Here is a 72,089-nt window from a genome sequence, read left to right as displayed (position 1 = left end):
CATGTTCTTCTTAGTGAGCAATGGTTTCCGCCTTGCTACTCTGTCATGAATCCCATTTTTGCCCAGTGTCTTTCTGATGGTGGAGTCATGAACACTGACCTTAGCCAAGTTGAGAGAAGCCTGCAGATCCCTGGATGTTGTTCTAGGGTTCTATGTGACTTCCTGGACGATTTTACGCCTTGCTCTTGGAGAGATTTTGGCAGGACAAGAAATTCCTGAGCCTGTACTCTCAACTTCAGATAAGTGAAATATACTTTCTCTTTATCTTTTTAGATAATATTTCAATATATTTTACACCTTTAATACATTCTTGACTGAATTGCTGAAAAGAATTGTAAAAATATTTTTAATTCAAAGCGATATATAAACTAGTGTTTGTTTGTGTCACAGCGGCAGCTCAATTAGTTGCCCCTTCCCAGGGACCTAACACTTTACTCGGCTGTAGTGTATCTTGTGTTTTTCGGTCTTTGAGCTTATATATTAGGCAGTACTGTTATCTATTTTATATTCTCTTTCATTTTTTAAATATATTATTATTACTGCTACTGTGTTTGACCGAATTATATTATAATATTTGGTTTGTATTTTGTACTGTTTTTTTTTTATCTTTTGTTGCAGCTTCACGCTCTTTAGCACTCTGCTGTCACTGCGCAGGACCAAGCTACTATAGCAGCTTGCAGTAGTGGTTTGATGCCACAGTAGTGTTGATATAATTGCTTTGCTACTGTGAAGGCTTGAATAAGCAGACTACCTTCAACCTTGTCCTGTCCTGGTTGTTTGGTCTAGTCAGTGACTTGTTGAGTGCTGCTAGTGATTCGATCTCCTGAGTTCAGGTGTAGATCATCACTTGGTTCTGCATCAGGCTTGCACTGAGCATTCCAGTAGCCTCTCGGATTTTGCCACTAGTGGTTTGATCTCCCGATTTTCAAAGGTGATCACCACTTGGTTCAGTCCTGTGCTTGCACTATGATGTTCCACCTTGGCACAGAGTTCTCCTAATAATATATATTTTTAAAAGACGTTGGCACCGAGTTTACAATTTTCGGCACTGAGCTCAATCCTTGGCACTGAGTGCGATATATCAGCACTGATCAGTGCTGAGCGCTCCACAGCCATGCCGTTCCATCAATGCACTATTTGCAAGGCTAAGCTGCCTAGCGCAGATGGTCATGACAAGTGTGCCACTTGTTTAGGTCAATAGCACGCCAAGGCAGCTCTAGACGATGGGGCAGACTGCCAATTTTGTGTGAAGTTCACAAAACGCACTCTAGAGAGTCGAGCCTGCCATTCAAGGGACCTCTCCCTTACCCTGACACAGAGCTCCTCAGCACCCCAGTGGGAGCCTGCTTCACCTCACAGCAGGCAACGCACTAAAAGAACGGAGAGACTGTGACAGAGAAAGAATGAATCTTGGTTATAAATCTCCCTCCTGACCTGTGAGGTTGCTACGTAAAGGGAACAGAGTACCCTGGACTGGATGGTCAGACAACTCATTCCAAGGGTTAAGTCAGCCACCTAGAAAGGGGGCAGAGCTACGGTACACCAAGTCATTGCTCCAGAGGGAAAGCAATGTGGCAACTGCGGATTGGAGGAGAAACGGTTGCACTCGCTAACCAAGGGGGCGTGGCTAGGTGATCTGTTCCTTTTTGTTTATTGTTAAGAGGAACGCTGAAGGACCAAATAAAAAAAATAACTGTGAGTGTTTGTTTAGTGTTTGTTTTGTCAAGTCTAATTGTACTGTTTGTTATTATTAGACAGCCAACACGATCCAGAGCTGTCGCTACAGGCCAGCACTAAACCCGGACAACACTTCACAACTGTACACAAATAAATTGTATTTCACCACAAACACTTTAGCACTCACTCCGGACTTGTGATCGTGTGTGTGTCTTTGTGTGTGTTCTACTGTGTTTATTCTTTCAAACTGTGTTTATTCTTTGGGACTGTAAACCCTTTGTTTGCAACAGTGCAATACACATTGATGTGTATTACCTGGGATTAATCTTTGCGGTCACCAGACCAGGATTATAAATAAATGTATTGTCTGGACTGTGAACTTTGTTGTCTGTCTTCTGTTACGTAATCACATCACGACTACACCTGTGCACTGCAAACCACTTTGCCACAGAGACCCAGATCTCCTTCTTCCACCTCCTCTTCCTCCTCCTATTCACCACCTAGGAGTGCTAAGAGGAGAAAATGTCGTTCTCGCAGCCCTGATCAGATCAGCAAGATCTGGGATGAAGTCTCGCGTCAACAGGAGATCCTGACAGGGGCTGTCGGCTTTGCCATCCCAAGCGCAGTCAGTCCCTCCATTCCAAGTCTCCGCTGTCCCACCACCAGAGGTACGACTTAGAGGACACTTTCTCCATTGATGCCTCTGAAGGGGTAGGAGATTGAGCCTCATATCTGGAGGAAGGGGAATCTGATATAGTCCGCTGCAGCATCCATCGCTGTCAGCCTAGCTCATACCCCTGATGCAGAGAGCAATGGCAGCCCTGCAGGTCCCATGGCCGAATGCCAACCTGCCCTGCTGTCCCAAAAAAGCAATGCCAGGTCACTGAGGTGATTCTAAAGAAGGCGTATGCTGCTAGTGCCTTTTCAGCACAACTGAGTAACTACAACAGCGTCCTAGTGGCATACCAGGCGCATCTGGTCAGGTCCTTTACCAACCTAGGTCCCTCCATCCAACAACTGGATGAGCTCTGCCTCCTATCCAAGGCTCTCCTGTGGCTTTCCAAGCTCAGTGAGCAGACGGTAGGCAGAAACCTGGCTGCACTGGTAGCTGCACGCTAGCAGTTGTGACTGTCTCAGGCCCGCATGTCTGATGGAGATAAGACCGTGCTGCTAGACGCTTCTGTCACCCCCGGTCACACTTTCGGTCCTGTGGTGGATGACATGCTGTAGCGGGAGTTGATGCATCTTTTCCTGAAGCGTCCACCTCCAGTGTGCAAGCAAGGACAGCAGCATTGGCAATCTTGGCACCAATGGTGCCCCAGATTCCAGGCTCCATAGGGTCAGCCCCGTCCTTTCCCCTCCGCTGCTGCGGGAGCACCAGGCCCCTCTAACCAAGGATTTAGAGGAGGCCGGTGTAAACAACAGGCGCAGGCTGTGCCACAGTCAAAAAACCAACCCTGGGAGTTTGCTGCCTCAGGCCCAAACAATTAAACCTGTACCTGAGTCAGAGACGGTTCAAGATGCTGACTATGCAACTGCTGTTGCAGTCCATCAGGCCAGGCGATTGATTCATTATGGTGGACCTGAAGGACGACTACTTCCACATCCCAATAAGACCGGCACACAAGAAGTACCTACGGTTCACCTTTCAGGTGACCGTGTACGAATTTTGTGTCTTGCCGTTTGGCCTCTCTCTGGCTCCTTGTGTCTTCACAAAGTGCATGGAAGCCATATTGTCCCCATTGAGACTCAAGGGCATCATAGTTCTCAACTATCTGGACGACTGGCTCATCTGTGCCACGTCTCTCCAGAGCAAGCACGTTGAACAATGCGAAGAACCAACTGACTCCTTTTCAGACAATATTTTGGAGCTGCAGGCAGTTTTTCTGTCCCTGCAGAATTTTTTGGAGGAGATAAGAGGGAGACATGTGTTGATCAGGACAGACAACACATCAGTGGTAGCCTACATAAACCACCAAGGGAGTCTACGGTCACCAAGTCTCCATTGTGTGGCCCACAGGCTTTTTCTATGGACACACAAACACCTTCTCTCAATCAGGGCAGTTCACCTGCCTGGGGAGATCAACTAGGCTGCGGACCTACTCTCCAGAGGGGTCCCGAGCACTTTCAGAAGGTAGTGCTCTCATCTGGGAAAAATTAGGGAAGGCAAAAATAGACTTTTTCGCCTCCCAGGAAACAACCCACTGCCCTGAGTACTCCATGAAACATGAGGACTCCATGGGAATAGATGCTCTAGCCCACCAGTAGATTTGTGTTCCCACTGTTTGTGCTGCTCCTGCTGTGTCTAGAGAAGACTAAACAGGGCCCGGGTCCTTCTAATAGCCCCGTTCTGGCCCAAACTAATCTGATTCTCTTCGCTGATATAGCTCCTGAGCAGCCAGCCATGGGAGCTGCCGAAGCGCCACAACCTCCTCAGTCAGACACAGGGCACCTTGTGGCACCACGACCCAGCGATGCACCAACTCTAGGTTTGGTCCCTGAACGGCTGCACTTGAGTATTTTAGGGTTGTCAAATAGAGTGATTGACATTTCTGCAAAATGCCAGAGCAGACTCCATCCCCTCTCAGTAAGCTTATAAGAGGGGCGTGTTTAAGGCATGGTGCTTGCAGCGTGGATTCAAACCCACGACTTGCCCTTTAGTAGTTCTACTGCAATTTTTATAGGACCTATTCGATGAAGGGAAATCCCCTTTGACTTTGAAGGTCTATCTGGCAGCCATCTCGGCCTGCCACATCAGAATTGATGGGGTCTCTCCAGGAGCTCACTTCCTGGTGGGACAATTTTTGAAAGGAACCAGGAGGCTCTGGCCTCCGGTGAAAGACATCGTCCCCTGTTGGAAACTGAACGTGGTGCTCCGTGCGCTCACAAGAGCTCCCTTTGAGCTCAATTTTTCTGTCTTTCAAGGCAGCCTTTTTGCTAGCAATCACCTCCACTTAGCGGGTGAGTGAATTGCATGTTTTCTTATATTGAAGGCTTGCTTAATTTTTTCTGAGGGTACAATTTTTTCCCTTTGTACCAACCTTCCCTTTCTGCCGAAAAACCATTTCAGCGTTCAGTCAACCAATTAGTGGAACTGGAGTCGCAAGGACAGGCAGTTTCAAAACAGCGGTTGTCCAAGTGGTTGACTGATACAGTCAGGACTGCTTATGACATAGCCAACTTGCCTCCTCCAGAGAAAATCACTGGCCATCCCACCAGAGATGAACAAGGAATGTCTCCCAGAATGCCATAGCTGTCCCCGAACACTGATTGACTGGCAATCAGTTTAACTAATACACCTGTTCAAACCAGGCAGGTATAAAAAGATTTTTAAAGACAATAACTGTGGGGAGGTAAGAAATTGTGTGTAGACCTGAATGCGATGTACGTTAAAACAAAGTATATTAAATCTGTGATTTGTGGATATTTAAAGTAAGTAAACTGGATTCGCATCTGACTAAAGTTAGGGATCCTGTAAAGTTTAGTTAGTGCTCCAAAACATGAGCGAGGGTTTATTTTTGTTTTGTATTGTTTGTTAAAAGAAGCCGTGTTCCCCCTGGAAACCCATCCTTTGTTGTCGAGCTGCTTGAACCACCAAACACGTGTTAGGAACCCAGAACTGTTACACAGCAAATAAAGAAGCTTTGTCCCAATTTGTAATTCAGAAAAAAAGTTTATATTTTGAATGTATAATTGTATTAACCTACTTTTAGCAAACAATATGAAATGCTAATTGAAATTGCAAGCCCTTTTCTAAGTGTTAGGTTTGAAATGTGTAATACTAATGAACTAATTGGCGAAATGATTGTTGCGTAATAAAATGCTATTCACTTTCTGTTGGAATTGTTCTGACTCACTGTGGTTTCGTTAACGAATCCAGTTTTTTGTGGATTTATTAATCAACAATTTACCTGCCCTGGACTCCCCTTCTCTTAAAGCCTCTCAGTTAGAAGGTGTGTAGAACTCATCAACCAAAATATTAAAGGGTGATGTCATAAATGTTTTAAAGTTTACTATTCTGTTTTCAACTGCACAGCCTTGCAATATCACACAACTTTAATAATAAGTTATTGACTCTGCAATGTACTTAATATACATATTCAGCTGATATAAAATGATATACAGACCATGAAGGCATACCCTACTTCACAGCTGAAAGCCAAGTCAAATACAGTAATACCTTTTGAAAAAATAGCAAGATTCAAACCGGCATCTTGCCAATCTGTTTGGAACATCATAGCAAATTGCTAGCATGTATGGGCTTGTATGCTTGTATAAACTATGTATGGGCTTCAGTGAGTTACAGGAAAATAATTCCATCTAGGGTTTCTGTGACATCATAAATGATGTATATTATTATTTGTTTATTTAGCAGACACCTTTATCCAAGGTGACTTACAGAGACTAGGGTGTGTGAACTATGCATCAGCTGCAGAGTCACTTACAATTACGTCTCATTCGAAAGACGGAGCACAAGGAGGTTAAGTGACTTGCTCAGGGTCACACAATAAGTCAGTGGTTGAGATGGGATTTGAACTGGGGACCTCCTGCTTACAAGCCCTTTTCTTTAACCACTGGACCACACAGCCTCCTATTAAGTAGTATAAGGCCTCTCTCACATTATTCTTAACATGAAATGTGTATGTTTACACCAGTCCTAAATAGTGGTAAAGCGTTATTCCCTATAGGTGAAAGGTCTGAAGTACTTGGCATCAGGGCCACAGAAAGAGGACTTGGTTGTTTGAAACGGGAGTACTGCGCCTCCCCCCTCCTCTCCTCCCAACAGCAGTGACTGATTGTGAAGTTCATTACAAAGTGTTGGAAATAACCACTTTAATGAGGATCCATCACTCCTCTGTGAACCAGCATTCCCTCCTAAACAGGGACGAATCACCCCCATTCTCATTAACACAAATCTCACCGTTTCTACCTTTCACCGCAGTGATTGGCTAATAAAAAACGCTATTTATCTAAATCACCGGGGCTTGCTTTTTTTTCAATTTCTGAACAAAAGGCAACTGCAGCAACTGACCTACATAGGAAAATAGGCTCAGTGTACCCACTTCCACACATTCCCTGCACGCAGAATTAGTGTAGAAATGAAGGAGACAGTGTGTGTATTCATAAAACATTAGCGTGCCAAGTGCTTTGAAGTCTATATAATTAACATGGTAATACTGAATAGCCGTGTTTGATAGATACTGGGTATCTGGGTATAATGTATAGTACAATCGTTCACGCCCTGAATAATAGTGTGATTTTGATTTTCAATCCACAGAAACAGCTATTAACACACACACATATATATATATATATATATATATATATATATATATATATATATATATATATTGCTCACCGTTTATAACGCTATATTGGGGAGCCATAGTTACAAGACCGTGCTATTTGTGTTCCACCTTATAACGAATATAAAAGGGCTACTGTAATGGCATTGTGGAGCAAATGGGAGCCACACCCTACTGTGTTATAACCAATTCTGCACTATGAGATTCTGGGATCAATAAGCTACTAACAACCAAATGAGCAAGATGGGCTGAATGGCCTCCTCTCATTTGTAAACTTTCTTATCTTCTTATGTTCTTATGTTCTTATAACAAGGTGCGTTATAACGGGTGAGCACTATATATATATATATCGTCAGTGCTTGGAAATTCTGGTCTGTGATTGGTTAAAACCTCATCATAGGAGCAAAAATAGATTTAACTATTGCCGTCACATCCTTACACCACCGGGCAATAGTCTCCGTCTGTCATGTGATTGGTTCTCATCAATGTCAGTCCCGCCCCTTTTCAAAGGAACACCCTCCACCTCACACCTCATATTTACTATCAAACCTTGCCTCTCTTAATATTTTGACTGACTCATATATTAAATATGTACTGCAGACTCAGCTAATAGTGGAAAATTAAATGCCCCTCAGGAAGACTATTGTTACCTCCAGGGTGCAATGACCTCAGCCTGCGGCTTCGGGCATTATAGCCCCGTCGGTAACAATAGTCTTTCCTCGGGTCAATAATTTTCCACTATAGCCCTCCTCTTCAGTCCATATATATATTTTACCAGTACTGCTATACAAACTCTAATTTCCAGCTGTTCATGCTACTGAGCCTCATATATACTGTATATCTATAATGTTTGTTTACATTACACATAAACAAATATTTATTCGTAAAAATAATTGTAAGGTGGTCATTATGATATTATAGTTCTGGCACCTGTCATGCAACAATGATATCAGATGATTGTTCATGGCACAGCCAGGTGTTATTTGACACTATAATTTTGGCTGAAAAAGGCTCAATTGTTAAGCTAAATAGAACACTGGGAATACAACGTATATCTAAGTTATGTAAAATACATTATATTTTTATATCCAGGAAAAAGGTACACAAAATATGTATTATTTAATACAAGATATTCGTTGTTTTTGATATAAAATAATTTATTGAAACCACAAATGTACATGTATGTTTACATAGACCTGTGTGATTTATTAAATCACATTTAAAAATGTTATATACATACAACTGGTATATACATACAACTGGTATTTCATGGAATTGTTGTTTTTTTTTTTTGTTTGTTTTTTTTACAATTTGATTTCACATATAACTGCAGAATACGTTTTCTAAACTGTACTGGAAACGTGAACGAAGACATTTGCTCCACATGCTAACTATGTAAATAATAAGAACATATTTACAGAACTATAAATTGCACAACAGTTTAAAAAAAATTGGAATAAAAAATAAAGGGGGGGGGGGGGGGGGTAGAAAAAAAAACAGCTTTTACAAGTAGGAAGCATGCGCCAAATTCACACATTTTATACAGAAAACATTTCAGAACATAAACAAAATTATAACTGTGGTGTTTTGCCACATTTCAACATATAAATATTATGATTTAAAAAAAAAAGAACTGTATACAATCTCATTTCTTAGTGCACATGTGTGTCTTATCCCGACACTATTGAGAATTTACATATTTTACAAAAAAATAAATAGGTAAACATTTACATATCTCCAAATAATATTTAGGTAAAACGAGGTTACTATTTAAATTAGGAAACTAATTCAGCAGAGTGAATTTGTATACCTATTTTTTTTTTTTAAGTTCAGTGCCACAATTATGAGCTGACAGATGATTTTTTTACTTTCCAGACTTCGATTCTCTTCCTTTCTGAAGTATAGCAAATAGATATTTTTTCTTTTTTTTCTTTTACTCCTTATACAGTATTTGTGTGTGTATATATATATATATATATATATATATATATATATATATATATATATATATATATATATATATATATATATATATATGTGTGTGTGTGTGTGTGTGTGTGTGTGTGTGTGTTGTTACTAAGTATAACTAAATACTATAATTGAGGCTACAGAAGCAGGTTTAAGAGTCCAGCAGAGGTTTTTTGTTTGTTTGTTTCAGAGCTTCAAGGTGTATATGAATAAAACACAGCTTGCGTTTTTAATGTACAGTAGCCTAAAAAAGCATGTCCAACCTACAAGCTGAAACGTCTCGTGTTTTCCAACACTTTTTTTTTTTGCATGTTTTCAAAATGTTCGTTTTCTGTGTTCTCTAATTATATGATTTAACTATAGGCTACACTTTAACAATGATGTTTAAAAAGCCTCTCAATGCTGATTACTTTATTCCCCTTCGTTAGCTTTGGCTGTTTCGGAGTCTGGTGGTTTGTTGTAATGTTATTGTCGTTCAACTCCATGTTCAAATTGATTTTTACAGTATACGCTGTTGTTTAGAATACAACAAGTGTCTTTTGTCCATAATTTTCAAGGCCTGGTGCTCCCATCTATCTGTTGGTGTTGGCTCCGTACTGCAAACCTGTTCACATGGACTGGGATAGGGACTACAATTTTGGGGTTCCTGACAGGTTCCCCTGTTCTGTTATTGACATTACCGGCCTTAATCCGTTTCCATTTGGCCCGGCGGTTCTGGAACCAGATCTTGACCTGGACCTCGCTTAGTTTGAGTGCGTGTGCGATCTGAGAGCGCTCGGTGAGGGAGAGGTATTTCTTGCAGTGGAACTCCTTCTCTAACTCAAGTAACTGCTCGCTAGTGAACGCCGTCCGGCGTCGTCTGCTTTTCCCGGTGGAGTTCCCCAATGGTAGCGGCTCCTGAGACCCAGACTTAATGTTGTTCTTTTGGGACAAAGAAGCGCAGTTATTGCCGTCAGAGAAGCTTTCGTTCTCGCTGTCAGCAGAACTGTCCTCCTCTCTGTCGCTACAGGGAGTCTCGGCTGATTTCACTTCCAATTTCTCGTCATCTGAGCTGTACAGTTTGGTCTCACCTGGAATTTGAACAAATAAACAAACGCATAAATAAATACATCAGCGACTAGACAAGTAGCCTAACTTCAGACATTTCCTTGCTCCGAATCACTCCTCGTCGCCTTCATTATATGAACATGTGGCGTGTTTATGACAAGGCTTTTCTATAAAACAACTGTCAAGTGTTCACTCAATTTTTTTAATCTATCTATTTAGAGGCTATATGCAGCGTATCAGAAAAATAGTATAGTTCCGTCACATATCAATATTGTTCAGTTCTTATTCTGCCAATTTTGCTTGTCTTAGATCAATAATTGGCTACAATGCCTGCACTTCATTACAGAATCAGCAAATCATTCATTTGCTAAATAGCATTGAAATCATCAAGGGCCCGTGAAGTCAGGGTACCGAAGTCGGAACTCACTGGTGCACTTACAATTGTACTAAACTACTTAAAGAAGTCATTTAGACAGTTCAAGTCAAGTTAAGCCTGTATGTCATTGTAAGCGCAGTAGCATTAAAAAAAATGAAATAATGGCTACATTTGACTTAATCTGTATTATGTTGGTTATTTAAAGAAATATCAAAGTTGATAAAAAAAAGATAAATATGTCACAAAGTGGTTATTTCCACTAAAGTTGACAATAAGGAATTGCTATTATCAACTTTTATCGTTGTCAGTTTTCACATAAGAAGGGTTTATGACAGCAGATGCTGCTTGGGATAGGAAAACGGGTACATTATGTGATGTGTGTCGGTTCCTCTTTATTAAAACTTTTTTTTTTCATTAGCAATAATATTAACAGTTTTTAATATTATTGTGGAATAAATCTACCAAATAAAAGGAATTGGAGAAAACGCTTTTTTGGTGTCTAGTTCAAAGCGTCAATAACTCATTGTATTGGAATGATTGCATTCAAATCTGAAACAATCAGTCTATTAAAAATACAATCTTTATGAATACAGCCTATATCCAGGGAGAATTTACAATGAAAAAATAAGTGCTTCATTTGTTTTTTTTTTTAAATCCTATCCCTTTTCTTAGGATATTGTTCCAAAGTCCTGTTTAACTCAGGATCCAAACCATATTTTATCATTAAAAAATATGCGCCTTATATTTTAAGTTATATTTTGTAAGTACATAGCCTCTACTAGTCAATGATGTCACCTAAATGTATTTTATAAAATGTAATGTTGAATACGGTTTCCTTAAATGTTATATATTATGAATATGAATTCACCAGATGCCCCAAAACAAGACGCAATTGTGAATCATACGTTTTTTTAAGTGACCAATATGAAGATACTTATTTATAAATTGGTACATTTAGTAGTTTAATAATGATAATGCAAATGTTTTAAAATATGAAGTGTTCTGTTGTGAACCGTGTAAACTACAAAATCGGCAGTATCACAAGGAATAACAGTGGTGCAAATGTTATCGCCGTAGGTTGCGTCTTTCTTTCTCAATACCAGGCTATTATAATTTGTATTTGTATGTATAGCTACACTTTGCACTTCTTTTAAGATCGAATGTTATTGCAACAATGTTTATTTAAACTTAAATCATATTTGTAACGCACAACCCATTTTATTTTCAGAAGAAAATAGGAAACATTTGCTGCAATACTGTTGTAAACTACCTAACCAATTTGATCTGTAGGCTATTAAGTTTCAAAATATCGGGAAAAAAATAAATATCGATTGTTTTCCCTTTGATTCATGAATTTATAGAAACCTAATGTATTTTCTAACTTGTTTCTATTTCAATATAACAATGTGCATCACCTGAGTATCGGCGCAATGATATAAATAAGCTCACCTGTTATAGTTTCAAAAGTTTCCGAGAAGTTAAGAAGTTCTGAAGCCTTGTCTCGTGCAGATAGTTCATCCGAATCGGGGCTCTTTTGTCTCCTTCCGGTCAAGTCAGCTGTTAGCCGGGGTCCGGGAAGCTCCTGGGGTGGGTAGAAGCTATCCGGGTGGTCAGAAAAACTGGGCAGCGTCGTGGTGAGGGCCACCATGGATGGCACCCCTTGCCCTAAACTGGCACAGAAAGTGTTAGTAAGGCGCCCGGCAAACGAAGCCAGGGGGGCCAACGGAGGGATGCCCGACTGAAGATGTGAATGGGACAGGGCTTGAGGAATGACAAGCGGTCGGTAAGGCATAAACATCGGGTAGCCTGTGTATAGCAAGTGCCCAGACCGGGGCTGGGGAGTCCCAATTAAGGAGTCAATGGAAAAAGCGGTCCCTTGGCCACTGGGTCTCTGCATGATGGATGTCTGCAGAAAGTTGGTTAAAAACTCAAATCCTCCTCCTCCTCCAAGGTATAAATCCTTGTGTTCACCGCTTTCTGTAGTCAGTGATTCTTTTTCTTGCTCACTCGTTATCCTGATTATCGCAGTACTGTAGCTCTTTAGGAGCCTCCAGTCTCTAGTAAACCAATGCGCTGTCTGCCTACTGACACTGACTCTCTCTCTCTCTCTCTCTCTCTCTCTCTCTCTCTCTCTCTCTCTCTCTCTCATCATAAGCAACAGAAGAGGGATGGGAGGGGGTGTTGCCCTCAAGACTCATCCATCTTCCTCAAATTACGCTTCATTTCCTTGTTCAGCCCCTGACTTTTTTTTGGCTTGGAGAGAAGCGGCAGGTTCCCAATGGATACCAATGGACACTGGGAACCCAACCCCCTTACTTTGGTCCCGACTGATTGGAAGCGGTATAAGATATGTCTTACGCCCTTCCCCTTTCCTAATCTCTGACCACACCAGCCTAATCAACTATTATTAATTTTGATTGATGATTAGTAATTACTTAGGCTGGGGGGGGGGGGGGGGGGGTTGGGAAGACTTAAAACAAGGGTTGTATTGTTAAAGTTTAGGGGCGGATGGGACAGAAGCTGGAAAAGAGGGTAGGCAGATGTTTTTTTCTCTTGCACTTTTCTTTAAAAAGCCTTTTCTTCTCCTTTTCCCTTTTTGTCGGTGCATAAAGAATGTGTTTGGCCTCAGTGTAGTGCAAGATAATTATCCCCCGGAGAGGGATATTTTGTGGAAAATTAGATTAGAATAATGAGAGGGAAACTCAATGGGAAAATAAAAGGACGAGATGTGCCGTGGAAATAAAGAAAACAATAAAGCCATAAACTAAATTATTTGTTATTTAGACAATACATATTAATAAAGATTTATGTGAAATCTTTGTAATAACTCTTGGTATTTGCGAATGAGATACTTTAGTGAACGTTATTATTTAAAGACTTAAAGAATTACATTTTTAAAGACCGTAATCTGCAGTAGTAACACGGGTGCGAGACTACAGTTTACATCTTGTGTCGCTATTCTGCACGATTTAAAACAATGTCAAAGACCGATGAAATTATAAGTGGGTAATACAAACTCATGTATTCATGGTGCGGCTATATTCACCTGTGCTTCAAGTTGGTTGTGAAAAAAAAACTCCCCCCTGTTGTTTGTCTTAAATTACACATAGGCCTATCCCTATTTTCTGTGAAATGAATATTCAAGACGTTGTTTTTCTGCAGTGTTAATTTGGGCTGTTTTATTCATTCTTTTTTGTTGCTTAAAGCGGTTCATATACTTGATGATTAGTCCCTATTGAGCCATGGGGGGCGCGAGCGCTCTTGAACTGCCCCCTCTGATTGCACTGAAATATCAGAATATTATGAGCTCGAGCTCTGATTAGCAATGGAGGGCCAGAGATGCTAATTATTCGTATAATTGCAAATGACTCCATTCAACATTACGTTCCTTTGATCTACTGAAACTAGACCGTCCCCCTCCCTCTCTGCCATTTTTTCCCCCTAGCGAGTGAACTGTGAGTATCAAACTCCAATCAAAGCGCGTCCCTCTACCCCTCTTCGACTTGATCGCGACAAAAAGAAGAGAGCAAACTTTCTATAAACTACCAAGCTGCGCTCAGCATTGTGCTTTCCAGGGTCCAAACCAAAAAGTGCACGAAAGTGCAAGTCCCTTTCATGCATGCCATTGATCCCAGATAATCCCCCGATTTTGGGAAGCGGATTACAAAGTGCGCATCTTTAAAGTGGGTGAAATCTGAATACTGTGTGTTGCTTTAAGATATAGCCTATAGTGTCACCTAATATCCCTGTCATGTTAATAAAGCATTATGTAGTACGTCTAACATAATTCAAAATGCACATTCTCAATTAGACCCTCGCACAAATCCTCTAGCTTCTCCTATATTTATTTATTTATTTATTTATTTTTTTATTTAAAGGTAAATCGTTTTTATTTTTATTTATCCGGTTTATTTACCCGGTTCTTTGTTTAGTCTCACAATTTATTTCCCATCATGCAATAGGTTTGCTTGATGGCTCAATCATACGATTCAATAGCTATATTTATTTATTTATTTCCGAATAATACCAAATATTGAACATTTGGGGTTTTCATCTAATTTTCAAGAACATCGTGGAAGGTCAGAGCAGGCTAATAATACACCGGTATTTAATTAGTGGCATATATAAACCATATACAGTGATATACTTTGTTTAAAAAAAAAAAAAAAAAAAAAAAAAAATCAGGCATGAACATTTAGCAAGGGATCATTCATGATTTATACTGACCCTTTTAAGTCCATTGAACTTTTTGGAACACAATAAATGGTTTCCTCATTATTCTAATGTAAATTGTAATACTTTTATTAATAAATAAAATGATATAGCCATACCGATGATACAGACTTTTATTGAGGTTAGATAACCGTAGTTAAAACGTGTGGTAAATATTTTCCGCTTCTCTAATAATAATAATAATAATAATAATAATAATAATAATAATAATACACGTAAGTAAAAGTTAATGTATTTAAGTGGAAATTATTAAAAACGATTCATGTGGAGATGTGTATGTTCTTGCTTTAAGTAGCCTATACCTTTCCTGTCACGAGCACTTGGAATGCATTGACAGGTTCATTACCCAGGTCAGCACATTACTCACTATGACACAAGTCATTGATTCTCCACCACTTGATATCAAAGTATTTTGTTTTCATACATGTGTGTGCCTCTTTAAATATCCATGCAAAGAATTACTGCTTCAAACAATACATTTCCCCAAATAAATTGAAAAAAAGAAAATAAATAAGAAATAAAACAAAAACAATCGTTTGTGTATTCTACCATTTATATCTGGCTTTTTATGTTTAACTCGGAAAATACTAAAAAATGGAAGTGTGTGGCGCAGCGGTAAACCCACCCGAATTTTTGTGAGATTTTAATTTTTCTGCAGGACAATTTTAATTTCCACGTCGTATTCAGGACACTGTGGGTGTGAACGGTAGTCTACGTCTGTATTGAGGAAACCCACACTTTGAACAGTAGGCCTAAATATTAAAACCTTGCTTTTAACATAATATAAGTACGTGGGCCTATTGTATGTTAGAGGTATGCTGTATAAATTAGTTGATTAAAGATGATTTGATTCAGGATGAATAAAGCCGTCCTTAATTCGCCGGATACGTACAAAAAAAAAACAACAGAAAAGTGCGCAGTAAAAAATAGGCTTACATATAAATGATCTTATTACCTACATTACGGATGCTGCTGGCAACAGACCTATATTTCAAATGTAATTCTTTCTTTCTTTCTTTCTTTCTTTCTTTCTTTCTTTCTTTACGTACTTTTTTTAAAGCAACCACCATCAATGTCCCAGATTACATACACATACATCATCATTATGCTGACAGAGAAAGTGCGATTATAATTGCCTTTGCACCTTTTTAATGTTTCAGCACAGCGTGCAGAGAGGTGTTGAAGAAGATTACAGTTTATCATTATGAATGAGTGTGAAACTGCAGTAAGAGGTAGCTTAGATCCCAAACAATGATGCTCTCTCCTGCTATATATATATATATATATATATATATATATATATATATATATATATATATATATATATATATATATATATATAATGCTTTTTATGTCATGCTATACTTTGCATTTAAAAATATGCTATTACGATTAACCTAGAAGAATGGGTTACAAGAATAGTACCGTAGTGACCTTACATACATACATGCATAGTAACAAACAGCTCGGAATGAAACAGTAAACTTTCGCGCAAAAAAGTTGGGGCTATTTAATTCTGTCACCTTAATAATAATAATAATAATAATAATAATAATAATAATAATAATAATAATAAACAAACACACATTTTAACAGACGCCTCCGGATATAGTAGTTACAGTAGATTTTGTTTTATATAGCCTACTCAGTCATGCATAATTTATGTAGAATGCGGTCTCTCATTCAATGTAACGCTTGTTTGGTTTTCCTGAATTAGAAGGTCAGTATTTTCACAAGAAATCTATTTTAGCCTATGCTATATAGATAGGAGATGTTATTCATTTTTAACTATTAAGCAAAGTAAAAAAAAAGATGGCCGACTACACAAAAATTTGAACTGATTTATAAAAACATATCGACATATCGTTCTCCTCTGAACATTGGTATTATTATTATTATTATTATTATTATTATTATTATTATTATTATTATTATTATTATTATTATTATTATTGTGCTAATGATTAATAATTAGACACAATGCATATCAGGGTTTATTTTACCACAGACCAGAATAGTAAATATACCTTTCCATGGGAAATGGTTGTGCAATTACAGTTAGAAATCGTTTACTGTAGATAAAGCATCAAACAAATGAGGTAATTTTAGACTGGTGGACAACCATTAATGTATATTGAAGGAAGAAATTGCATGGCAGATAATGTATATTTATAACACATCTATGATTGCTGTACAAGTGGATTTATAAAGCAAAGTATCCCTCAGCATGACAACTCCAGAACAAGAGTAGCTGAGCAGCTCAAGTTAGGAACCTGCGGTGTTAGGTTAGCATGGGCTTAGTCCAGATAGCAACACATCACAGGAAATGTAGATTTCATTATAACAAACTTGTGCAAAATATATCTCTTTTTATATTTTTTTCAGTGGTGCTACTTTTGGCAAGATCTCTTCTACTCCCATTGTACATTGGATTGGAGAATTAGTATCTTGCATTGGTGCCCAACCAGTTAATACATATTTGGATTTTAATATGGACATTTTCTTTAAAATGATTATCAGATCATGTTTGTGATATGCAATTGTTGTAATAGTCTACCCAAAATCCTTCAGTAAACCAACCTTTTAAATAAAAGTTAAACTCTATAAAACCACGAGGAAGACCAATGTTTTAGTAAAAGCATTAAGAATTGTTAAGCAGACTGAATGCATTTGTTCAAAGTAATTACTTTTTTGTATATTTTCATCGTATATAATTTGAGCAGATTTCTTGATTAACAAAAAAATGATATATTCATTTAAGCTATCTTAAACCCTTAATACAGTACACACATATAGTGCCACAAGCAGTGTTGTGCTCTGGGATATAAGGTGATGATCTTTACTGGCTGGGTTGGCTCAAAGCTCTTTAAGCTAGATTCACAGAAATCCCCAAATCAAACTCATAAGGAGGTGTAGTGCAGTCAATTAATGCACACCTCTGGAGGCCTGGCTGAAAATCTATTTCAGTCCAGAAGTAGGATGAAGCTTAACTACAGCACTATATGGCCTAGTTTGGTAAACTGGCAAGTGTGGGGGAAGACCAGGCAAACGGCAGCTGAGGTCTTCAGATCAAGATGGAGCTTTTAGGAGGTTCACAAAGCACCTTCGTAATCTATACATTTACAATGCATTAATATTGATCTTTAACCACAGGTTAAGCAAAAAATAAATAAAGATGTGTATAAGACTGAGAAGATTTGATTTTAATGTCCTTATTAGCAGTAAAAAGTGTTGAACGGTGGCTAAAATAGACCCTTTGTGAAAAGTTTTAACACTATTTCAATTATGTTTTCAGAGCACACTCATGAAAGGGCTCTGGCATCAGATAAGCACTGAGTATGGAACTGTGTGGAATTACAGCCTACAGCACTCCCTTGTGGTCAGTAACTTTAATACAAAACCCATTTCAGACAGTGTTCAAAGAGTAGAAATAGACAATTACATGTATTTTTAAATCATTTAATTTAATTTTTTTTGCAAACCAACAGTTGTTTAAATTCAAGCGCTGTGGAATTTATATGTTCAGTAGTTTGAGCAAAATGCACACAGAATGTATAAAAGTAAAAAACAAAAATCTAAAATGTGATTTACATGTCCATCAAACCATTTACTTGACACAGTATATCTCAATCAATTTTAGTCAACGCTTAAAACACAAGAATCAGGGATCTGTATCTCTGTCAGCTAAAAGGTAAATATTAAAGCTTTTATTGTATTACTCCTTTATTTCAGTAATTAATACAAAAAATATAATTGTCAATTAAACACATTAATTCAACTTGGCATCATGTACTATGAAGGAATAGATGGTGTGTAGGGTTCCTCTTATTGTGATACAAGATGCCATCTTGTGCAGTTTGGGCAAAACGACACCCCATATTTTATTACCTTTCCTGTAATACTGGATTATCAGTATTATATCTAGCCCATACACACAGGCGCAGACTAATTATGTATTTATTTAACTGCAAAGTAAATGCATTTTAAATTTTTTTTTAGCAAAATCAATTTCAGGAAAATATAGCTGTTCTACAGGGATTTAGGGGTGCTGTTTGTGCTTCTAGGTGAAAGGGTTTATATTGGTCAAATTAATAAGAAATTGCACTGCATTTATTGTGCGGGTTAGTGCAGGCAGTCGCGGAAGTGCAGCAGCAGGTAGTTCTGTAGGAAGGTGGGCAGGCCGAGCTTGGGCACCGCCTGGTGAAGCCGGCCCTCCAAGTATTTCCTCAGCTTGCAGCGAACCAGGTGCTGGAGGGATCGGGGTCTGTTAGCCAGGGCAAAGAGTGACTCATAAAAGTAGCGATGTTTCTGGCAAAAAAATAAAATAAGGCATCTTTTAACTCCGTTATCTCTAAAATGATCTACAGCACACCCCTCCATTGTGCCCACCCCCAGTGTCCCCAGAAATTAAGATGTTTATTAACACATAAGGGAAAGTCATGTTAAGCTGTGGGCTTTTAACATGTAAAACCAGCCTCACATAACTACAATGAAGAATTCACAGACCATGGAGCAGCTTGGAATGTAAATCTGCAGTGAATTAAGCTGAAGTCTGTTAAATAAAGCTAGAACCCAGCATTGGAGTTCAGAACCTCTAGCAACAATCACAAACGCCAAACAAGGTGAGAAAAAGGTAGAAAAACCCATTCGAGAGGCAAGAATGCCCTTTCCTGCTTCTGATGGTTCTATTGATTTGTACTTCAAATGCCTTCCCACCACAAGTCTTTGAAAAAGTGGTCTCAATTAAAACTTCCAGTTTAAGTAATGAAGAAAGAGGTTTGTCAGTAACATACACCCCCCACGATGACTGTACATTCAAAATGATTAGTATGATGAAAACATTGATGAACAGTAAGTACAGCATAGTATAGATTAAGAAATGGTATTTAAATGTTTAATCACAATTTGATAAGCTGTCCTCCACATGCAGAAACATAAGTGTGACATACAGATGGAGGCAGTGTTAGACTGGGGGGTGGACACAGTCCACTAACTTTTTTTGATGAAACAGCATTTTTCGCACTCCATCTACATTCTTATTTATCTTGAGTAGTAGCCTATTTTATTTCTCCCCAATACTTCATCCTTTAATGTTCCTAACGCAACCCTTCCTTGTATTGAGTCTGTGTGTGCTCTCTGGCCAGACAGTCACTGGAATTGACAAGCAGCACCGTTAACTGAAATTCACAGACAACTGGTTTTTAGATGTTGATTACATTTATTTTTTTTAAAGAATGTTATCACAAAATAATAATGTGTTGATTCAGTAAACTAAGTGAAAATTAGCGTAACAGCTGACCTTGTTTTTTTTTCTTCCAAAACTGACAAACTAAACACTATCCAACAGAGTTGATGAAAAACAACATTTGCTCATCGACCCTGCGTGAGCAAACCGTCTAAGAGGTTAAGTGGGACAAAACAAGCAGGTAATATATGGGGTACCGCTATGCTGCTGATACAGATTTTTTTATTAATATTTTAGTGTTTCTTGAAAGAGGGAGTGGCTATCTGTTATATAGTAGCAATACATTAATAGAGCAAGATGTGTAAGTGATTTAAAACACACAGAAAAAGGACACGCTGCTTTGTCAACTACACCGCGAATAAGGAACCGGGAATAAGTAACCAACTTCCAGGTGGTCGTTCCTGCAAGATCTCTCGATTTGCTGAAAATAATTGTGAAAGCTTATAATACAAAGCGAAAATTATTTAATATCATACAAGTGTTTACAATGACACCACACACATATTTTTGCTAGGCTATAATATGAAGCCTTCTGTTCTTTATCTTATTGCATACATCTTGCTGTGTTATTTTTTATTTGTGACCTGCTATGTCCAACTTTTTATTATTATTATTATTATTATTATTATTATTATTATTATTATTATTATTATTATTATTGTTATAATACATTGATGAAAGCAGGAGGATGTTCTTCATTACAGTGAATATGTGACATCAAGGCCTTGTTAGTTGCCTCTCTCTTTTTGTGGATGATATATCTTTGTTCTCTGGTTTTAAATGATCATTGTCTAATCCTAACATTTTTAAAACATTATACCAGACATTTTGTGTATGTATGTAATTTTTAAATTTTATTTTAAATGTTTAAACAATTTTCTTTCGGACCAATTAGATTGTTTTCCAAATGGTTTCATGTGGGTACATCTGGCATTAACATTTTTGAAAATCCAGTATTGCACCAAATATAGCCTTGCAGCCAAATAATATTTCTAAAGAACAGGCAAGGATAGCCCTCCTATTTTAGAGAGTGAGAGTCTCCTTTTCTTTATTCTGGGCTGGGAACCTTCCATAGACAATCTACCCAACAGTAAGATGTTCAACACGTTCGACTATTAATTCTATAGAGTCCACTCACTATTTTCTGCAGGATTCTAACCCTGGATGGAGGGATGTATGGACAAGAAACTTATATATTTCCCCAGAATCTGCTACTCTCAAAAACGTACGCTAAATGATGTTAATACCAAGTGTCATGACAATTGGATAAGTAGTTCACCAGATATATGCAAAAATGTACATGTGACACCCACAATCCTCTATATCCTGCAAATCTGATATTCTCTATAATGTTAATACCAGTTTTCATGACAATTAGATAAGCGGTTCCCCAGATATATGCAAAAAATTTGAAGAATAATACAGAGATAAAAACACAGAAGAAAATAATGGGGTCCAATTTAAACAGTGATGCCAAACCAGTCTGTAATTCTTGTTATTGCTGTAACTCACCTGGAAGACTTCAGGAGAAACAGCCTCCAACCAGGCGTCTGTGATTTTGAGGCGGTCATAGGCGTTCATCAGAGCCTCAATAGTCCTGGGAGAAGGACAGCAGTACTTCAGTACCTAAAAGCACACATCTGAAGGTCATACTCTTGTTGTTGTTGTTGTTGTTATTATTAATTTGGAAGACACCTTTATCCAAGACGATTTATAGGGCAGTACAGGGTTACAATGCAAAAATCAATATTTAAATACACTATAGTTTACAGCATGCACATTTCTGACACCATGTGTGAACAGGCTGGCTGTAGGGGTGACGTCAGGCCAGGAAATGAATGCAAGACACACAGCAACTGCGGGCGAAACTGAGATGCTGTGGCGCTCAGTGTTTTATTGTAAAGTAAAAGGCTTAAACAGAAAACAAAAACACTTTGACAAAACAAAACGGCACTATGGCCAAACAAACAAACAAACGACAAACAATAACAAGTATTGTGCTGGTTTATAAGCCAGCATGTTTTAGCAATTGCTATTTTAGTTTTTAACCCTTTTTACCTCCTCTCCACACCCGTTCTCCACTCACCGAACACACAACCCCGAGTCAGTGCTTCGTGCCTCTAGATCAGGGCTACTCAACACTGGTCCTGGGGGGCTGCTGTCCCTCCTGGTTTTTGTTCTAACCGTACACTAAATTGATTAATTGGACCAATTAAGCTTCTAATAAGCACTTAATTGGTCCAATGAAGTAATTTAGGGTACAGTTGGAACAAAAACCAGGAGGGACAGCAGCCCTCCAGGACCAGGATTGAGTAGCCCTGCTCTATATATACAGCTGTGCCGAGACTCAATTACTAATTAATCATTCACTTGAATCTCGGCACTAATTTGTGCAATCCCGTGCTCACATACTGTTACATACTTTATCTGCATGTGCCTAAATACAACTTATATTTTAAATCACTCGTGCTACACAGACCCATTTATATCCCACGCACCAACATCTAAACACCAACATTAACACACCACACGCAACACATAACACAAAATACACACAGGGGCGGGGCACACTGCCACAGGGCCCTAAAACATCCCTTCCACTTGAGTTTGAGCTAAAATTCTTTGAAAAAGGCAGCTGTCGAGTGTGCCCTGTACATTTCAGCCCCCTGTTTGGCATTGAGAAGAGAGAAAAAAACCTTGGGAATGTGGGAAATAATTAAACACTCAGAGAACTGAGCAGATTGGACCTCCCCCTTTGGGGGATTTGCAGGGAAAATCAGCAATTATCACTAATTAATCTCTTATTAACACTGCCTAATTAGGAGCGAGACAATTTATTTGAAACATGCAAGTGTGTTTGGAGAGAAGGATGCAGCTTTCCCTGAACAGGGATGATATTCACAACCATAGTGAAGGGTTGACCCCAGCATGGTGCTACGGGGCACTGTGCTGCCTAAGATGAGGCAGCACAGTGGATGAGGCATTTAAGGTCTTGTCTACCCTGTCGATATCAGAGATCTCTCTTTCGAAGAACAGCAGGGTGTTCCGGATAAATTCTAACACGTCTCAAAATAAGACTTCAACTCTCCTTGAAATATCTTCTAACATATTTTCTTTCTGTACATATAACTAATCATTTGTATCCACTGAGTATTACTCAGTTTTTGAGAGAAACATTTACGTTTAGGCTAGTGCCTTCTTCGATGTAAAAAATAAATAAGTAATAAAAAAAAGCACTGTGAACCACAAAATAATGTGTTAAACAGCACTCCTTGAGTATTTGTTTTTTTGGATTTGTTATTGTTATATGGTTTTGTGATTTGTTCATTGCAACCACCCTAATCAGGTATATTGTGTGTCTTTGCGAAGCTGTAAAAACCTGCAGTGCACTCACCTTGGGCAGTGCCTCGGGCCACACGCGGATGGAGCCGTAGTTGAGAAGGGAGCGGACAATGAGTTCTGGCTGGTGCTCCAGCTTGAAGGCTACCCCCTTAAGGATGTTGTGCATGGGTGCGTTGCTGCTGTAGCTCATGATATTCACGTTGGACCCCTTCTGCAGCAGCAGCTCTACCACTTTGGGGTTGACGTTCTTGCAGGCCATGTGCAGAGGGGTCTGCTTGTCCTGGTCACTGGTGAAGATGTTGGCCCCGGCCTCGACCAGCCGCTTGCAGATGTGGTAGTAGCGTTCCAGTTCCTCTGCACTGTGTGGCTGTGAGCAGGCAGCATTGAGCGGGGTCTGCCCCTCATCGTTCAGTTTCTCCATGGCCGCGCCATACCGCAGGTACAGATCGACGTGCTCCTCCAGGCCGTAGCGCGCTGCCAAGTGCAGGGGAGTGTCGTCATCGTCCAAGCTGCATCCATTCACATGGGCACCAAACTGCAGTAGGAGTTTGGCACATCTGTAACGGAAATAAAATGCAAAAACAAATAGCTGTATCATCCATAGCTATGTAACACTAAAAAAAAAAAAAAAATTGATATACCAAAATAAACTAAATAAAATCAATTAACTAAAAATGAATAATAGTATTAGTGGTTATAATAATTTCTCAATGCCTACTTTATATTACTATGTACAATAATATGACATGCAATTTTGTATTTGAAGGCTTCTGTGAAGAGTCTACTACTTTTTTTTACTTCCTAATTTTGAAAAGTTTTATCAATGCATTGGTTAATCTTAATTACGGGTCCGATATTGACATTTTAGGGTTCATATGGATTGGAGGTCATTCCAAATGGGCAGGCGAGACTTTGAGGTAAAATTAAGATTAAATCTAAAGCCAAGGTTCATCTGCATTCTGAGAAGATGCACAAATGGTTCTTATGCAGCATACATTACGGTTTGTGCAAAAAAAGAACACTAAAAAATGTATTACTTTTTTTTTGCTGCACTTCACGCAAATGCCTCAAGTTAACAACAGCATACAGTTGGAATGTTCTATTATCTAAATTAAACAAATAAATAAACAAACAATATATAAACACTAACAATTAATAGCTGAGCTAAATATGTTTATTAATATATGTCACTCAACCACAGAGGTTTTGCAAAGCTTTTGACAGAATTTGCAGCATCCAACATTGTATAGTAAAACCTGTCTAACCCAGCTTTGCTTGGGACCAGAAAATGGTGCCGGTTAATACAATGTGTGCTTGCTTACAGAGACACTGTAAAATCTGATATTGTAGCTAAAAAAAAGGTTCATGCTATTTGTAGACTTTTGAAAACTCTATGGCAGTACATACAGCAGGAGTACTGTCCAGGTGTAGCCTGTAATTCAAAGATTAAAAGTATTAATTTAAATTTCACTTTCTCCAAGGATTTTACTGCAGATACACCATATCAACGGGACATTAAACAATAACCCTAATGCAGGTTCTACAACTCTTGAATGAATGTGTTTTTATGTCCTGTTAAATAACACTCCTCTTACAAGGCGCAACATTGAAGAAACCACAAAATTCCTTTTCTGCTGGGAATTTTTGTTTTAATACCAAGCAACTAGGGAGCATTGGGAATTTCTATTTTATTTTAACCAACATTTATCCTGCCTCAGCTAAGGCGGTTCACAGAATTTAGATGTAATCTGCCCCCTAGTATTCACAGATGCATAGCTGTAGTTTTTTCTGACACAAAAACCTACTGGAATGACTGTGGGGTGGTGCACAAATGGAGGGGCATGAAGCCGTCTTCTGTAACTGAGTTGGCACTCGCTCCGTAAGTCAACAGCAGCTTGGCACACTCTGTGGTGGCGTTGCTGCAAGCATCGTGGAGGGCAGTCCTTCCCCCCGGGGCTATGTCTACCTCGGAGCCTCTCATCAGCAGGTGCTTCAGGCAATCGGTGTAGCCACGGCTCGCTGTGATGTGCAGAGGGGTCGTCAGCTCCTGCTCATATGTCAATGACCACAGCCCTGAAATCACAAGCAACAAGAGGCAAGCTACTGTAGTGTGTAGGGGGGTTGCACCAATTGTACAAGGCGAGATAGAAAATTAGGATCACGCTCCAATATGATGTCTTTAATTTCATTTATATTACAATACAATACAAGTTGTTTTTATTTACTGCCTTTAATGATAAAGCGCTTTTCATCTAGGAAGAAAAACATCACAAAGCTTTTAACAGCCAGGTAGAAAAATGAATCAAAACTAGAAATGGGACTTCCCTTTTATGGGCAGCAGTGTGTAGTGGTTAGGGCTTTGGACTCTTGACCGGAGGGTCGTGGGTTCAATCCCTGGTAGGGGACACTGCTGCTGTACCCTTAAGCAAGGTACTTTACCTAGATTGCTCCAGTAAAAACCAGACTGTATAAATGGGTAATTGTATGTAAAAATAATGTGATATCTTGTAACAATTGTAAGTCGCCCTGGATAAGGGTGTCTGCTAAGAAATAAATAATAATAATAATTTTATATAACCTAGGACAGTGGTACTCTACTCTGGCCCTCGAGATCCATTCCAGTCCTGGTCTTTATTCCAAGCAGGTCCTAAATTAGTTAATGGCCTCTTAACAGCTTCAGTTAAGCACATGCTTGGAGTAAAAACCAGGACTGGAATCGATCTTGAGGGCTACAGTTGAGTACCACTGACCTAGGGGATATGTCATTATTTATTTCTTAGCAGAAGCCCTTATCCAGGGCATATCAGTCATATCAGATCGAATGGTTTGTAAACAACTACAATGGAAATGTGAAAAATATCTGACATGTCAAAGGTTAAAGATTATATCAATTTCTCCCTTATATACCGTAAGAGGACACTTTCCAGACATCCATGAATGCACAGTCCTGTGTTTGTTTAAGTCCTCTAAGACTGAGCTGTTATTTGGAGCTCCCTCTGTGTTGAGATTAGCTTTTTTGTTTTTGTTTTTTGTATGTCTGTGAGTAGCCTGTTGTACTGCAATAGTCTCTCCACTGGACAGTTCACCACCTTCGTGTTTAATGCCTGTGTTTGTCGATATTTGGCAACCTTACAATGTTACCCTGCCCACACAGAGGATCCACTTCAAGCAGCCTGCATGACCAGTTTGGTTTCACTTTCTGCTAAGTTTGCACGTAATAAGAACTGATACTAATATTAGCAAAGCTCAGCTGGCTTTCGAGAACTATATCTGACCCAACATCCCTATGCCTTAGCAGCAGGGCTACTAGAAAAGCTTTCCAGGGCCCCATTGATATACACATTTATACTGTATACTGCATGACACTGAAACAGTTACCGGCGCATGTATCACAGTCTGAAAGACGTGGTGTAAAGGCATTTTCAAAGTGCTCCTCTAAGAAACCTGGAAGGGTTAGAGCAGAGAAAATGTGTTCTCTCTGGAGCCCTGCTTGCTCAGGTTAATTTATAGACCCACATACAGGGAAACTGAATGAAGTTTGTATTGACCACTATTCTATGTTTGTCAGATATTGATTTTTTCTATGTTGATTAATAATAATAATAATAATAATAATAATAATAATAATAATAATAATAATAATAATGCAAAGCTAGTCAGTTGTTTGACTATTTTTGGTTTTGTTTTAACATGTGACATTTTTGTGTCTTTGTAATGTTACATCTAAACAAGAACAGTCCCATTTTCCACAGACATGAATGTTGTCAGTGTCCAATAATGGAAATTCTCCAAAAATAGTGCAAGCCATTACAGTTGCATTATTATTATTATTATTATTATTATTATTATTATTATTATTATTATTATTATTATTATTATTATTCACTTAATACTGCTTTCTGTACAATGTGTTTTGTTATATAAAATATCACATCTGAGTTTTAGTTTTGTGTAACATAATCATTGCCAGATATTATACTTACAGAATTTCAGTAAATTTAAAAGCACATTAATACACCCACATGTATTTCCAACAGCATAGACAAAGACAAAGTAAAACAAAAAGTTTACAGGGCTGATACCTGTATCTTCAAAACCTGACCTCGATTGATATAGAAAATATATGATGCTGCCAGCATGCATGGAAATTACATTTTGAATTCTACATACGCAGACCCCTGTAGTTAAACCTGTAATTCCTCCATTCATCAACGTTGCTGGTATCGAATATGGCATTTAGGATCCTGTGTGACTCTGGTTCATCAATGATGCTGATAATGGTATCTTCATCTCCTACCAGCAAGGCATGCCAATACTGAAGCTCCTGGCCATCCGCTTTTGCAGTTGCAATGATGTCTGTACGAAAGTTTTTACGACTCATTATGCCATTTTTAATTTAACTTTTTTGATGGCTTGATCCTTAAATAAATTTCCCAAGATTTTTTATCTGTGCTGTTTTGCCAATTTGGTGTCTCTCGGAGTAATCAAACCATTCTGTTCCATTGGGAGAGCACATGAGTTTATAAACTTTGTTTATGAGGCAACATTCTATTTTGAGGGACAAACTGAATGACATGATAGCTGTTTGGCGCAGTCACTGCTAAGAAACAGAAGATTACTGAAGTAAGGATTACCTAGACTCTTATTACCAGTCCTCACATTGAGGACAGCTTCTTATTTACTTGTGTTTAAAAGGGTTGCTGGATTTACTCATACCACTAATGGTACTGCATTACTCAGGATGGGAGGGTTGCTTCTTCAGTTTAACAATGTCGGTCGTGCAAAAAAACAAAAATACCAGACAAAAGACTGTTCAGTAACAAAGATACAAAGGTGTTCGGCTGTGCAGTACTTCCTCCAAAAAGGAAGATGCTTTCAATTAAAAAGGCATATTTTGCTGGCCCTCCTAGTAGCTGTTTATTAATGGTCTTTTCTAATGGTCTTGTCAAATTAGAGAGTTATCACAAGAGCACGCCTAGCAACCCACACATTTCGGCTCTCCTACCACTAACCCAGTACATGTAAATGTGCTTTATTTTGCTCTTATCTGCCCCCTATTTTACTGCATTTAATCCTGTACTTCAGAATATTGTAATCTGCCAAGTGTTTAACCTGTAGTACTTTGTATTTAATCACATCCTGATGTAACTATCACTATTTAATCATATCCTGATGTAACTATCACTATTATCTGCTGTATTATTGAATTGTGGTTTGTCACACTTGTACTTTGCTTGAACAAAAGTTATTGTATTTCTTGCTCTTATTGTATTACTTGTATTGTAACACTTGAAATGTATTTGCTTACGATTGTAAGTCACCCTGGATAAGGGCGTCTGCTAAGAAATAAATAATAATAATAATAATAATAATAATAATAGGATTAGCATGTTTGAATTTACAGTAAGGCTTTCACATTTACAAATATTTGTAATGTACACAGTAAACTAAATTGTAGAGCTTACACTTAGACCAAAAATAACAAAGAAGTACAATTTAGGAACAAAGCCACCCAATGAAAAAATAAAATATACACTCACAAAAATGTTAACTAAAGTTCTCCACGTTTAGCAATACATATAGAATATACTAAAATAAATGGTTCACATAATAACTAGGAAAATGAATAACTTACAGAATTAATTTAGTGACGGATCTCAAAGTTTAGTTATAAAGTTTAGTGAATGGCTAAATGTTTAGTAGTAGAAAATTAAACTGAAACATGTACATGTTTAAACCTGACAACTCTGATATGCAGTATCTTGTTGATTTATGTATAATTAGCAGTGCAGTCCCATTGGTGCTCAGCATGCAATTCACTGATGATCAGTGAAGAAGGTCTGCAGAAGTTGTAATGGAAATTCCTCCAGTCCACAGTGTCACTGGTATCAAAGATTACATTTGGATTGGCGTGCAGTGTGGGTCACTGATAGCCTCCACATGATGTCTACATACACCACCACCAGGGGGTGCCAGTACGCCAGTTCCTGGCCCTTTGCTTTCTATTTTGATATATGGGAGCTGATGTGTCTTGTGATCAGCCAGTTTTGGCCCTGGAACAGCTGACACATTTCAGAGTCCCTGACTGTCAGGGTAGGTGACTTGCTAGCTATCCCCTATAAACCCTTGATAACATTTTTTGTTCTTTAGTAAAGACCCCTTTTACTTCCTGAATGGTGCAATATGATTGCTGAATTGCATTGTGATAACATTTTTGTTAAGTAAATGTTTTTTGATGTCTTTAAAATAAAATATGCTTCAAATTATTTTAAATTTGTGTACTCCTATAGTTTATCAATACATTTGTAACTCATGTATTTTTGGTCCAGCATTATAGACACTGCTACAGGATATCTTCAAGATAATATTAGGAGCTAGCACATAAAATTGTAGGTGGCAAAACATATTAACATGTCAAATAAGTGGAACTCTTCCTACCAAACTTATTGCTGATCCAGCGCAGGTCCTCCCCGCGAGACTCAATGACAAAGTTAACGGATGTTCCCTTGGGGAAGAGCTGCTTGAGTGTGTCGAGGTCTCCAGTGAAGATGGCATTCTGCACCACCACATCCTGGCACACCTCTGGCTGCTCCACCACGCTGTTCATCTTTTTGTTTCCTTCCTCTTTCCACCTGAGCTCCTTCTTCAGCAGGTACTGGTTCAGATGTGGGGCGCCTAGTCTCCTCTTGTACCTCTGCCTATCCAACAGGTCCTCTTCCAAATGCAAAGAGCGCAGAGCCGTTGACGTGAAAGCAAAACTGCTGCGTGACATGTTGAAAAAGATTTAGATTCCCTCCTTCCTTTTTTTATGTGAAAACGTCTCTTGAATTCACAAGCCTTTTGGCAGTATGACTCCTGTTACTTCAATAGCAGTACCACTGGCTAACTTTCAATTAATCTCCCTTATGCCGTGACAAGCTTGTTTTGAAATTCAATGTCAGACCCTTGTTTGTTATGTTACTATTTATACACAGCTTGCTGATGACTGCCTTTGGAGTGGCATGTTGATTTACTGCTTGTTCAAATGCGCTGTAACTATCTATTCAGCTTTCTTTCACTATGCAAAAAAACATACTTACCCTACTAAATAAATACATTCATTACAAAACAGCATACCTTAATTCTAAAAGCGAATGGCTCACTGTGAACTTAGTAAAGATGTTATACTTCCTACAGACAAATAGAACAGCTGGTCCCTACTTTATAAATATAGAACTGACACCATTTTTAAATCCACATTTAGTTAACCTTTTCCTGTACACCTCTGCATTCATGCTAGTAAACTGGTACCACTGGGAAAAGTACAGGTTCCCGAAAACATCAAAGGACGTCAAGGAAGAAGAAATAATAATAATAAAAAACCATTGAATCTTAGAAACAGCTGCCAATAATTATTTTTAAAATGCTGACAGATGCCAACAACTTGATGAGAACTGCTTTTAACACAGACGGTGTCTGGTAAAGTTGCTTCATATAATGTATTATTTTGTTCTGTTTGGAGGCACGCACACTGACTTATTTATGGGATTAGATGGCTCTACAAAGCAAACTGGAAAGTCAGTTTCTGCCAGAAGTTTCTCATGGGAAGGGGCAAGTTACTTTGCACACTTCATTGTGCTCATTTATTCCCTACTATGATTATTCGTTTCTGTTCAAATGTGTGACAGGAGAAAATGGCCGAAAAAATGTATACAAAATAAATAGCAGATAAGGTACAGTGGGAAAGGGACAAATCATACATTATTTAGGTTAAGTGGTGTTCATTAATGTAACATTACAGTATTTGAAACATGTTGCAAACACTGTATTTAATGGTATACATGTAAGACTTTCAGTCAGTGTGCTTCTGAGTGCACTGCAAGATTTGTAACATTACAAAGACACAAACATGAATAATGATAGCTGCAATTATTCTCATGAATCACACATTTCTTTTTTATGGGTCTAACTGATCAACCTTCTTGATTTATCATGGCAAATTTCTTCCCATTTTTTAAAGAAGATAAACCTCAACAAAATAAGCCTCAGAAATCAGTGTGTGTCAGTACTGCTGGCACAGTGACTCAGTGTTCCCTTGGCTTGCTCTATTTGTGTCTCATATATAAGCTGATTTCCAGTTACAGCTAGTCTGAAAACACTCCCCACATAACCACAGCGGGCAATGGGCATGCAGACAGTCACTCTCACATGACACACCGGTAGGTATCTAGTGTTGGGTCAAAACAATATTTATTGAGCTACAACTGTCTGTAAGCCTGTAAGTCTTGTCTAAGAAGACAACATATTGAATACCAAATTCTCAGTTCAGCTTGGTTTAATTACATTCTGTCTGTTTAGAAGCATTAGAACATGCAAAGGTGTTTAGAATAGACCTGTAAGGAATAAATAAATAATTAATTAAACAGGAATGATCTACTGAAATCTTGTTGACTGGTTGCCAGTTAATTTTATTATTTCAGTGCCACTCAGTTACATTGGCCAGGGGAATTCTATAAGAAACACAGACCTGCATTTTTTGATAAATTAATTATTATTATTATTATTTATTTTTTTAAATATATTTGAACCATAAACATACTTTGTAAGAAAAATTGTATTTTTGTATAATTTGCATCATGCTTTTCATTTTTTCTTCTTTTTGCCACCTTTGCCTTTCCCTTTCTCTTCATCCTTGCCCAAGGCAGCCATGGCTCATTTCTTTCCAAGAGGAGTTTTAGCATACCAGCTCTGGAAAAAAAAAAAAAAAAAAAAAAAAACTTATCTAAGGCACTCAAAACGAAAACAAAACTCCATAGTTGACCCCATAACAATTTGGTTCCTAAAGTCATCATTTTGCTCACAAGTCCCAAGATGAACCTGCATTTTAGACCAGGGTTACCACTTTACGACTTAATGGTTAAATAAACATAAAAAAAGAGAAATCTATTGAGGATGCATATATCTATTTTGCCTTAAAGGCCTCCACTTCCTCTTTAAACACAGGATCAATCTTGGCCAGATGGACGACATACTCCGCTCCGGTCAGCGGCTTCTTGGCCAGTTGATCGATCCTCCGTTCAGTCAGGAGTGCCTTGACAGCCTTCATTATGTGACCCTGTGTATACCTGTCTGAGATCTTAGTCAAGGAGCTCAGGTTTAGAGCACTGGTGATCACACCACCATTTTTCTGGAAGAAACAGAAAAAGAAACCTATATAGAATATTCCATATATACCAGCATGTTATTTCTTAGCAGACGCTACAGTATAATAGTGTCACTAGCTTGTTTTTAATGTTTTACAATTATCACATTTTGCTTCACAAACTCAAATGAAAACTGCTGAATAATGTTGTTAACATATTGAATGACATACCGCTTTGTAGTTTTCCATATACTTAACATTTTGAAATCTAACATCAAATACTGTACTACTATTATGGCTTCCAGCAGACTTTTGAAATATCATGTTGTAGTTTCTTTGATTATATGATGTTAAATAAAAGATCTCAAACACTTTAAAAATGTATTAAAAAAAACAACGATTTAAAGTGATTGTAGCAATACTTGTATGCATTTTTCACATCTTGCATGACAATAAATGTTGACAATAAATGTGTAGTTTTGTAAGAAACCTATGTTTTAACAATCATTGTTTTTACATTGTATAACATGTTATCTGATACTACACTATGTTGGCCTTACTTTCAGATAGTCTGCACTTTCTTGGTCGTTCCCCTCAGAGTGAAATTGTCCCCAACCCCCAGTGCCTTCTTTCCTGTCAGTATCCACAGAGCTGCTTCCCCTAACAACAGGCATACTGTACTTTGCAGCCAATAAGATACTTGACCCCGAAGACCCTGCTGAAGTGAAATGACCTAGGAAGTACAAGTGTAACAGACTTTCTGGAGCAAACAGATGTCATGTTTTAAAATGAAAAGACATGTTTGTGAAATCACATTTTGTTTAAAAAATGCACATTTCCTATATAGTGAATGGAAGTGCACAACAGCTAAGATTTCTGAAAGTATTTTGTTGGCTAAAATTGAATTGCATATGGACTGAGGAGGGGTGAGAGCACTATGGGTAACCGGTGTTATGGTGGTGGTAAGCCGAGGCTTACCTAAGTACTCAGCCAACGTCGCTTTCTCAGCCTGATTCAATATCCCTTACTGCACCAGCTCTTGGTACAAAGACAGTATAGTCCTCTGATAGAAGAGACACATATTAATTTGTGTGCATATGGAATCTTCTTTCTTTTGCATATTTATTTATTTTAACATTGCAATGCATATACATTTACTTTTATAATAAAGAAATCACTGAAACAAAATTAACAGTTAACATGCATTAAGGTTTGGGGGTTAATTTAGCCCCTTTTTGCTTTTTTTAAGGCACGGGATACTTCTAAACTGCTTGGTAACTGAAACATGTATGGACAAATTATAGGAGCTTGAACAAGCTTCATGATAGGCACTCATCAAAAACCCAATGGACCAATTTGGACAAATAAAACAGTCAGTAGTTTTTGACCATATTAACTGAATATTTATACATGTCTAGATTAAAACAGCATTATGACTGCAACAGGAAACAATGTACAAATACTGTGCAATACTGCCTGCACCAACAAAGGATTTGTTTTCTTACAAACTCAAGTTATGTTTTGTGCCAGTGTTTTGAAGAGTTGGTGTGAATGACAGTACTGTATATCAAGCCTTTCTCTCGCAATATGTGTCTCTACAAACAGTAGGGCAAAGAAATAAAAAAGACAAAAAAAAGAAACATAACATGGTTATTTTTTTGTTGTAATGGCATGGTATGTAAAGGGTCTGTTTGTAATATAATCCAATGCTCCAACTGTACAGCTATGTCAAAATGTTTTGCATCACCCAAAAGAATTAATTTTTGTTTCATAAAGTCAAATGAAACCTGCTGAATAATGTTAAGTTAACATGAATTTATAAAAATTGGAAAATGTGGCATTTTGAAAATCTATCCTGAAATACTGTTCTACTATTATGGTGTCCGGTTGACTTTTGCAATATAATTGTGTAGTTTATTTGATTACATGATGTTAAATAAAATATCTAAATTATGTTCATATAGTTTTTTTTTTTTTTAATTATGTCTCAACCCTAAAACTTTTGGTACTATCAATGACTTGTGCTAAAGAAGGTTCTTTGTAAGTTTCATCACAATTAGACTTATATATACAAAACTCTAAAGTGTAACATACAGACTGATGGACGTCTGAATCCACTTTATCTCATAATAATTGTACAAAAGTGTACTGTACCTTTATGCCACCCTTTCCCTTTGTGCCAGAGTCTCTGACCACAGCCAGTCTCAGGTTCTTCAGTTCCTCCCTCATCAGCTCATCCACCTCGCAGGAAAACCAATGCAACACATTCAGACCTTGTAAACAACCCTGCCCTTCCTCAGTTAGTTTACCATGTTTACACGTACTGGGCCCTCACCTGGACTCTGATTTCACTCTCAATCTCTTTTTGTTTCTCTTCTTTGATCAGCTCTTCCACGTGTTTCTGATTGAAGTTGGTGGATTCATTACGGTTCTGCCAAATGGCTGAGGATAAGCTGCAATAATAATTCAGCAGAAAGGATTAGTTTATGTGTAGAATTAGTACCAAAAATATACAAAACATCTGCCATAACACTGGCAGTAAGTTGTAAGGCCACAGTCTGGACTGCACTGGTTCAGCGTGACAACTTTAGGATATTTGAGCCATAGCCTCTTCATCACCTCAATACAGATAATGTTTCTTGTGAAACAGATCTGTTGTTTTGCCCCTCGGGACTAAAACAAGCATGTAGCAGGCAGATGCATCTTATATATATTACAGAATAAATGTCTAGGATTCCATTTTATAACAAACTAGAATGTGAACAAAACCCCGAACATCCAGATTGATATACTTTGTAGACATAAAGGCACATGTAAATATGAAAAAAAACAAATGCAGTTTGTAAAGACACTGTTTGAAAGTGTGTGTTCTGTATCATTAACATGGTTCGAGGTCAATGTGGTAGCCATGTTAGGTCAGTGGTCAATGTCATGGTTAGCATGCAGGGTTTATATAATCTTGCAAATATGATGTCATTATCTCAAATGGTTTCTGAGATATGAGGCTTAGCGACCAAAGATTTGCACACAAAAAAAAACTGCCACAATAGGGCTCTGTGGCAAAGTGGTTGATTGGGTACAGGTGCAGGAGTGTGCTGGGGACCCAGTGCCTTTGGGGAAAACAGATCCAAGAAAAACACAGACCCAAGGAAAACACTAGCATTTTATGAGGAAGGGTTAAAGAACTGGAGACTAAACTCCACCACTGAGTTGACAGTTACTTTATAGTACAAGGTCCCCCACACTAAACTGAACAGACTTCTCCTAAGCCCCAAGAAGTTTTAGTCCAAACTTATACTGTCTAAATGAAATCTATTGCACTATCTATATTAGAAGCTTCAGTTTCTTTAACAAATCCTTAAGATGTGTAGTACTAGCCGTAACCTGGTTACTTATTTCATTGGTGTAACTGGATCCCGCTGACACTGTTCATTAGCTGCCCTAGCTTCACCTCCTCCTCTGCAGTGACTGACTTTTGCTTGCTTTGGGCAGAGGGCAGTACCAGCAAATGAATTGACCGTCTCCACAGGGTCTTACACTGGCAATGCTGGCATTAATGCTGTCTCACAGCCAACTTTGCTCGAGGCCCCTCTATGCCTTGACTACACAAAAAGAAAAAACATTAAACACTGGCATCGTTTTTAAATGGGCTCAGAACATTTCATAAGCTAAAAAGCCTCAGGACTGTATCACACAATATCAAATAATAATTGTAGGGAAAATGCTTTTTTTCTATAAAGCTTTCCAGGGATGTGCAGAACACAGCTGCAGCATTTAAAAAAATACAGGACGATTATTAAGTAATTTGGTCTTTCCGCATTGTCATGAAAAAATGCACCAGACACAGGACAATACACTTCTAGGGAATAAAGAGCACTATTGTCAACTCTTTTAAGTATTACAACGACAAAATTAAAACCGTGGTTTGCACTCCTTTAACATAGTCCAGGAGCCAGATCCCAATACATGTTGGTTTCCTGGCAATATATACATATATATATATATATATATATATATAGTCACCACCGCTTAGAACGGGCGCTTTTGTGTTAACTTGATTCACCCGCAGTAAGTGATGGACTGTATAAACTAATCTGACATTCAAAACGTCCCCTAATCACCAGTTCCATAATCAAAACAAACACGCGTGTATGTGGTTAAAAATCTTTATTAAGACACTCATTACACTAATAAAAACGATGTATTAAAACCTATGAATGTAATAAAAAGTAAGTGCAAGAAAGCAATGCCAGTGCAGAAATGTACAGTACAGGTAAGCTACATTACTGCAGATTGTTTGCAGTGAAAATCTCTGTGATACGCATCTGGACAATCTTTTTTTGCAAGTATGGGTGTCAGACTATCAGCATTTTCTAAAAAATCCCAATTCGGTCTCTATCCGGATGCTGCTCGACAGCACGCCGCAGAGTTACAAGCGCAGCACGTACGCTTACATCATCGGCGTCTGTTTCAGGCAGAGCGTCCTGGTCACCAAGGTGACACAGCTGAGAATTCTTCCTCTGACATCCCCTCTGGTGTTGTCAGAGTTTTAGTTTTGGTTGTATTCGTCAGCACTCTCCTCCTCAACTACAGAAACTCCAGCATCTAACAGAGACATTTTATTTACCCTGAATTTTCGTGATGATGCTCATCGCTTTTCTCATTCCAGCCATGCTTGGTGTTGCAGTCACTGCTGTTTTTTCAAACTGTAAACCTGACACTGATTACAGGGATTAAATTGCCAAGGTACAGTACAGGGATAATCACTCAGTAACCAGGTGCAAACAGCCGATTGATCGATCTGTCAAGTGCTGCCTTTTGTATTGAAATCTATGTGAATGGCAAGGTAACGAGGTGAAAGCTGCTGATTGTTGGATTGGTAAAAGCATACTACAGTAATAAGCGGTGCGTTTGTTATTTAAATCTATCTGAATGGCACATAACGAGATCCAAACAGCTGAGTTTGCCCGAAACATACGGCATGCTTGACACGGTATAAACAATGCGTTTGTTATTGAAATTAATGGGAATGGCAAACTCTATTTGTCCGATATAAACGGCTGCCCGAAATAACCCTGTACGGTGTAAGTGGTGGATACTGTACACTGTATATATACAGTCAGCACACACATATCCGACCCTATAAAATTTTGACTTCAGTGATGGTTAAACGAGTGTGACGCATATCTGATTATTTCATTTTGGCCCGTTCTAACCCTTCCGTTTTTTCAGGGAACACAAAAATATACAAAGTCCAAAATACATAGCTGAAAGGACTGTTTTAAAATAAGTAGGCTTCCATTTAGGTGTACTGTAGTTGGTTTTGTTGGTTTTGTTACAAAGATACAACCTCAATTACGCTGTTGTGTTGTACAAAGCTGACACAAAAACAGTGTTGTTGTAGATTAACCACGGAGCTTGTTTATGGCGTCTCTGTTGTACACATACCACCACTCACTTACTGCATCACACATCCTGGCAACAGCAAACATGACACAACACTCCATGGCATCAGGCAACATGTAACCCAGCAACCACAACAGCATTGAACATTGCTTGGCATGCTGAAAAATAAGGGGGTCTGATCAGCATTTCCGATCTGTCCAAGCTGGTACTGTTTGTTAGAAATGCTGAAATTGTAAACGTTTCTCTTGGAATTCCTCAGCAGTGTCACGTTGCTGTTTGTGTACTCGGGTAGTCACATCTTTTGTTGGTGATTTTAATACACGTATCACTACACTGTACTCGAATTTAAGACGCAGGCTATTTTTGAGAAGCAAAAAATGGTCAAAAAAGCGTGTCTTAAATTCGAAGGAATACGGTAATTGTTGGATTCTAAAAAAGTAAAATTCACAAGAAACCTGTGGGGAGAACATAAATAAATAAATAAATAAATAACATTTCTGCTTGCCTTTCAATCAAAGAGAACTTACGATTCCTAGTCAGTCAGTTCCTAGGTACTGTATAGTGCTCTATTCAACAGCTTGGTTGCCTTTCCCGGATGCTGCTGCCCTATTCTCCCCTGCACTATTACTCTGACTTACAGACTGAACCTCCACTGAACTGCTACTCTCATTAGACACACACACATTGCCTTTTATTTGCCTTCAGTAGAATTCACTAGAATGTACTGATATGCTATATATTATTTAACAATATGACAAATAAACTAATACCCTACAGAGTTCTACTTCTTACCAGAACCTTTAAATAAATACCACATAACAATGCTTGAATTTTACAAACGGATCTGAATGAATCATCTCTAATTATCAAAATTGCACATAGTATGTAATTGCTGTAATGGGTTTTATTTTGTGCTTGTCTATCAGTGTAGTCTTCTGAGTAGTCTAGCCACTTGCTAGGACCCCTAAATATACAATGATTAGCTGTGTTTTGAGTATGTTTCAAACTTTTTAAAAAGGTATAATCCAGTTCATTTAGTTTTGTGTTCCATTTAAAGAGTAAGTAGCGGGGTTCCGAAAAATATAGCGTTTCACGTCCCCATGTGTTGCTACAACTGTTTAAATAACGTACCTGTAATTTTTAACATCCTGACAACTTTTTACACGTATAACTTTAAAGTCTGTGCAATAATCCTTACACTATCAGTGCACTTGAGTGGACATTTTGAAAGTAGCTTTGGAACAGACTTTAAAGTTATAAGTGTAAGAAGTTGTCAGGATGTTAACAATGAAAAGAAAAATTACAGGTACGTTATTTAAACAGTTGTAGCAACACGTGGGGACGTTTAACGCTATATTTTCCGGAACCCCGCTACATACTCTATTAAGTACTGTTAGATAAAATATACTCCCTTTCTTTAAAGCTATGGCTATGAATTCAGACTCTGAAGACAGTTCCAGCTTATTTTTTTGTATTACATACCATGCTTTTATCACTTTCCACCCGAAAGCATATGCACTTAATAGCGTCCCTTCTCTTTCTTAACGACCATGCTGATATGGAAATCAGTGCAATGCATTCGATTTTACAGTTATATGGAAAAATAAATGGGGGGGTTGGGGGGGTTGCTTGATTTTGTAGTAGATGTCACATTAACTGAAGGCATCAAGAGTTTCGACTTTGCAAACACACATTACCAGAGAGAGACAGGGAATATTGTATTTGCTGCTGAAGTGCGGCCTTTTAAATGATATCTATAATGAGTTTATAATATGCATCTGGGCTACCTCCTCTCTACTTTGATGTCTTCCAAATGGCCCGGGTGTCATCAGCAAAACATGTAGGCACTTTCCCGCCTCATTGACTCCCAAATGTATTTTAAATATCATTCCTGGTAACGCAATTATTTAAAACGCTGAACTAAACACTTACTAATGGGAAAAAAATACAGTGACTTAAATAAATTCATTTCTCAAATGGAGGGCTTTCAATTTTCAGAGGAGCCAGGAGTTTTTCAACAACAACATCCACCAGCACCCCTCAGCCCCATTTTTTCTTTATTTTCTTTTTTCTAAATTATAAAGGCAATGCTTAAAGGGACAATGTCCCATTCCACACAAAGCTACACTGGCAATGAGACCTGCTTGTATGGGCTGGACCTGGGCCCTCACAACCCGCTAATGAGTCTTTTTAATATGAAGTAATTAGACAATTAGTTCCTACTGATTGTGTTTCTCTTAATTCTAATTTGAGTATTGTGGTAGAAAGTGGTATCAGGGATGTAATGAAATGAATGAAATTCACCTCTGTTACCACTGGGGCTAATTCTAAAAATGATTATGAAATAAAAATGAAATCTTAAGCAATAAATCACATAATATGGAGCTGTGTATTCTCCACTATGAAAGTAGTGGATATATATATATATATATATATATATATATATATATATATATATATATATATATATATACACACACACACACACACACACACACACACACACACATTTTTTTTTAGAAATTATATTTATATTGTGCAAAATGAGAAATTGGAAGGGACGCTGTCTAAAAAAAATATGAAATGTTCTGATTTTTTTTCCTACAGGGACTCACACTCCCAGAAACAACAATACAAACTCTAATACACATTTAACATAATGTCTGTATCTTTCATATAGATACATGTGAGATCAATGGAGTGATGCAAATGGTTTACTGGAATGATTCTGTATATAACATTTTTGATTCCACTAAGTTTTTATTCTGGAATAGGGCAATAAGGCATCTGATCAGCACACAATGTGCCACTCAGTCCTTCTCAGTTGTGTGTGTTTGATTTACAGCATTGAGCTATGGCTAAAGGATGAACAATAAATGCACTAAAATAACTTGCTAACAGTAACTAATACATGAAATGAAAAAGAGAAAAAAAGATTAAACTCAGAGGACAAGTGGTCCAACTACATTATCCTGCTCAATCTTATGGTTGTACATCTTATTTTAAGTGGATTCAAGATATGAATGTAAGATCTTGTGGCTCCAGGCTTTCAGATCAACAGGTCATGGATCCTAGTTACATAGTATATGTTTTAATGAAGCATTTAGGCACGACAGGGGATGGGTTGATATGATATAAGGCATTAGAAGGCACGACACGATTATAACATTATTAGATGTATTAACTTTTTTTAATTAACACAGCTAATTAAAAAAAAATCTTTCCAATAACAGTAAATACCAATAAGCACAAGAAAATAGTTCATGTCAAAAGTAAACGTGTTTTATTTCCGTTTATTCAGAAATATAATAAATATTAATTACAATGTATATTAAGTAAATCATGTCTGTATATCAATTATATTCAAATATTACTTGCTAATTTACTATTTCATGAGTGGACACACATATTTAAACTTCTAAAAATAAAGCTGATAAAACTTTAATTATAGATCAGTGATTTTTGGAATATATGTTCACTTCAAAATTGCCAGGTATTGCGCAGTTTTAAATGTATTGCCTGCTGTACTTCCAGAAGGGGAATTGCAGGTGAAAGCTGCGGTGTCTGTGTGAGAATGCTCGCTTTGTGCCTTGCATGGTGTTAGAAAGTACATTAAATGTAAGTTTTGTTGGATATCCACAATCGATTTAGAAGCCTTTATTGGTCAAGTTCGAGTTGATTAATTTCTGGTTCCGTTATTTCACTGTGTGGTTTTTCTTTTAAAGAAGTTTAAATTCCTGGTACTTTGTCCGGGTTAGGAAGTTCATCTTCATCCCATTCTTCAACAGTTTTTCCATTAAAAAGATCGCAATTCGATTCTGGGTCTGGCATTTTTTTTTTTTATGTTAGTGGTTACATACAGATATTACGTTATAGAATTAGAACAGGTAAGTGGTGGAGAAATTTGAATCAAAGGTGATGTGTCTGTTGAAAGGGTGTATGGGATTAACGTATGGCTGACAGAACGCAGCTAACCAATCAGTGAGCAGGATTTTTCCAAGCAGGTTGCTACTAATTTATCAACTGCTTCTGCTTTCTTTGACTTTAAAAAAGCTGTGAATGTAGAAGCCTTTTGGCAACTTTCACATGATTTGATTGGCTCTTGTGATGCTGAAATTTGTATCCCAATTACCCATATATATTTTGGTTAGTTTCACTCACTTACAGGATCGTTATCTTGGTAGCCGCAGGGGTGTAGTGCTGCTTCACGTGTAGAATATTGAACTGTTTTGCTCCTATTAATATATGGAGATAGATATACATGTGTATATAACCCATACAAATAAGCAAAGAATACAATAACCGTAAGAAACCCTTGAGAGATAAATAATGAAAAAGTTTGACTATAGCGTGCCTCTAGTCTGGAACAACAGGTGTGAATAATGTGTAAGAGAAGTGAAGGGAACCCGTATCAACGCTGTGCTAAGGTGTCTGCGTTTTACAATTAGATGCAATAATTGTAACAGTTATTTTTAGACCCATATATCAAAAATCAAGTAGATAAAATAAGCTAAACATTTATTTAAAATATAAAACTCAATTGCAACAAACAAATAAAGGGTACTTGTGGCCTTACACAAAAGTTTTATATGCAAACGGATGCACTTCTGTTTCATTCGCTCTTAAGCAGTGAGACGAGCTGATTCTGGACCAAACATTCAATACACGAGGGGTTGTGGAGGGGTATGGGGGGTAGTGTTACGCATATGATTAATAACACCGTGTAACAATTTTTTTTTTTTTTTGTTCCTGGGTAGTAAGTGTTATTTCCTAATTGCTTATGCCTCAAAAGTATAGAAAATGGCTATTATTCCCCACAAACTTTGCTTTTGTGACCAGGACAGTGATATTTTGAAATTTACCTATTTTCCAGAACATTCCAGATAGATTCAGCGCTGAGTAAACTTGGAGTAACTTCTAGAACTCTCTAGAACTTTCCAGTAATATAAACAGTAGTATAAATACAGGGGCCTTAAGCCCACCAGTTCAGTTTAGTTCCAGCTGCCTAAGTGGATACATATCTGCATTTTTCTGAGATGGCATCAAGAGGCTGCAAGCATCCGGCAGACGCATTTTGCTATGTCTGCGGCCAATTTATCAAGACAAGAGCGAAAAAGTACTCCGTGGAAGCATCTGCTAAGATGTGTGAGGCTTACAAGGCATATTTCGGCATGCCTGTCGGGGATCAAGACAAACCCTGGGCACCTCATTTCACCTGCGAGCACTGCAAAAAAACTCTGGAAGGTAAGATGGACAATTGTTGCTCGGAATTTTATGTTATAAAATTTGTTAAAATTTTTAAAATTATAAAAGTTTTTAATTTTAAAACGTTTTACAATTTTCAATGTTATTGAAAAAATATATCATATATGCAAAATGTTGCGAGAATCTCTTACACATTAGTCATGGGTGAAATAAATGTATTTTTGTAGGATGGTACAGAGGGGAAAAGAGAGCCATGAAGTTCGCTATCCCAAGAATTTGGCGGGAACCCACTGACCACTCAAGCAACTGCTACTTCTCCATGGTGGACCCTTCCAAACGTCGGACTGGCAAGAATGCACCTGCTATCACGTATCCGGACCTTCCTTCATCCATCGCCCCGGTGCCACACTGCCACGAGCTCCCCGTACCCACTCCTCCGGAGAGAGAGCAGCCGTCTTTAGAAGAGAGCAGCAAGTCAGAGAGCGAGGAAGATGTTGTAGATCCAGATGACAATTTCAGAGGTGGAGCTGAGGAGAGAAACCCATACTACCCCAACCAAAAAGACCTCAACGACTTGATTAGAGATCTTGGTCTCACCAAGTCCAATGCCGAGCTTTTGACATCTAGGCTCAAGCAGTGGAACTTGTTGGATGAAAGTGTGCAAGTCGCAGATCAGAGGAAGCGTCACCAACCTTTTTCCAGCTTCTTCACCCGTCAAGATGGGCTCTGCTTCTGCCACAATGTGACCAGTCTGTTTGAGGCAATCGGAATCGCCTGTAACCAGAATGAGTGGCATCTCTTCATTGACAGCTCATCCAGGAGCCTCAAAGCCGTGCTGCTCCATAATGGTAACAAGTACCCGTCTCTTCCCCTGGCTCACTCGGTGCACCTCAAAGAGGATTACAACAGCATCAAGACCTTGCTGGACGCCTTGAAGTATGATGAGTACGGCTGGGAGGTCATAGGAGACTTCAAAATGGTGGCATTCCTGATGGGTCTCCAAGGCGGTTTTACCAAGTTTCCCTGCTATCTTTGCCTTTGGGACAGCAGGGACACCAAGGCGCACTACCACAGGCGGGACTGGCCACAGCGGACCGAGTTCTCTGTGGGGAGGAACAACGTCAAGTGGGAGCCACTGGTGGACCCCCGGAAGGTGCTGATGCCACCACTGCACATCAAATTGGGCCTTATGAAACAATTTGTCAGAAATCTTTTGTAGTCATTTTTGTATTACTTTAGTATAAATACATGTTAATTTGGATTCATATGTTGTTTTTTTCTGACTTTATGTGAACGAAAAGACACAAATTCGCCCGTTTTCTCATTGGAAATAGGTAAATTTCAAAATATCACTGTCCTGGTCACAAAAGCAAAGTTTGTGGGGAATAATAGCCATTTTCTATACTTTTGAGGCATAAGCAATTAGGAAATAACACTTACTACCCAGGAACAAAAATTGTGTTACATAGTGTAATAATAATCAGCTACCCTAATGTAATGGGTAGCTGCTAATAAGAGGACACTAGCACAAGTACACATGTCTGATACATGTTATATGACATGGAGCACCAACAAAATGATACCGTTTAGCTCATATAGTATGTATTAGTTTCATACTGTATTACCCCCCTATGCTTACTTCAGCCTACCCTGCATACTTCAATAACAATATATGACAAACTTGTTAAGATAAAGATTATTTTTCATTATAAAATATAAAGAAATGTATATTTAAATTTAAATGATGAACCTGAGATATTATATGCTAACGGGAAATTCTGGTAAGTTGCTGATTGAACATGTCTGTTTTTTTTTTTTTTTTAATACCTAAAAATTACTAGATTCAAATCAAAGTGTACCATCTCAATGATGAAGCATCTGGAAACTGTCCATATCTGGGGATGCTTTTCTGCCAAAGGAAGCAGCTATGAACGAGGACTGTGAGTGTTTTCCGGTACAAAAGCACCTCCTCCCTATGGCTCAGAACCATTTTCCCAATGGTGATTTCTACCCCTTGCCATCAAGCCAAACAAGTGAAGCAATGGTTAGAAGACAACAGCATCACACCACTGCAATGCTTGCCTGGAAATTCACCAGATCTCAATCTTATTGAGAATGTTTGGGGTCTGAAGGGACAGGAAATCAAAAAAAATCAACCATGCAACTGAAATGAACTGGAATGAAGTGTAAAGGCTGCCTGGAGGAATCTAAAGGATAACGCGACCCTTCAGCACCATGCCTGAGAGGATTGAGGTAGTCTTAAAACGCAAAAGAACGCACTGCAAATACTAAGTGCTACCATTATGGCTTCTGGTAGACTTTTGCAATATAATTTTATAGCTTCTTTGATTACATGGTGTTACATAAAATATCAAATTATGTCTCAATCCTAAAATTCTAGGGTGATGCAAAACTTTTGGTCCTAGCTGTACAAGTTAGTTGCTGTTAAGATAATTAGAATAGAGGCTTCTTTCTATTCCATACTACACTGAAAATGTATCCAACCTGTACTTACCTGTAGTAGGCAATACATTCACTGACTAGCTTGTTGCATAAAACCTGTACTGTACAGTCAGTCTTACATTTCACCTTGGTACGCCTAAATGTCTTCTGTTTACGTTTGTGCATTCATGTATCGAACAGTATTTGTGTGTATGTCTATTTGCATGCATGTATGTACAGTCAGAACATACTTTCAGAATCTGTTCTGAATCTGCTAAACTGTAGGTTTCACAAGGTTTTAATATCAACACCTCTACTTTTGAAAAACAACTAAAAATCAAAGCGCTGTGTTAATGATCCTCCACTCCCCATGTTACACAACCCCCATGCAAATATCCAGATTTGCTACCACTAATGAGGAGTCCCTGGACCCTGAACTGCAGGTTAATGGAGGCTCTATAACAACACTCTTTGCAGATACAGTATGATTACTTCTTCTACCTTAAAGCTCTAAACTTACTGCCTATAATGTATTGTGTCTGTCATTATGGATTCCAATTGTCTCCTAACGCACTGATCGCTCCACAAATAGCCCCCCGCTTCATTATGACAATTGAGAGGTTCATATTTCAACCTAATGGCTTTCTATAACTTTAACAATCTATCACGACCTCATTTCATTGCTAGTGCAGTTAATACGCGCTTCCCCGCCAAGTGGAACATTTTCTAATGATGCACTTTCACACCAAAAACAATGCAAGTCTGGGCGCTGCATCAGTCACTAATGTATCTATCCATAATGTGTTTATAACACTCTTTAAGAAGGAGACAACAATGACTACTATGAGGAGAAAGAAGAACAAAAGATTTATTAAAGAAGAGCATGAAACCGACATCCAAATTATCAAGATAATCATTTTTAAAACATCACCATTAATGATTCCATCATACCCCCGGTAATATCCATAGATATTGTATCATTAGCAAAATATCAAAAGACTTAAAGAGAAAATCATTAAAGAAAAAAGGCCACTAAGTACTACCATTAGCAAGGGCTGTGTGACTTCCTACTCCGTGTATGAAGAGAGGCTAGAGATGAAAATGAAATTTATATAAAAATGAAAAGGACAAAAACATTTATTAGCTTCAGATTAAAACCTAGTAATTAGTTCCTTTTACTTATTTTTGTTTAAAACATATATATATATATATATATATATATATATATATATATATATATATATATATATATATATATATATGTAGACACACACACACACACACACACACACACACACATATACATACACATTGGTTGTTATTATTATTATTGATCAGTAATAAATTACTTTTCTGGGAACAATTATATTATTTAGCATGTTTTTAATTGTGCCAGATTGCTGTAGTGTAAAAAACAGACTGCTGTTCCTAATAATTTGGGACATACTCCACTGAACCACATGATGTGTGGGGTCCAGGTTTGTTTGATTGGTTTTGTATGTGAGAGAAAATGACAGATAATGCCACTAAAGCAGCTAATTATATAGTTTTGTACGTATGACAGTATTTAAAAAATATGCATGTTCTGACACTACCCATGTTAAATGTAGTTATTTTTCAACTCAAGAAATGCCGGTTTTATTTTGGCTTTACTTCAGCACTTACACACACAGTAGGGGGGAATCAGCTAAACTCAGGTCTGTTTTCATCAAACATAACTCTTAACAAATTAACCAATGGAAGCTTTCCATTTTAATGCTTTCCATTTTAATGTATTCAAGTAAACCTTCACTTTTGAAAACAAGATTAGTTATGTAGCAAAGCAAAGACAAATATAACAAAGACAACTATAACACATATTACAGTTCTAAACAAGCGATAAACTTCTTAGCTGCATGATGGAACAGATACATTATTGTTCAGGGTAGTTTTTTTTGCAGTTCTCCTACGCTATGCCCATACGGTGCTGATTCAGAAAAGGAAACCCTTATACGCTGATTGTGTCTGTCTGTCCGTCAGTCTGTCCATCACACTACACTACGCTACCTTGATTCTGCTCCAATCTTCACCATACTCATGTTATACACTCCTAGCCCTCTATAGACGTTTCGAATTGCATTTGGCTGTACCCCGGTTTTATGTGAATATTGACATTATCACTTTACGCCATATCTACTCATTACTTGCACACAAAACATACTGTAAAGAGTGATCAGGACTTATTTAAATTACATAGGGCTCTACAGTAAACCTTATTGTTTATTTTAAAGGTTATACTCTTAACATGCTACTACCCAAAGTAAAAGTGCCAGTGGAAGCTAGTTATTTTACTTTCCTACCAATTTCGTCGGGTGTTAAAGATTTATATAAATGGAGCGCAAGCATTTAAAATACTTTGGAAGTTCATGTGCTTGTGTTCACGCTCGCTCCCGTCGTATTGCTACACTCACGTGTCTGTTTTGGATGTACCTCCGCTACTAGACTCACACAACGGTGATGATTAGTCATTCCATGATCTTTGGACCCCTGAAAAAGCCTTCTGCACAGTCTAGTGGCTGTATTATTTTTCAGTATCAGTTGAAGATAGGGAAATACAGTAGCCTGACTGGAGACATGGAGGGCTTGTAATCTCCATTTAAGATTTGAGACCTATGTGAGCAGAAAAAGTGAGCACTTATCCATGTTGTATTTGTGTCCTTAAAGTCTTTCTGTGTCTCACTTGGAGTTAATAACCTTTATTCAATTAATTTAGCACAGTAACAGAATGTTGCCTTATTTCTGTGTCAAAAACAATTCACATATTCCTAATATATATATATATATATATATATATATATATATATATATATATATATATATATATATACACAGACGTGCTCAAATTTGTTGGTACCCCTCCACAAAAAACGAAGAATGCACAATTTTCTCTGAAATAACTTGAAACTGACAAAAATAATTGGCATCCACCATTGTTTATTCCATATTTAATAGAAATCAGACTTTGCTTTTGATTTTTTATTCAACATAATATTGTAAATAATAAAACAAATGAAAATGGCATGGACAAAAATGATGGGACCGCTAACCTAATATTTTGTTGCACAACCTTTAGAGGCAATCACTGCAATCAAACGTTTTCTGTCGCTCTCAATGAGACTTCTGCACCTGTTAACAGGTAGTTTGGCCCACTCTTCCTGAGCAAACTGCTCCAGCTGTCTCAGGTTTGATGGGTGCCTTCTCCAGACTGCAAGTTTCAGCTCTTTCCATATATGTTCGATAGGATTCAGATCAGGACTCATAGAAGGCCACTTCAGAATAGTCCAATGTTTTGTTCTTATCCATTCTTCAGTGCTTTTAGCTGTGTGTTTTGGGTCATTATCCTGTTGGAGGACCAATGACCTGCGACTGAGCTTTCTGACACTGGGCAGTACGTTTCGCTCCAGAATGCCTTGATAGTCTTGAGATTTCATTGTGCCCTGCACAGATTCAAGGCACCCTGTGCCAGGCGCAGCAAAGCAGCCCCAAAACATAACCGAGCCTCCTCCATGTTTCACTGTAGGTATGGTGTTCTTTTCTTTGAAAGCTTCATTTTTTCGTCTGTGAACATAGAGCTGATGTGACTTGCCAAAAAGCTCCAGTTTTGACTCATCTGTCCAAAGGACATTCTCCTAGAAGGAATGTGGCTTGTCAATATGCATGTTAGAAAATTCCAGTCTGGCTTTTTTATGTTTTTCTTTCAAAAGTGGAGTCCTCCTGGGCCTTCTTCCATGGAGCCCACTTTCGCTCAAAAAGCGACGGATGGTGCGATCAGAAACTGACGTACCTTCACCTTGGAGTTCAGCTTGTATCTCTTTGGCAGTTATCCTTGGTTCTTTTTCTACCATTCGCACTATCCTTCTGTTCACTCTGGGGTCGATTTTCCTCTTGCGGCCGCGCCCAGGGAGTTTGGCTACAGTTCCATGGACCTTAAACTTCTCAATAATATTTGCAACTGTTGTCACAGGAACATCAAGCTGCTTGGAGATGGTCTTGTAGCTTTTACCTTTACCATGCTTATCTATTATTTTCTTTCTGATCTCCTCAGACAACTCTCTCCTTTGCTTTCTCTGGTCCATGTTCAGTGTGGTGCACACAATGATACCAAACAGCACAGTGACTACTTTTCTCCATTTAAATAGGCTGAATGGCTGATTACAAGATTGGAGAAATGTGTGATACTAATTAAAGAAACTAATTAGTTTGAAATATCACTATAATCCAATTCTTTATGATCTTTTCTAAGGGGTACCAACAAATGTGTCCAGGCCATTTTAGAATATCTTTGTAGAATAAGCAATAATTCATCTCTTTTCACAACTTCTTTGCTTTATTCTATGACATACCGAAGGCATGCAAGTATATATGATAAAATAGCTTTTAATTTCATCACTTTTCAGGAGGAATGAAGCATTATTTCAATGAGCTGTAAGGGTACCAACAAATCTGAGCACGTCTGAATATATATATATATATATATATATATATATATATATATATATATATATATATATATATTACAAACCCTGATGTGGTGTCCAATTGCCAAAATCCCGTTTAATGCCTATCCTGAGATATCCAGGTTTTTATGGTGAATGAATTGTGTGTGTAATATTGCTATACAAGGCAGTTAACTGTACAGTACAAAACATTTAAATGAGCAAAAAAATATATAAAACACTATTGTAAAATAATAATCATAGCTGCCTTTTGAATCTCAAACTCAGGGTGCTTGTAGTGGAACATTAGACTCACATGCACATAGCTGCAAGGTAAGTGAACATAAATGATTAAAAACAATTCTACTCATTATGATGTAAGCAATGTGTATTTATGCTGGGTTCTAATGCAAAGATTTAGAAAGAGACGCTCATAAGAAAAAAAAATCAAATCATCAAACATCAAGCGGATCCGTCATATGAAGTGTGCAACACTGGCAAGTGACAATGCAGTGGGATACTGTATTTAGGCCTATTCCTTTCTTCTGCATGCTGTTGGTGTGCAAACACTTTTTTAACCAAATTGATTGCTGCTCCACTTAATGCATATAAAAAATTCCCATGTAGTCCACATCTATGAATATAATGTACCTGCATCTATGGATATAATGCATCTACATCTATTAATATAATGCATCTACATATAACCTGCTACATGGTTAGAATCAGTGTTCCATAAAGTACAATATCTAGTTTGACTTATGTTAGTATTAATAAAATGTAATAGACCCACATGACTGTCTGTCTGTCTGCCTGTCACAATCTACAAGGTGAACACGATAAATGCATTCATTTTTTTTTTTTTTTTTTTTTTAATAATTCACTGCTAGCCTACTATAGAAGTTTCAGATTGCATTTCACTGTAACCTTGCACTTATTATAGGATTATGAGGACTCTCTGTATGTACCTGTACATTTTTTTTAATATGCTTTACCATGACTCTCTGTGCTTTACAATGCCTATACATGCCTTCACTATGCTTTATTACACTTTGCTATGATCTTACTATGGTAAACCATCATATTTGAAACACACTGCTGAAAAAAAAAAACAAAAAAAAAAACATTATCAATTGTATTCCTTTCTGTATTTTAAACTGATTTAACATAGCTTGATTTGTTTCTACAACTCAACCCAACTTTCAGCTTCCAACAATAAAGGTACGTTACAAACAGTTACAATCTTTATCTTTATAAATTGCTGGGTCAAATATTCAAATTTTTGAACAAAAATTGCTAAATATGTAGTAAACAAATAAAAAAACATTACTATCGACATATTTATTGCACATTAGGAGAGACAGTAACATCACTGGAGCAATTAGTATCAAACGTCATTTATTTTAGAGTGCTCCACACTTACAGATTATAAAATTGATGAAAGAAAATTGCTGACTGGTCAATCAGTATTCTGAGCAGTCCCAATATACAGGACCTTAAAATATGAGATAATTTGACTTGGCTCATTTACTATTTTGGGATACTCTTCATTTGGATAGAACATGAACAAGGACAGGTTTAGATCTGGCCTCAATTATATATATATGAATTTTTAATTTACTTTTTTTTATTGCTTAAATGCAGATAAATAAACATAATCCCAACTGATTTCTCTCTTTAACATTTTTCTGTGTAGTTTTTTTTTCTTCACATTTGAGTTATTAATGCAGCAGGCATGCTGAAACATTTGTTGAATGAGAGAAACTATGGTAGTCATGATATTATGTAGATGGAGGAGAACAGATACTGATTTCCTATTGTTCAGGGTCTGCTAAGTATCCACTTTCTAGACATCAGAAAAATTTCCCTTGATTTAAATTTAACACTATCCGAGCATCTTTCTGGCCTTTTTTATAGCTTCCCCACATTGTCTAGATGAAGACATTTTTGAGTCAACATAAACTCATAGATCTTTTTCATAGATTCCTTCTTCAATTTCAGTATCTCTCATATGATATTTATAATGCACATTTTTATTGCCTGCGTGCAGTCCCTTACACTTTTCTCTATTAAATGTCATTTCCCATTTGTCTGCCCAGTTCTGAATGCTGTCTAGATCATTTTGAATGACCTTTGCTGCTGCAACAGTGTTTGCCACTCCTCCTATTTTTGTGTCAAATGTAACAAGTTTGCTTACTATACCAGAATCTAAGTCACTAATGTAGATTAGGAATAGCAGAGGACGTAATGATGAATGAAAAGTAAGCAGCTGAGACACGGGCCCGCCCCCCAGTGCATGAAATGCACTGAGGGAGAACCCGGCCTCTCCAGCCTGCCACGCACCCTGCAGAAACTAAATACGGACCGCTCGGCACTCAGGTAAGGAAAAAAAAACAAATTAAGTGGTAGGAGGAAACTTTAGGGAATCCATGGCTGAGGGTAACCCTTCCTCCAGGCTCTATAGATGGCCGTATCCCTGTTTGGCCTGGCCTGGCCTTGTGTGACTGAGAGGCCAAACAAAAGAAGCAATATGAATGAAAGCCACACAGAGTTTTTATTGCGCTTGGATATGATGTGTTGATTAGTGGGCGGATTCTCCTTATTATTATTATTATTTATTTCTTAGCAGACGCCCTTATCCAGGGCGACTTACAATTGTTACAAGATATCACATTATTTTTACATACAATTACCCATTTATACAGTTGGGTTTCTACTGGAGCAATCTAGGTAAAGTACCTTGCTCAGGGGTACAGCAGCAGTGTCCCCTACCAGGGATTGAACCCACAACCCTCCGGTCAAGAGTCCAGAGCCCTAACCACTACTCCACACTGCTGCCCTAATGCCCTATTTCCTTCCAGAAATACAACGAAGTTTTCCATCTATAAGTATTATCTGGAGCATCTCTATCTCTAGTGTGGGCAGGTAGGATTATGTGAATAAAGATGTTATCCCCATGGTTGTTAAATATAATTTGCACACACTAAAAATGCAAATAATTTAAATTACCAAGCTGCCTTAAGTGCAGCAAGACATTCAAATCTTTAAAACTTTGAAGATGTTAGGATTACCTTTCCAGGTGAACCAGGATATTTACCAAGCTAGGGGTAAAGCATATGGAGTATGGCATAAGAAAAGTAATGTTTTTACCATGTAGTGTACTTGTTACTGTACATACAGTACAGAATACATGAAAGTACATGGTGCTGTGTTTAGCTGAGTGCAGGAGCACAACGGTTATCTTTCCATCCTTATTTGTGGTTAATACAAAATAAACGTTCATGGAGTATCCTCTATTTATATATTAACTAAATGTCAAAAAAGGTTAAACCTTTAGAATTCCACCAAGATCTTGTTATCTGGAGGAAGTTTAAAGTTAGCAATCACACTGAACAGCTGTAGTAGAAGAGTGCCATCTAGTGGTTCTCAGCTATACCACAATTTGAATATAGATATATTTCTTATCCTTGTAAAGCCAAAACATGTTCACAATGGCCCAATCAGAATGCTGGAATGGCTTTGGCATGTCATTTTATGTAAGTGACTCAAGTAGGTGAACTATTATTTGTGATCAGGCTTTAGCCTTCGGTTTTGTCTTCAACCCCACCCTGTCCAGAATCGCTGATAACATCTGCCCTCTCTCATGCAGGACCTTGGCCCTTTCGTTGATGAAGTATTTGGGGATAGGGATCTCAAGGTCTACCTGGAAAATGTCAATAAACACACTGGCATGAGAACAGGTTCTGCAAACAGCATGGGGCTATATAGAGAGCATGATACAACATGGGTTTTTTGTTTTTGTTTTTCTTTTTTAGATAACTGTGCTGCCATCCAGTGGCAAAGTACAAATATTGCAATGAAACTAAAACATAACACATTACCAAAGTAATTCTGAAAGTTTACCACAAAATCATTCTTCCAGCATAGGTTGAATAAGCTAGCCTTTGTTTTTCTTAATGAACATTTACCACCCTGCTAAGTTTTATTGGGAAGCAAAAATAAAACTGCTAATGTTACAAAACTAGCAAGAAATAACTAAGGTGAATGCTGGAGCACCTATTTTAAATTCCTGAGTAGTTTATTTGAAGTCTTGTAACATCAACGTTTTGTACTAATGTTGAACAGACTAGATCCAGTGCAAGTTTACCGGTGTCGCCAACTTGTTCTTGAGCTCCAGCACCACCCTATCACTTCATCCAGCACCTGCTGCAGAATGCTCCTCTTCTGGGGATGCACCATCTGGTCATACCCTGACTCCAGCCTCTGGAAGATCTGGACATTGTGTGCACAGAGAGTGGCCACCCTCTGGAAAAACACCACCCTGTTCTTTTCCAAAAGAGAAGACATCTCTGGCATCTCCTGAGCTAGGCGACTGGTCAGGTCCAAGTGGGCATGAGCCCACATCTTGCTGTAGATGCTAAAAGAGAAAAATACAATTATCACGAAAAAAAAAATGGTGTTCATCTTCCATTGCCAATCAAAATCTTAAAATGGCATTATGATGTTTAAAGTCTGTTGCTTCAATAGTGGGTATTATTATTTCCCCACCAGCATCAGCATTTTAAAATTCAACTCTGCTGGTACAAATTTCAATTCTTTGATTTCTACATTTCGGTGTGATAATTTATCTCTTTTGGCGCCACATGCTCTACACTAAAGTATAAAGCATAAAATTAATCCAATTCCCAATTGGAGCAACAGGACTTACATACATAATCCATACCTTTTAACAGTCTGGCCATAATTAATGCAGTTAAATGAGAAACAGTTATAATAGAAAAAAGTTTTAACGACAAGTGTCTTTGTCAATGTCTTTCCTCTTGTAAACAACCACTCAGAACACTTGCATATGGAAACGATTACACTATTTACCTTACAACAATATAGTGGTTTTATGGTTTTGATAAACCACATCATAAGTAATTGATTTTAAATCTACATTGCTACACAGTATAGATATGTGGAACAAGTGGAACAGATTGTGTTGATGTGTATCTTCATTTGTAGATACGTGAACCAATGTGATGGAGAAAAGGGTTCCAGGGTGTTGTGTCCATGCAAAACCTTACGGACACATGCCCCCCCAACATCATGGTGATAACATGTGTGAAGCTTTCAAAAATCTAATTTCAATTACCTTTCTCATCCTAACTTCATGGTCTATTTAGTGGACCATATTTTAACAACTATGCCACATCTATATCTGCTCCATGAAATCAGTTTGTAAAACTCAATCTTATCTTGTTCCAGTATCAAATTAAGGCTGAAGCTGGTTACATCTGCAGTCTACAATCTACAAACCCACAACCAGGCAATGCCAAAGATCCTGTATGTGGGTAGAGTGTTCATTTGATTTGATTTGATTTTGCTTTTAAACTTCACTGAAACAATCATACAAATGCATGTTACATTAGTGCACTGAATTAGAATATCTACATGTTTCTGCTCCACACTGTATAGTATACGCTAAGGAATTATTACATACATTCAGAAAATCATTAATTCAACACAAACACAATGATTGTGGTGGGCTGGTTTTCAATAATTATATTTATACAGCTACTTACTGCTTAACTAAATTAGTTGTAGTCCCATAACATTTTTAGTTAACCTTGCTGCTTTCCAGTGGTGAACTACAAATATTGCTATGAAAATAAAAACACATAAAACCAAAGGGATTCTGAAATGGTTTACCACAAAATCCTTCTGCCTAAGTTTGTGGAGTCTCACTCTGATCCGATTACTATATTAGTACAGTAGCAATACTGGAAAAGTTTTGGTAGTGACTGAATGGCCCTTGAGGGAATTTCTTGTGAGATATCCCCATGCAGGTTGGGTACATACAGTTGGCATTTTACAACAATTGGAACATTTTACTTAAATAATATCCAGTCAAGCAAAATGTCCATGCAGGTACAATGACACAAAATATTCAACAGCCCCAATCAGACCACCTTCTTACAAAATACATTGTTATAAAAGACTGTTACTCTGCAGCTTTCAATGTGATACCCATCCTGGCAGTTACCATTGATGAAACCTATTTTGTTGGGTCAAGACAAGAAGATTGAGAGTCTAACATTTTGGAGTAAAATTCAAAATGTTAGCAAATTAAAATCCTTTTTCAAATCTTGAATTAAAGTATGTAATTCAGGGAAAATAAGCAAGCTTTAAACACATAATTAAATAAGTACATACATTATATGTCCCATGACTGTACTTAATCCACGCTATTTAAACAGCTTTTAAAAAGCTTCAATTAGTTTGGCTGGTAAAGCAACTCTGCATCACATGTAATTAAAACTCCAGAATAGTATGTGTATTACTAAAACAGTATTCTTAAGTATGTATGCTGTCTAGGGTTGCCACCTTCAAAACTGCAGTACACTGTACAGTTTAACACAATACCACAGATCTCGGTACAAATCAATAATCATGCAGTATTCAGTATTGTGCTCTTGATATTTCTAGCAATCGAACTATCAAACTCGATAACGATTTATGTTCAGTTTTTAAGTAGCCTAAAATGACATGCAAATGATTGCAGTTTTCATTACTATGCATTTAAATGTTATAAACTGTGAGTGAGCTCAGTGAGTTAATATAAATATTTCTGAAAAATCGATTTTACAATTAAATGCGTTACACGTAATAATAATAATAATAATAATAATAATAATAATAATAATAATAACCAAGTTTTCAGAAATATGTACACACTTAAACAGAGATTACACTTAGCGGGTTGGTGATTTCCAGTCCTTACATAAAATATTACTTTACCGTTAATAAAATGCATCATTATTTTACTGAACTTCAATATGAAATCACGGAATCATCATCATTTATAACATATTTAAATGCACAATAATGCAAACTGCATTCATCTACCTGTAAATTTAGGCTTCTTGAAAACTGAACAGAAGTCATTATGCACTAACCTTACATATTGTGGCCTGCAGCACGTCTAGTAGGTGACATAATCACACACGAAGACATGACTCCGATATACGCTCCTTGGAAAGGAGCATTTTGTACAGCGGTATCGGCGCAATAGATTAGTGCAAGAGGTCCCGGGTTCGCGTCCACTCCCCGCTCGTGTGTAGATTGCCTCGCCCTGTGTGATGCGCCTGCCGAGGTCGCTAGTATTACATATATTGTTAATGCTGTGCACATTTTGGCACAACATAGTCCTTAGTCTCTTAAACTTAACCGATTACAATCTACAGATTAGTTACTGACGCTTCATAGAACATACAATTTTACTCTTCTATACTAAATATGTCTACATTGTTTTAATTGCGTTTATTTAACGAAAGATGTTAAATGTTTATATACAAACATATACTGTATATAATTAGTATTAGTACTGTAGTTTGAAACAAACTATTGAAAATATTATTTTCTTAATTGATATGTAAGTTTTCTTAAAAGGAAAAACGAAACTTGGTCAAAGTGTGCTCACTCAGTGGGGATGCACAGTAGGGGTCACAAATTCCACGTATATGTCACTCTATCGTTATCTCTTTCTAATTCCTGTGACTGGAGGTAAGAAGTGTGCTCTGTCGTTGAAAATACATAACATTTTGCTGTGGAAGACACTGTTTTTTCAGTAGCCGCCATGGTTGTTTTGACCTTCAGTATGGTGCCATAGCCTGCTGGGGTCACGTGACTGCAACCCCTCCATTGCATTGTTTACATCACGTGGATATGTTCGTTGTCCCGCATTATTAAAATGCTGGGGACAAAGTGGAATGCACAGGTCAGTACTAAACAGTACATTTATAATAAGATAGTGGAAAATCGTTTACGCAACTAATGTACGTCAAAGAAAATATTAAATGAAGGTTGGTGTTTTGTATGCGTTTTAAAATCGGACATTAGGGTGTCCTACCTTCTTAATTTCTGCCACGCGGACACAGATGCCAATTCCCGGACTGTGGACCTCTTTCTTATTCCGGACAGATGGAAACCCTAATGCTGTCTCAGTTGCTCTTATAATCGTGCCATCACATTTTACAGTAATGTGTCCTTCCTTTACAAACCTGTGAGACATGACCTCTAGTAAATGCTACTAGTCAATAAATTATCCTTTGCATGGATTCAATTAACTTTGTTCCGGGCGCTGTAATAACAAAATAAAGTCAATAAAACATTTTGTCTGTCTTCCTTCCACGTGCGGCATGTACCATTTTGTTTACGTTACTCTAGTCTCCGTGGAAACGGCAGGTCCACGGTAAGCTAAATATTCCAGAGCACCTGTTCTAAATTCAGAACTGTACGTTTTTTCTTTTCTCCAGAAAATACTCTATTCATGCGTTTAGCTATTTGATCAGGCAAAGCAGGGATTACAAAAAAAAAAAAAAAAAAAAAAGAATACTCAATACACCATCACAGCCTTTACTTTACAATCAATGGGATAGCTCAGTTGTATTATAGACTAAAGAATAGTTTCCTCTTCAGATACTACACTACGCTACAAATGATCACTTCTAAACCGAAGGTAGAATTTAAAACTTAGTGCAGTACAGGGTTACCAGATTTCTACAGTGTTTATAGCCCAAAGTTACTTCAAAGCTAGCCCTTCTTTTTTTTTTTTTTTTTTTTTTTTACTGAAACAAAGCTTATTACTATTAACATGTAGCCCTATCCTTTAATGCTGCTACTGTTTCCCAAAGAAGAAAACAGTTCAATCTTTTAAAGTTATGCCACCAATCTAATTAGATGTACACATCAATTAAATCAATTAAACAGCCACATCAATTAAATGCAGCTAACAAATTGCAAAAAAGAGCCAACAGCTTGCCTTTTTTTTTTTTTAAATAAATTTTGCACAGTCCAGCGCAGCTATGAAAAGTTACTGCGGGAGACTGGCTGGCCTGCTAATCGTAATGCAGATGAAAGCTTTCAATACAATCGGGATAATACATAAACATTATTTACAAAATCTTGTTTCTCTCATTACTTGTTAAAAACTGTAACTTTACTGCTATACTACTTGCAAATGTTGTGAAATGGAAATACTGTATAAACTTTGTGGCGTGAAAGCTAGGGCGTCTGCATTGCAAGCTGCATTGGAAGCATGTCTTGGGTTCGATTCCCACACCGGGTTTATATTGCAAACTTTAAAAAAAAAATTAAATGTATTTTATTTATGTGTAACAAACACATTTTTAATGTGAAAATGTTGATATGAATGACACTTTTATCATTGAACATACATACTTTATTATTATTATTTGTTTATTTAGCAGACGTCTTTATTGAAGGTGACTTACAGACACTAGGGTGTATGAACTATGCATCAGCTGCAGAGTCACTTACAACTACGTCTCATCCGAAAGACGGAGCACAAGGAGGTTAAGTGACTTGCTCAGGGTCACACAATGAGTCAGTGGTTGAGGTGGGATGTTAACCGGGTCCTCCTGGTTACAAGCCCTTCTCTTTAACCACTGGACCACACAGCCTCCTTGTACACATAACTTCACACTGTAAAACCACAGAACGTGCAACGTGTTTAAAAACTAAATGGCATATGTGTATAGTAAAATAGAAGTGTTCTATTCCTAAACAGAAGTGTTTAGGAATCACAAGGACTATGATTTCTCAGTGTTATGTCAGTATGGCCAGTCTTCGGGGAGAATTTGTCATGTGCTTAGTGATGTCATTGATGATGTCATATGTGATGTCAAGTGTGAAGGGAAACATACACATAAGGGTGCAGAGTTAAGGTTGCGTCATGCCTACCTTCCTGACCTTTTGGACTTTTGCAACCAAACCTTAATGTTACTTTAATAAAGTTTTTGCCATTGAATTTTCATTGTTTTGCAGTGGGCATACTGGAAAATCAAACAACCACATCTGCCACATAATACAGTGATGATGAACAATTGGGGCAACACTGGCCAGCACCAAGCAAATAGGAACAACTGTAAAAGCGGTGGGGGTCAAGGTTGCCCCAACTGTTTCTACTAACTTGGCTTGTGTTTTTCAGGCACAATAAAAGCGGATTGAACTTGCATGAAAAACACAAGCCAGGTTAGTAGATATTCCTTTGTGCTGCTATTGGGCTATCATGAACAGGCAAATAATAACGGCTACAGCAGTGTGGAGTAGTGGTTAGGGCTCTGGACTCTTGACCGGAGGGTTGTGGGTTCAATCCCCAGTGGGGGACACTGCTGTTGTACCCTTGAGCAAGGTACTTTACCGAGATTGCTCCAGTAAAAACCCAACTGTATAAATGGGTAATTGTATGTAAAAATAATGTGATATCTGTATAATGTGAAATAATGTATAATGTGATATCTTGTAACAATTGTAAGTCGCCCTGGATAAGGACGTCTGCTAAGAAATAAATAATACAGTCAGCACTGCTCAATTACTCGGGGGCGGGGCCGTCCTTGCAGATCAAACTGATTGGCTTTCTGAAGTGCCACTCAGCTCTGTTAGGGGGCGGGCAGGTGTTATGTCATTTTTTGCTTCTCATCAGTTTTTGCTTCTTTTTGTACTGCACATGGTCGCCATTGATTGCAAGTTCTCATGGAAGACTGGAAATTATGGGAGGTGAGGGAAGACCACCATTAAGTGCCCAGTGAAGTATAAAGGGGAAGAGGAGTGGGATGGGGCTGAAGACAGAGAGAGTGTATGTTTTGCCTGGCAGGAGGGGGGCAAAATGTGGTGGGCAATATTAATTGTGGCAACGTTTTGTTAGGTATGGCACCCAGAAAATATCTCCAATAGTGGGATAGCTGTTGCTGTATAGAGACCTGTCCTGGGAAGGTAGTAAGAGAACTTGTTTTACCATGCTTCTGAAAAAAAGAAATTCTCGTCGGTTAACTGAAAAGTGAAGTTTAAGAAAACTTACAATTATTACAGGTTATCACATTATTTTTACATACAATTACCCATTTATACAGTTGGGTTTTTATTGGAGAAATCTAGGTAAAGTACCTTGCTCAAGGGTACAACAGCAATGTCCCCACCTGGGATTGAACCCACCGGTCAAGAGTCCAGGGCCCTAACCACTACTCTATACTGCTGATCTAAATGATATTAAATACACATATTCCTGCAGCAGTAAGAGGTTCAAATTACATCTGCAAGCTGTTAAGAAATGAAAGCATAGTAAAGTGCTACCCCGTTATAAGGCAACCTCATAGTGTGGAAACGGTTATAACACGGTAAGGTCATGGCTCCCATTTCTCCCATAATGCAATTTGACTCGCAAACATTGGGTGAATGCTCCAGATACTTTACGTGATCCTGGTGATGTTAGTGTGACCGTAACAAGATTGGGGGAGTGTATAACACTGGCAATCGCACCACGAACCAACACTTTGTTAATCCAGCCACCACACCGAGACCCACATGGAATAACAGAAGCAACAGACAGGCAAGTAAGTATCTTCACATATTTGTTATTAAAATGCGCACAATTTAATTCTGACAATTTGGTTCCCCCCCGTATCCCCAGAGCTCTACCCTATGTATCCTCCCTACACAGATCACTTATATCTAAAACAATTCCTATTTAAAAAAACACAAGTGTATCTGCCATTTAAAACAAAAAAAGTTCCTCTGGATTTTAAAAGCTACTTCTAAAAGCTGTAGCACCCGATAGCCGTCATCTCTTTTTTTCATTGTCATTTATTTATTTTAGTGCCTAAGGATACAGGAAGTGGAAGAGCTGTCGGTGCCGCCAAACACAGCTGTCCTTAAAAGGTACCATCAGATGTTCCTGTCAGGACACTGCACTCTGATTGGTTATCACATTATTGTTAATAAAACAATGAATAATCCTCTCCCAACACCCAAACCTAACGTCAGTAACCTATAACACAGCCAATACACATCTAAAGTGGTTCATGTTTGGCAATGAATAAGCATTTTTGTTACTTTAAAAAAAAAAAAAAAAAAAAAAAAAAAAGGGACCGGAGTGCTGACTTCCTCAGTTGTCCTGACAGGAACATTTCATGCCTAAAGCCAACTGTACTCTTCTTAGCATATGAGCAAAGTATGGTTGATCTGTACTGCCTGTAATATTGTCATGAATCTGCTGTGTGCGGGCTGGTGTTTAGTGTTTAAACCTATCAGCATCAAGCATTGTCCTGCAATAGAGTGTTTACTTTACGAAAGTTTCATAGCAGCTGGTTTCCCTGTGATAATTGAGCTCAGTAATATCTGATGGAAAACGTGAAACTGTAGCATCCAGCACTACATTTAAAACAAAGCCAAGCAAGGAATATTTTAACTGTTAACATTCATATGTCAATATATATGTCAATAAACAAGCCATATTATTACATGTTGTACATGTTATTGTTTGGGTTTGTTTCGCACTTCCTTTAATAAGCTGCATGTTGGAATTATAGGTACAGTACAGCATTGTGCAGATGTGCCACTGGAACGGGTTCTGCCATTTTGTGCTACTTGTGTTTGTACTTCACAGATGCTCAGTTAGGAAATATTCTATTGTGACAGGATGGCGCAAGTGATGAGGCCCAGAGACAGGCTGCAGTTCAAACAAAATACTTTTTTTAAAATAAAATACACAAAATAAACAGGCACAAGGGCCAAACAAAAGGTTTTTAAACACAAACAATAAACACAAAGCAAAAACTTACAGAAATAAGGCTTCCAGACTGAGCTTTGCCTTCACTGGATTACTGGATTGCAAAATTAACAAAAACAACACACAATACCCACTTGCTTCCTCAGCTACCTATTGCTTCTGAGGAGCTGAGGCCTCCTTTTGTGTCAGGTGGCTGGGTGCTAATTGATTGTTAATTATTCCCACCTGACACAATAAACCTGGGCAGGGAGGAGAATTTAACCCCATCCCTGCCAATATTTACAAGGGCAGAGCCCTGCTCAGCCACATCTATATTTAAAAAATAATAATAATAATAATAAAGTCATTTTCTCAAATTATTATTTGTATTATTTGTTGGCGCCCTTATCCAGGGCGACTTAGTTGTTACAAAGTATCACATTACAAAGTATCATATTACAAAATATCACATTACAGATAATAGCAGTTATAAAATACAATGAAATCAGTAGTAAGAGCAAATTTAAATTAGAGAAAATAAAAAAATACAGTAAATAAATTGCGTTTGAGAGCGATTACGACTAAGAGCAGTTAAACTTAAAAATATTTGGTTATGAATAAAATTCCATTAAGTGAGAGTAATAAGTACAATAAATGGATAAGAACGATTTCAAATAAGAGCAAGTCCAAAGAAAATTAGATATGGTTACCTTTAAGAGTACAATCAAGTACGAGATGCAGAAAATGTAATTATGATTGAGGGCAGTAGTAGAATACAGCAAAGTGTGGAGCAGTTAAGTGCAAGTACAAGATGATGCAGGTACTGATATAGTTGGGTGCCATGTAGTCCAGTACAGTCGAGGGTTTTCAAATTCCCTAATTCTTTCTTTTGTTGCCCCCCCTTTACAGTTTGTACAGTCCAGAATTTGAGCTTTATTGGAATTTGGACACTCAGTAGTATTGTTTTAAGAATGAGCTAGAGTGCCCCTAGAACAATGTCTGTAGCATTGGTATGTATCTCAAACAACCACTGGGTGTCAATCTTGCAACATCAACGAGTTGTTTCGGACCATCTGCATTTACATTTCTTTCTCATTCAGTATAGCTGCAATGTAAATAACATTATGTGGAACCTGAGGCTATAATGCTGTTGTTCACACTTTGAAAAAATGCTTGTAGGTGTCTTGAACTTGGCCAAGAATAAACAAAGAAAGCATCTGTCTCTTTTTTTTTTAAGTAGAGGTTTTCTTACATTGATATACTCTTTTAGAGGACAGACCTAAAGAGATATTTTGAATACATTTGAAAACCTGATCATGCCCTGTAGCTGTTTTTGATTCGCTATTAAACATGAGCCCCATGGTCCTTATTGGAGAATTGTGTCAATAAGGTGTTCCTTATATACATACAGCTTGCTTGTTTTCAGCATTCACACACTCATAAAGGCAGTTTAGAGCAGATGCTCAGATACTATATACAGAGTAAATTGAGTTCACTTTACATGCCAGTCCTTTGAAACTTTTCCTTTGAAAGGTTTCATGATATTTTAATGATGAATCCAGTATTACAGTATTTTGGTAAAAAAATATACTACAGAAATGCTAAATATATATTTATTTTTTAATTTTGAGCTGTGACCTGGCAAAGGTCAACCTAAAGTGAAAAAGTGACCGTGACCAGAAAAATCATCCTGGGCTCAACTTAGACACTACCATCATGTGTAGCACATCGTTCGACTCGTAATGAATAGGGCTTTTGAGAAAAAAATACCAGGAGTACCTAAGTCACTTTTGGCAAGTTGCCAGATGAGGGGTAAGTGACGAGTTTTATTTGAACTTCTGCCCAACCCTTTACCCTGCAGGGGAAGTGGGTCCTAATATGTTAATATTGCTGTAAGAACCTTAGGAACCAGTCTTCCACATTTTGTGAAACACTTTTGGTTTCAAGTCCCCCCACTGGTCTGACATTTGAATTTTTGGTATTTCAACCAAGTTTAGGCCAAAATAACTCACATGGGGGGCGCTCCTAAAAATCACCCAAAGATATTTTTGGATAGATGTTGATGAGATGTGCAAGAATCATGCAAAACATTTTGGTATCCGCAGATTTTGGATTTTTGGCAGATTTTTGAAGTTGCATTTGTCATGCATTCAGGCATTGCTTATGGCCACTTTTGTGAGGAAAGTACCACATAGTCCTAACTGAACTGGCATTATTCTTCAATTTTGCATTATCTGGGGTTAGATTTAGAGTAAAAAGTGACAGGGTGTGCTTCCAGTGGCATTAGCTTGGAGCTGAGGGGTTATGAACTTGCGTGTGGAACTTAGATTTTTTTGTTACTGTGACACATTTGGAACTACCAAAACCTAAATTAGTTGTGTTTTAAAAACTACAAACTGATAGAAAACACAAAAATAGATTACCATTCAAACGAGGTGCACAAACCACATGATGGTAGCGCCTAAGTTAAGCCCAGGATGGATTTTCTGGTTAGGGTCACTTTTTCACTTTAGGTTGGCCTTTGCCAGGTCACAACTCGAAGGGGAAAAACCCCCCCAAAAAAACCCCCAAAAAAGATTAGCATTCCTGAACTCAGCAGGCTCAAACCCCGCCAGGTGAATTTTTCTACCAAAATCTGAGTTAGTTGGGCAATGGCTCTGGTTGAGTTGGTATGGAATGACCCTATAATGAAATAGCGTTCCAGCTCGGAAAAAAAAAAAAAAAAAAAAAAAAAAATGGACAACTCCATCCCTCTTAAAAAGCACTTGTTGACCCAGCTTTCCTCTAATTATCTTTCCACTCGCAGCAAACTGCATCCTCAGCAAGGGAAACAACAAGGTCTTCTGACTACTCATTAATTCCTGCCTGCAGACAGAGCCTTCTCCAAGTGTCAGTGATGATACATGCAAGGGAAAACTTTAAAAATATATATATATATATTTCTACAGATCACAGTCAGTTTGCAGGGGGTTGGGCAGAAAAACAGAAACATCACCAGCCATAACACTGTCAATATAATGTAGGATCCCAATAGGCAGACTGCCTATTGTGATCCTACAGTTAATACCTGTAATTCCTTAACGAGTAAGTAGCTTAAAATGTAATTTTAATTGCTTTTTTTACATTTCCATTGTATTGTATGATTTTCACAATCATTCTGAGCTGCTTTGAACTTGTCTTGGGAATCTGAATTCCTTGGATTGAACAAACGTCCAATTCCATTTGAATCGTGTGACAGTGAACTTTCAACTCTGCTGTGAGGGATATGAAGCAGCTGCCAACCAAACACCTATGCAACCTCAAAGTAATATATTACATTTGGGGAGTTGTGTGTGGCTTCCCTCCATCTTATAACATATATTACAAACGATTCCGGCAGTGTAGATTTAGTGGTGAACAAACACACAGCTTTGTTTCATTCCCATATCTCCTGCTTACTTTGTGTTTAGGAATTTAGGTGTTCAGGAATTTTCCTACAGACCACTTTAGAGTTATATATATACATATATATACTACAAACTGTAAAGTCATTATAGCTAATGAAACAGTATAACACTAACATGCCATGATTGTAAATTCTAAAAAGCTGATGATGAACAGTATGTACAGAACAGTGTAAACATATTGTGAGCCAGCTCACAGATTCACCAGCAGGAGGCGTTCATGGCAGGCTAGGAACAAGCCCACAGGTGTGGCAGATAATACAATGATAGACCTGTGGTCAGCATACTTGCCTGCCATGACGTCCAGGAGTTAACATGTAAACAGGCTGCAGGTGTGGTTAGGTAGGGGACCAAGGATGTATCTTGGTTGATTCCCCGTTAGCATAAATTGCCCGCACCTGTAGCCTGTAACCGTCCCATTACCAGATGATGCAGCACCCTTTAAAAGAAAGCCTTCACAGCAAGTCAAGTTGGCTTCTAACCAGGGAGCAGCGTGAGGTTATCCACAACCTAGACGGACCGTCAATATAAAACAGAAGCTAAAAGAACTGCCTTTGCAATTAACACTTTCTTTCCTTTCGCTGTTGGAAGGGAATACAGCAACGGGGAAATAGATGCCGCTGGTTTTTACAAGCTGGAGACAAACTGAAGCCAACAACCAGCCTGGTAAAACCCTGGAACCAAGTAATCTAACTGGATGTGGGGAACTGTCCAGTTAGTTTACATTTTGGTTGTTTTTTTTTTGGTTATACAAATCCTGTTTGAACTGTTTATTTTCTTTACCTTGCATCTCACAACTAGGATGGTATTTTCTGTTGTGAAGTAAGCAAGCAAGTTTATTTGTTGTGTTTTTGTGAAGTTTAATAAACCAACTTGGATTGGAAACTATTGTCTGCCTGGTCTGTGTGCACCCACACACTCACAATATATATATATATATATATATATATATATCCCCCCAACATCTAACTGTCTCAGTAAATTATTATTATTATTATTATTTATTTGTTAGCAGATGCCCTTATCCAGGGCAACTTACAATTGTTACAAGATATCACATTATTTTTACATACAATTACATTATTTTTTACATACAATTACCCAGTTATACAGTTGGTTTTTTATTGGAGCAATCTAGGTAAAGTACCTTGCTCAAGGGTACAGCAGCAGTGTCCCCCTGGGATTGAACCCACGACCTGCCGGTCAAGAGTCCAGAGCACTAACCCTGGTGTTAAATAATGTTAATACCAAGTATTATCTCAATTGGATTTCCAGATTTATGGAAAAATCTCTAGTATGACAAGTCCAAGTGCAACCCATGTTTTTCAGCCCCTGCACTTTGATTAAGAAGTAGTTCATTATATACCATTACAATGTATAGAATAAATTGATAATCTGAAGAGTCTGATGTGATTGTAAAGTCTAACAAAGGGCCTGGTTTGCCAATTACTTTAAACAAAGTAATTTCACTGATACTTCTTTCTCTAAAAGAAAGCAAAAAAATGTAAGCAACATATGTTCTAGTTAAATGGTTTAATATTGGAGCTAGTTTGGAGTTTAACTGGAGAATCAGGACCAACTACAGAATCTGACTTGGCAAACATTTGTACTAAAGATCAACATGCAAACATTCATCCACCCATCATGTTAATCCCCTCTTTTTGACTGATGTTATCAATCTACTGAACTCTTGAGGCAAGATTTATATTTCTACAGCTTCACATGTTTTACAGCTTTACGGCTAAAATAGGATTAATGGAAAAACCTAGCTGTGTTGCAATGATTTCATTTTGTTTTAGTTAAAAATAGATGCAGGATAAAGACAGCATGTGGCAAGCTCGATAGCAATGGCATGAAATGAAAACAGTCAAATAATAAAAAGATTGCTTTGAATCAAGTTGGCGAGAGTTTTTTGTACAGTAACCTGATATATTATAAGAGCGGGGGCAGTTTGGTTTTCAAAGCTACAGAAGCATATACAAATATTGATATAAAAGGCTTCTTAGTAGCTGCCTGTGGTGTATTTAAATATCATCTATCTACTTTGATGGATGCATGTTTTTTAGAGACTCCAAGGCACACCATTTCAATGATCTCTACCATTTAATATGAGAACAGCGAGAAGGCTTTTTTTTTTTTTTTTTTTTACTTCAGAGATAGTCTCTTTTGAAAATATGATTAAAGTGTTATGGGTCTGACTGTAATCATATTTCATACAGTAGGCCTGGCTGTCTTGTCATGAAAGGAATTGCAAACGGAAGCCATTTCATGCAAAACAGGAGAGACCCCATCCCTTTTCAGTGGCCTTCTTTTTAGGTTACTTGAAAGATGCTTTCTTTGAATTGTAACAAAATGAAGAAAATTAAAGAAACAAGAAGAGAAAAGGGGTACCTTGGCAAGGGAAATGTGGGTTTAATAAAATTGAGCCACACGCTTCTAAGGAATATAATATTGTGAGGGGCTAGAAAGTAACAGAGCCATTAAAGTTCAAAGGAAAGATTCCTATTTATTAACATCATTTACAATCTGACCAATAAGCTGGCCCCATTTTTGACCCAAGCAGGTTCTACATGTTTTAAAAGAGTAAGTAGCTTCACATTTTAGTTTTCCCCTGTTGGGAATGAAATCCCCTGTGATGGGGATATAGTGGAGATGGTTGTACATACATATGTCACACTTTATTATTTAGCATTAATGATTGAGAATGTCAGCTATGGCAGGGTGTGCCTGTCCATCCAACCATCCAGCCGTGTACCACACTTACATGTACAGGAAGTGGACAACAAAATGGAAACACCTGGGTAAATGAGGGACACCAAGTATATTGAAAGCAAGAGCTTCCACACAGGTGTGGCTCATGCGTTAATGAAGCAAATAACATCCCAGCATGCTTAGGGTCATATATAAAAATGCTGGACAGGCCTGGTTGCCTATAATTATGGCTAGCATGGCTGCAAGAGGAGACCTCAGTGACTTTGAAAGAGGGGTGATTGTTGGGGCGCGTTTGGCAGGAGCTTCAGTGACCAAGACAGCTCAACTTGCTGATGTTTTACGAGAACTCCACAGTGGCCCAATGCCCTATTAAGTGACTTTACATTGGTGTTTCCATTTTTTTATCCACTACCTGTATCTGGAGAACTGCTTATAGAATTGTCATGAAACATGGTATTAACATCATTAGGCTCAAGGTGTTACAGAACACGTTATTATACCTTTACTGTGCCCCGGGCATATTGCCAACTCTTCAAATCTTTTGGTTGTGGTATGAATTGTGAAATAACATTCAACATAAGGTGCTTATACTATCCATTGGAAAGGGTGGTTATTGTAAGCACTTAGGAGAAAGAAAGTTTCCTAAACTCAACGTTTAATGTAATCTGGGGGTATATGGAGTCTGTCCGACTGTCTGTATGTCAAATTTACATACAGTAGATATACAGTAGGTCATTGTTATCAGCTTTTTTATGTTACTGGTGACTCAGTTTTTTTATTTACAGCCGTAGTGAGGGATGAATGACACTGATCTGCTTGTAAGTTTTGTATTGTAATATTATGCTGTTGACACTCAGAAGAAGGACAGTGTAGCGTTGTAGTTGATGTTTAATAGAGAACTAGACAAGGCTGTTTGGTCCTTGAAACATTTTGCTGGTTTATTTAAATCAGATCTGTACACATAACTGAACAACAAAAACAGTCACCATATTCTGTCTGACTCCCTGCTCTCCCCAGACTTAACTAAATAAGCCCTGCATCAATCACACAGGCAAACATCGCTGAACCAATACCCCTAACATTTCTAATAACAATTCTTACAACAGTAAGGCACTATGGGGAAAAAAAGTTGTGGCTACGTATCACTATATATATATAAAAATAAATGTTCAAAAATATATACAGGATACTTAAAACTAAATCTATTTTTTATAACAGGTTACAAGACCTTTTAAAAACTCAACATTAAAAACGAAAAAAAGTGTCTGTAGTTCTGGCCCTTTTAAATAGGCAAATGAAAATGTATATACCTAAGCTATTCTGCAGGGTCCAACTGAGAGTGCTGTTTGAATTGCGCATTACAGTGTGATAAAAATGTTGCTCTAAATTGCTTAAATAAAGGATAATAAGATCTCAAACAAACTTTTCTGTGTTTATTCATTTCCCACTTATAATCGGAAGAGGGTTGAATTGATTATTCCTTCTTAAACAGAGTATATCAGAGTTTGCCGATAACTATGAATTTAAACATAAGCTGATCAATTTAAACTAATAGTACTATGCAACCTCAGAAATAGCCACAGTGAACAACAAAATTATAGAGCAGATCCCTTGGCCCCGTGACTATCAATTTTGCCCAGCAGCTTATAGTTCTGTTTAAAACTAACAAACAGTGGAGCATTAGAGCCTAGCCAGCACTCATAAAGATGTGGCCAATTTAATTTACTAAATTGTCTCTTAACAAACTATAACATCCTAGGATTAATGGGTTTATGTTGCTAATTACCTGCAGATGAAAGCAATCTCAACATGTGAGCATAATCATTATAATATACACTGCCTGGCAACTTTATTAGGGCCTGTTTATCCAAGTGGATCTGTGTGACGGGGTACTCCCTGCCCCTGGGCGTATTTCATGTTTTGTGTTATTTTGCATGTGTTGTATTATTATTAGTAGTAGTAGTAGTAGTCCTATTTATTGCCCAGAGGGCGGACTACACCGACTGCCCAGTGGCAGCCGGTGCACCGGCCGCCCAAAGGCGGCCGGAGAAAAAATTCAGTTTAGCACCTCTATAAAGGGGTGCTAACAAGACTGGGCAATAACTAACAAACAGAAAAACCGGTCAAAAAAGGACTGTAAATTAAATCTTTATAACAAAAGGGGAGGTGGTACAGAGCACGCCCCCCAGAGCCCACTGGTCGACAAAAGTGTCCATGTCGCCAGCAGACTCCGCGTGGGCGTGCTCTAACTGAACCCGGGATCGGACAAGGGCCCTGAACATGGCCCCACAATCAAAGAGACCCTCCCCGATCATCTTACGCTTCCTGGTCTTGTAAATTGCCAGTTTAGCAAGAGCCAGGAGCAGATTCACGAGGAGGTCCCTCTTCTTGGTGGAGCCATGAACAGGGTGCCCGAAAATGAGGAGGGTTGGGGAGAAATGCAGCCAGAACTGCAGCAACAGATTCCTCAGCAGCAGGAAAAACGGCTGCAGCCTGGCGCAAAGAAAATAAATATGTGCTACCGACTCGGACTGACCGCAGAAAGGGCATGCGGCGTCCGAGTCGGTAAAGTGACGCAGGATCTCTCCTGACGCGAGCGCTCCGTGCAGGACCCTCCACCCCAAGTCCCCAGCTCCCCTGGAGACCAGCGGGGAGTACAGGGCCTCCCACTGGGGACCGACGCCCTCCGGTGGTCGGAGGGTCTCCCGCCAAGCGGTGTCTCGGCGGGAGACGAGGGCGAGGAAGTGGAGGGTGTGGAGCGTCATCGCGTACAGGGTCCTCCTCGACGCCGATCGGAGGGGCGTCGAGGAGAAACGCGAGATCCTGCTCAGGTTGTTCTCGAGGGGAGGCCGAGGGGGGGCTCGGGCCTTGGGTTCGATCAGCAGGACCGGAGAGCCGGGGGCAGGGGGGGGGATGGAAGATGGCTCCCCGGTCCTGAGAACTCCCTCGAGATACCTGACAGAGTCTGGGTGCAACGCTGCTTTGCACTCCCGGATCGCGCGGCCGGCCGTCCTGACGGTCGCCCGAGCCGCCCTGGCGACGAGCGACTCGGGCGTCAGCCACTCGGACCGCTCGCGATCCAGGAGATCCCAGACTCTGGTCACCTTGGCCGAGATCAGCGCGCGCCGCACCGAGGGGGACTCCAACGCCTGCGCACCCAGGTGGGGGTTGTGCAGCAGGGGCTCCAGCAGGAGTTCCTCGCCCTCGGTCGGAACGGCGTCTCGGCCGACAGAAAACATGCTCCGGGTCCTGAGCAGGTCCTGGTAAAAGACCGGCAGCTCGGGGAGACGGATTCCCCGGAGGTCGATCCAGAACAGCTGCCGGTCGTAGCCCAGGTCGTGCAGCCGGCGTAACAAAAGCGACGCCAGCGTGCACCACTGCGGGGCCGGGTCTGCGTACAGGAATCTCTGCAGCGTCTGGAGGCGGAAGGTGTGCACCTGGCTCTTGATGCACACCAACCCTTGCCCTCCCTCGGCCAGAGGGAGGCTCAGAACCGCCGCAGAGACCCAGTGCTTTCCGGCCCAGAAGAAGTCCGTCAGCT

General features: G+C 38.3%; 3 protein-coding genes and 1 long non-coding RNA gene across 9 annotated transcripts; all 4 read right to left on the bottom strand.

Annotated features, from left to right (window-relative positions):
• Positions 1 to 8,506: 8,506 nt before the first annotated feature.
• Positions 8,507 to 12,493, bottom strand: gbx1 (gastrulation brain homeobox 1). Its single transcript, XM_034001072.3, has 2 exons — positions 11,824 to 12,493; positions 8,507 to 10,021 (listed from the first exon to the last, which is right to left on the bottom strand). The coding sequence occupies exons 1-2, from the start codon at positions 12,269 to 12,271 to the stop codon at positions 9,504 to 9,506; spliced, it is 966 nt and encodes a 321-aa protein (XP_033856963.3). The 5' UTR covers positions 12,272 to 12,493; the 3' UTR covers positions 8,507 to 9,503.
• A 5,561-nt stretch (positions 12,494 to 18,054) lies between these two features.
• On the bottom strand, positions 18,055 to 30,338 carry asb10 (ankyrin repeat and SOCS box containing 10). Of its 2 annotated transcripts, none has more exons than XM_059022993.1 (5): positions 29,633 to 30,338; positions 25,000 to 25,267; positions 23,247 to 23,751; positions 21,365 to 21,478; positions 18,055 to 18,915 (listed from the first exon to the last, which is right to left on the bottom strand). In XM_059022993.1, exons 1-5 carry the CDS (start codon positions 29,964 to 29,966, stop codon positions 18,730 to 18,732), a joined length of 1,407 nt encoding a protein of 468 aa, XP_058878976.1. In that variant the 5' UTR covers positions 29,967 to 30,338; the 3' UTR covers positions 18,055 to 18,729. The 2 variants fall into 2 exon arrangements, with proteins under 2 accessions (XP_058878976.1, XP_058878977.1); XM_059022994.1 differs by lacking the exon at positions 29,633 to 30,338 and adding an exon at positions 27,365 to 29,620.
• A 1,118-nt stretch (positions 30,339 to 31,456) lies between these two features.
• Positions 31,457 to 34,870, bottom strand: LOC131737066 (dynein regulatory complex protein 11-like). 4 transcript variants are annotated; one of them, XR_009328633.1, is made up of 5 exons: positions 34,651 to 34,870; positions 34,470 to 34,556; positions 33,294 to 33,378; positions 32,206 to 32,360; positions 31,457 to 31,921 (listed from the first exon to the last, which is right to left on the bottom strand). XR_009328633.1 is itself a non-coding variant. In XM_059023472.1 (3 exons), exons 1-3 carry the CDS (start codon positions 32,987 to 32,989, stop codon positions 31,738 to 31,740), a joined length of 453 nt encoding a protein of 150 aa, XP_058879455.1. In that variant the 5' UTR covers positions 32,990 to 33,267; the 3' UTR covers positions 31,457 to 31,737. The 4 variants fall into 4 exon arrangements, 2 of the variants coding, with proteins under 2 accessions (XP_058879455.1, XP_058879456.1); XR_009328634.1 differs by having other exon boundaries at positions 32,299 to 32,360; XM_059023472.1 differs by lacking the exons at positions 33,294 to 33,378; positions 34,470 to 34,556; positions 34,651 to 34,870 and adding an exon at positions 32,876 to 33,267.
• A 16,340-nt stretch (positions 34,871 to 51,210) lies between these two features.
• LOC131736960 (uncharacterized) lies at positions 51,211 to 57,945 on the bottom strand. Of its 2 annotated transcripts, none has more exons than XR_009328549.1 (3): positions 57,738 to 57,945; positions 53,991 to 54,260; positions 51,211 to 53,546 (listed from the first exon to the last, which is right to left on the bottom strand). It is a non-coding gene; the product is annotated as an uncharacterized LOC131736960 (long non-coding RNA). The 2 variants fall into 2 exon arrangements; XR_009328550.1 differs by lacking the exon at positions 57,738 to 57,945 and adding an exon at positions 56,785 to 57,096.
• Positions 57,946 to 72,089: the final 14,144 nt, after the last annotated feature.

This window comes from Acipenser ruthenus, chromosome 4 (genome assembly GCF_902713425.1).
Source record: "Acipenser ruthenus chromosome 4, fAciRut3.2 maternal haplotype, whole genome shotgun sequence".
NCBI classification, from domain to species: domain Eukaryota; kingdom Metazoa; phylum Chordata; class Actinopteri; order Acipenseriformes; family Acipenseridae; genus Acipenser; species Acipenser ruthenus.
This window is presented reverse-complemented; position numbering and strand designations above follow the sequence as displayed.

What these genes read in the sequence shown, in the direction of transcription:
- LOC131737066 (XM_059023472.1), bottom strand. Translation starts at nt 32,989, where the DNA reads ATGCCTGTTGTTAGGGGAAGCAGCTCTGTGGATACTGACAGGAAAGAA. An exon ending in AAAGTGCAGACTATCTGAAA is followed by an intron (nt 32,361 to 32,875) that starts GTAAGGCCAACA and finishes TGTTTCTTCCAG; the next exon opens with AAAAATGGTGGTGTGATCAC. An exon ending in AAGCCGCTGACCGGAGCGGA is followed by an intron (nt 31,922 to 32,205) that starts GTATGTCGTCCA and finishes TTTTTTTTCCAG; the next exon opens with AGCTGGTATGCTAAAACTCC.
- asb10 (XM_059022993.1), bottom strand. Translation starts at nt 29,966, where the DNA reads ATGTCACGCAGCAGTTTTGCTTTCACGTCAACGGCTCTGCGCTCTTTG. An exon ending in CTGGATCAGCAATAAGTTTG is followed by an intron (nt 25,268 to 29,632) that starts GTAGGAAGAGTT and finishes TTGTGATTTCAG; the next exon opens with GGCTGTGGTCATTGACATAT. An exon ending in TTTCTCCTGAAGTCTTCCAG is followed by an intron (nt 18,916 to 21,364) that starts GTGAGTTACAGC and finishes TTTTTTTGCCAG; the next exon opens with AAACATCGCTACTTTTATGA.
- gbx1 (XM_034001072.3), bottom strand. Translation starts at nt 12,271, where the DNA reads ATGCAGAGACCCAGTGGCCAAGGGACCGCTTTTTCCATTGACTCCTTA. An exon ending in AACTTTTGAAACTATAACAG is followed by an intron (nt 10,022 to 11,823) that starts GTGAGCTTATTT and finishes TTCAAATTCCAG; the next exon opens with GTGAGACCAAACTGTACAGC.